This window comes from Rosa chinensis, chromosome 6 (genome assembly GCF_002994745.2).
Source record: "Rosa chinensis cultivar Old Blush chromosome 6, RchiOBHm-V2, whole genome shotgun sequence".
NCBI lineage: Eukaryota > Viridiplantae > Streptophyta > Magnoliopsida > Rosales > Rosaceae > Rosa > Rosa chinensis.
In genome coordinates, this window is record NC_037093.1 from 40,762,847 (window position 1) to 40,833,233 (window position 70,387).

Genomic DNA, 70,387 nt, shown 5'->3' on the forward strand with positions numbered 1-70,387 from the left:
TATCTTGTAAACATCGATGCCAATTTCACAAATGCATGCATTTCCTATATGTGTTAAATCCCATATCTAATACCGGTCAAGGTTACTAAATCAATTATCCTTTCGGTGTATTGTTTATGCCGGCTAGGACCATAATTAACTCTCTAATTTAGGCATTACGTAGGTTAAGGCCACAATATCTAAAACTAGTGGCCTGGAAAACAAGATAATAGAGACCCAAGCAAGTTTAACTACAATTAAGCTAGCTAATGGTTACCACGCTTAAATCCTAGATGCCATAGACCAATAAGTTGTCAAATTATCAATATAATCATCACAATTACCCACAACATAATTTCAAAATGTGACAAAGCCCAGAAACATGCATCTAATGACCAATAAATTCGGATTTAAAGCATACATAGAAAAAAAAATCATTTATTTTATTAAGGCATCAATATTTACACAAGATGAGTTAGGGCTTCACATCCCTAACTCCCAATTTGAACTACTCACTACCCATACAAGAATTCATCAACAAAAGTACACAAAAATTATGAACTAGATAATAAGGAAGAGAGGAGAGAGTTAGCTTGGTCACTCCTAACTATGGGCTAGTATGAACCAAATAATTTTTTCACTCAACTACTTAAAATAAGATGTGTGCTGTTAATGATGATTCTCTCAAAACCTTGAGTGTCCAATCCCAAAAGATGAAATTAAAAATGAAGAATGGAAGAAGAGAGAGTGCGCGGCTCTGTTAGAAAAAGGGAATAGAATTAGGTCTAGGGTCTGTGTGTTTTGAAAAGAGAGGAGAGAGTGGCTGGCATCATTTCGTGATTTTTGGTGGGTGGCTGGCATCATTTCGCGATAAAGAGGAAAGGATAGTGAGATAAGGAGTGCGCTGCTGATGTTGAGATGGGATGGACTGCCACGTGACAACATGTGAATGGATAAGGAGAGAAAAACAAAAAGAATTAAAAGGAAAAAGGAAACTGAAAGAAGAGTACAGAGCACGTGCTGCACCATATTACCAGGCCTATTAAATTATTAATTAAACAGTTCTCCACCATCAAATTTTTTTTTTTTCTTTCTTTTTCTTCTTCCCTTTTTTTTTTTTTTCTTTCTATTCTCCTCCGGTCTCAAGGTACATCCGAACGCATTATCATCTTGGAATAATCGGATTTGGCTTCTTTGATCGTATTGACTATGGTTGACCAATGTTGACTTTTCGTATTTTTGTCAGAAACTCTAATTTGCTCCAATTTTGCATGATTTATTCTGAAATCTACAACTCCCCTTATTTACTACAATATAAATAAAAATGGATTAATTACATAATAATTAACTTGAGGATTAACTTATTTTTAGTGTTTGAGATATAATTTACATGTATAAAAATGCTTGTAACCATTGCTTGAGTTGGTTGGGGTTGTCCCTATTCGATATGCTGGTTATGGCTGGTGGAACGGCGGTGATAGACATGAATGTGGTGGGATACATTAGGGATGGTGGAGGTGGATGACTCTAGGTTCATGGAGGCTGAGCAGAGGTAGAGGTGTTCTTGGGATGCTGGATGACGAGATTTGTGACAATCTCGACTGAGTTCATGGTGTTTGGTGGCTCTGTGGGCATGGGGTATGAAATTGGGTCATGAGTTTGGTTTTAGAATGATGTATGGAGACAGTGCTTGGTTTGTCATCGATGGCTGGTTAGATATCAGGTGGCTAAGTCGAATAGGGCAGTGGCTGTGCAGTGGACTGGTAGTCGTTATTGGGCGGTTGGAGGTGGGGGCGCCTGAGCGGTTGACTGATCATGGCAGTTTTTTTTTAGTTTTTTAGTAGGGTTTTATTTTCAGATTTGTGGTTAGGTCAAATAAGTCCCTACTCATTTGAGTTAGGGTTTGGAGGTTTTGGTCATGTTGTGGTGCCATCTCTGTGGTGTTACTCCTGGAACTATATGTTATAAGTTTGGTACTTGGTTATCAACATAATGTTGGATTTTCCTTGCACGTGGTCTGGCAGTATATGGACATGGTGTCGAAGATGGTGAAGTGGTTTGTCTGGATGTTGGTGGCAAGGTCGTATCGTGACCCTCGGGCGAAAAAATTGGTTAGGGGTTAGACTTTTCGGTTCATGGATATTACTATTAGTGATGGACCCGTAACTATAGATCTTGGTAGGAATATGTGTTGTGCTGTTGATACCACAACCGGTTATTCCAATGTGATGTATTTTTTTTATTATTATTAATGGATTCTATTTAGTCTAAAATAAATAAATAAATAAATAAAACTTATACCATACATTTTGATCTATCAATTTAGATTCCCAGATTCCCTACTTGTAATAGTAGAGTCCAATCATGGAATAAGTTGTAAATACAGACATCAGTTTGGTTGACTCCTCGCGAGTTCCACGAGCCTTAATCTAACAATTGCGTGAGTTGTGGGCTGGTCAGTGTGATTGATACTTGCCTTCTTTCATCTTTGGTGCAGGCCAACTTTAGAGTACGGAATTGGATGAGACGTCAAATTAAAATTTATTTATGTATTTATTTTTATGGTATGCTTCCCCTGCATGTATTCTCGAATATGAAATGTCAGTTGCAGCCGACAAACCCGACAAACCTTGTATTGTTTTTTTGATCTGGAACTCATGGAAGTTTAAATGAAAAGTTAAAACTCTAACCTAAAACTTTTATTCTCCTGCTCCCTATATTCCTCCAAACGATAACCAAAGCACTCGGAGTCTTAACCTAGTCGATGATTGTCTGATCTCCCTATCTGACAGCAACTTAGTTGATCGATTCGCCACTGAACCCTTCTAAATCGAATTCTGTAAATTGATTCTTTAATGAATTAAAAGTGACATGCATGTAATCATGTATGTGATCACCTCCGAGTCCAGCTCCGTTTTTCTCGTTCCCCATTTGTTGAGTGCTCTCGAGTCCACTTGTTGGAAATTGGGATATACTAAATTCAAACCTATCATGAAATGAGCATAGAACAAAAGCCTAGAGAGTCGTTATATATGCACATTTGGATTGACAATAATTCTGTCTTTGGAAAATTGTTCTAAGATCTTGACTTATGCTTCCTCCACATTGTTTGTAGTGAAAGCTAACACTGAATGTGGACATAGATCTCTGTCAATTCCTTTCAAAAAAAAAAAAAGATCTCTGTCAATTAATCAAATTCTCTCTGTATAAAGATATAAGTTTATATATATATATATAGGTCCATTTTAAAGAGAACCTCCTTACTTTAAGAATTTGAAGATCATTTTACACAAGTTTGTGACTTAATTCAATGATCACAACTGCTGATGCTTTAGATTCTTATGCAAGAATAATGTCTACAAAAAATTAACCAAATTCATAATCATTTGGTCATTCGAAAATGTGTAAACAAATGTAATTTATTATATAAAATTTAAATGAACATTATGCTAATCAAATAGTTAAACGTTTTCCGATTTGGCCAATTTTTTGTAGGATTTATATGTGTGTAATTAACTAGAAAATAAGTGGTTGTGATTATTAAAATACATCCTAAAAATAAAAACATCCTTATTTTTCAAATTTAAGGAGGTCATCTCTAGAACGGACCTACCTAGCTAGCACCACATTCAGTCATTCGGCTATGACTGAGTTAACCGTTTACATATACTTATATCAGATATCAGCCAGCCAATCGTTTCTATATGCACGAGAGCCAAAATCACTAATGATACATTCCACCTCACCACATACAGTTTGTGGTGAGCACTGTTACGTTCTTGGTCTAAACCCTAAGCACTATAATTGCTCTACCAGTGTTAATTGAGTACACAATCAACCCAAGAACTGTCTCTTTTCATGAAGAGGAAGAGGTCGACAGGCAGATCACATCACAAGACACATCGCTGTCCATGTGTTGAGATGACTAGGCATGCCTCCAATTTTGGTGGCATCTTATAGATGCAATGGCATTATACAAGCTAAAAACAAAAACAAAAAAAATTTAAGTCATCATATTCTAGAGTATCCGGAATTGCTGTGTAACAAAAAAAGTAGAGGATTCATAACAGATTAGTGTTAAACTTTACTAGTATGTAAAAACATTTCAAGAAGCACTTTACATGTATTTTTTAAAAGAAGAGCTTCAAGTATTTTTACTATAAATCACTTGAATTGCTTCTTTCGATTGCTTTAATATGTCAACTACATAGACACATTGTGTACATAATAAGATTTAATTTGTTTCTTAACTACGATCCTAGTTTCACAGAAATAATCATTTGTTGTGTCGTTCAATAATGATACCCTCACACCTGCAAGTGCTTGATGGCAGTATGAACATCCTTATCCCCTCTGCCACTGCAGTTAAGGACGACCTTTGCCCCATTAGGAAGAGTAGGACACAACTTTTCTAAGTAGGCTAGTGCATGAGAGGTCTCCAAAGCTGGAATTATTCCCTCAAGTTGTGACAATTTTTTAATAGCTTCCAATGCTTCATCGTCAGTAACGCTGTAGTACTCAGCACGCCCCAAGTCTTTCAGAAAACTGTGCTCCGGTCCAACCCCAGGATAATCTAAGCCTGCACTTATAGAATGAGGCTCAATAATTTGGCCATCTTCATCCTGTAACAAGTAGCTCATAGCTCCGTGCAGAACCCCAACATCACCTTTTGTCAAAGTTGCAGCATGCTTGCCACTATCCAATCCAAACCCTGCAGCTTCTACTCCTATCAATCGAATATCTTTGTCTTCAACGAACTCATGGAAGAGTCCCATAGCATTTGATCCTCCACCTACACAAGCAACTAGCACATCTGGCTTTCCACCCCATTTTTCGAGTGCCTGTTTTCTTGTTTCTTTACCGATCACCTTGTGGAAATCGCGAACCATCATAGGGTATGGATGAGGGCCAGCAACAGATCCCAAAATATAATGAGTTGTCTCGACATTAGTTACCCAGTCCCTTATAGCTTCTGAAGTAGCATCCTTTAGTGTTGCTGTTCCAGAATGAACAGCCTTTACTTTAGCGCCAAGAAGCCGCATTCGGAAAACGTTGGGGGCTTGCCTTTCCATATCTTGGGCACCCATGTAAATAATGCATTGCAACCCAAACCGAGCACAAATAGTTGCAGTGGCAACTCCATGTTGACCTGCCCCAGTTTCAGCAATAATGCGTTTCTTGCCCAACCGCTTAGCGAGCAAAGCTTGGCCAACAGCATTGTTGATCTTGTGTGCCCCGGTATGGTTAAGATCTTCCCTCTTTAGGTAAATGTGAGGGCCTTCACCATTTGGACGTCTGTATTCCTGACGCAGACGGATTGATAACTAGGTTTACCAGCTATAAACCTAAGCAAAAGATTCTGGAGTCCAGCAGAGATAAAAGAGAATAATCTCAATTTAATTGATAAAAGATGAAAGATCCGTTCTGCAGCCGCATAAATAAGAGAAAAGTACCCTAGGGCGACTAACAACGAAACCCTAAGGTCCATGGATAAAAACGAAAACAACCCAAAAATAACTAAGAAAACCAAAAACGGGTAAAATAGAAAAATGCAGTTTTGAGGCCTTAAACGATCCCGAAAGCCCGAAAAATGCTATAGCTTATGGCAAAGCCATAAGTCTTGTTTCTGGCGCGATTCCCTTTCTGGAAAGGTAAGGTGCATCCCAATCAGACACCGAACAGCCGTTTCCTGTCTACTAGTCACTTTTCGTTTTCCTCCTTTAGCACGGTCTAACTGTTCCTCGAATTGGGCCGCCATACGCTCTGCATCAGTCTCCTCCACCTCCGAAGAACTCGACCCCGAGTTCTCATCTGGATAAAGAACCTCATCTTCACGAAACTCATGCAGGTCAGCCACATTAAAGGTGTTAGAGATACCCATAGAATCTGGTAGAGCAACAACATAAGCATTGTCGTTGATCTTCCGCAGCACCTTAAAAGGACCATATTTTCGGGGTTTCAGTTTGTTATAGGTACCAACAGGAAATCGCTCCTTCCTCAGAAATACCATCACGTCATCACCCTCTTGGAACAATTTCACTCTGCGATGTTTATCAGCTGTAGCCTTATTCTTAGCATTAGTTGCTTCTAGCTTGGCCTTAACTTCATCTCGAACAGCCTGTACATCTCTAGCCATACTATCAGCAGCAACACTAACCCCATGAACCTTAGGAAGCTTCACCAGATCAACCACATGTTGAGGAATAGCAGTATAAACTAAGGAGAATGGTGACTTCCCTGTGACGCTATGCACAACACTGTTATAAGCAAACTCCACCTGTGGCAAAGCATAATCCCACTGTTTGGGTCGATCTCCACAAACGCTTCGGACCATGTTACCCAGAGTTCTGTTAGTAACCTCTGTCTGTCCATCCGTTTGAGGATGAGCTGTGCTGCTACGGTTCAAGGCTGTTCCAAACATCCTCCACAAGGTAATCCAGAAATGGCTAAGGAACTTGGTGTCTCTGTCAGATGTAATGGACTTGGGTACTCCATGCAAACGAACCACTTCCCTGAAGAACAGTTTAGCTATATTAGAAGCATCAGCAGTCTTCTTACATGCGATGAAATGCACCATCTTAGAGAACCTGTCAACTACCACAAACACTGAATCCACTCCCCTTTGGGTACGGGGTAATCCCAACACAAAATCCATAGCAAGGTCCTGCCAAATATCATCAGGAACAGGTAAAGGTAGATAAAGACCTGTGTTTTGGGACTGACCCTTAGAGACCTGGCAGGTGTAGCACTTTCTTACGATAGTTCCTGCGTCCTTCTTCAACTGTGGCCAGAAGTACCTCTCCTCGAGGCTAGCAATAGTTTTGTCTCGGCCCAAGTGTCCACTCAATCCCCCTCCATGCAGATCTCTGATCAGTTTCTCCCGCAATGAAGAACTAGGGATACAAAGTCGGTTGCCCTTGAATAAATATCCTTCATTCTCATAAAAATCTGCAACTGTGTTATTATTGCTGCACTTGGCCCAAATTTCCTTGAAACCAATATCTTCCTCATACAACTCCTTCAAGAGATTAAACCCCACAATCTCTTGAGCTAAAGTGACCAGTAAGGAAGCTCTCCTACTCAAAGCATCTGCAACCCGGTTAAGAGTACCAGATTTATGTTGAATCATAAAAGGAAATTTTTGCAGAAAACTCACCCACCGTGCATGCATTTTATTCACAGTTTTCTGGCTATTGAGATACTTCAAGGCTTGATGATCGGTGAATAGTACGAACTCCCTCTGAATCAGGTAGTGCTCCCATTGCCTCAATGCCCGGAACACTGCATAAAACTCCTGGTCATAAGTACTCCACTTCTGACGAGCTTCACTCAGCTTTTCACTAAAGAATGCTACTGGTTTCTTCTCTTGTGATAACACAGCACCTACTCCCACGCCACTACCATCACATTCAACTTCAAAGATCTTGTCAAAATTAGGAAGAGCAAGAACTGGTGCAGTACAAAGTTTCTCCTTGATTAAGGCAAAACTCTTCTCTTGTTCCTCTCCCCATTGGAATTTTCCTTTCTTCAAACATTTAGTAATAGGGGCAGTAATGGTACTGAAATTCTTCACAAACCTCCTGTAGAAAGTAGCTAACCCATGAAAACTCCGCACCTCAGAAGCTGTTTTTGGAGCTGGCCATTCTCTTATTGCTCTCACCTTCTCTTCATCAACTTGAATACCTTCTCCTCCAACCACAAATCCCAAAAATAGCAGTTTGTTGGTACAGAAAGTACACTTCTTCAAGTTAATATACAATTTACTTTCCTGTAAAGCTTCCAAAACCTGTCTCAAATGCACCAGATGTTCTTCTTTGGTTCTGCTATAGATCAATATATCATCAAAATACACCACGACAAAAGAACCAATGAAAGGACGAAGAACCTGGTTCATAAGCCTCATAAAAGTACTGGGTGGTTTAGACAATCAATGGCATAACCATCCACTCGAACAAACCATCCTTACTCTTAAAAGCTATCTTTCACTCATCTCCTGGCTTGATTCGAACCTGGTGGTAACCACTACGAAGATCTTGGTAAACACTTTGGAACCCTCCAGTTCATCAAGCATGTCCTCCAAACGAGGAATGGGAAACCTGTACTTCACAGTTATCTTATTTATGGCTCTGCTATCAACACACATCCGCCATTGATTGCCCTTCTTAGGAACAAGGAGAACTGGAACTGCACAAGAACTCATACTTTCACGAATGAACCCCTTTTTCAATAAGTCTTCAATTTGCTCCCTCAAAATCTCATTCTCCTTGGGACTCATTCGGTAATGTGGTAGGTTTGGCAAACTAGCTCCAGGAACCAAATCAATCTGATGTTGGATGTCTCTCATAGGTGGTAGTTCGTTGGGCAACTCATCTGAAGTCAACTCTTCAAAATCTCCCAACAACTTCTGCACTTCTTTAGGGATCACCACATCTTCCTTGTCTGCAGCCAACAACCCCTTTATCACTACTGGGCAGAAAACTTCTGTTTCTCTAAAGGCCTCCTCCATCTCAAATTCACTATTAGACAAGGTGAGGAAACTCTCCCCTTTCTTCCCACCAGATTTTTCAAATTGACACACGGGAGCCATAGCAATTTTATGACTATCCCACACAAACATCATCACGTTATCTCTGCCTTTATAAATCACATCCACATCATATTGCCAAGGTCGTCCAAATAAAATATGACAAGCATCCATATCAATAATATCATACATAACTTCATCTTTATAATGCTTACCAATGGAGACCGGTACTTTGCAAGAATCAGTAACTCGAACTTGTGGACCTTTCTTGACCCAACCAAGGGAATAAGGTGCTTCATGAGGCTGTGTAGGTAACTGCAAGTATTCCACCAGTTTCTTGGCTACAAAGTTTTCGCAGCTCCCATTATCCACAATCAAGTTGCACACCTTGTTATTGACGGAATAAAATGACCTGAAAATATTGCGTCGTTGCCCATCTTCTTTGGGATATAATAAGACCCGCTGCAACACAATATTAACCTTTTCAGGAGACTCCTCCTCTGCGAACTCAGCCCCATCATAATCGTCACCTCTTCCTCCTTCTTCTTCATCTTCATCATATTCACCTATAAGAGCAGTTTGTCTCCTCTCTGGACACACATTAGATCTATGCCCAGGTTTGTTGCATCGATAACAGACATCTCCTGTAGGTCTAGCATAAGGATTATTAAACCTCTGATTCGGGGCTCTATTTTGAGCACCACTAGAACTGCCAACCCCTTTAAAAGGAGGATTGGAAGCCCTAAAAGTACCTTCTGTTTTTTGCAGTGTGGTTTTACCCCTATCAGTTGAAGAGTTTACTAAATCTGTGCTCTTTTGGTAGTTATATCTCTGGAAAGAAGAAGCTCGTGAAGGCTTCTCTAACAACTCTGCCTTCAATGCTAGGTTTGATGCTTCTGCCATAGTATGTACAGTTTGCAACCCGATTTTCTCCTGAATGGAAGGCTTCAGTCCACTGACATAGCGAGCTACCTTCTGGCCTTCAGTTTCTCCTAATTCATTACGCTCCGAGTAGCGTAAGAACTCAGCGGTATAATCAGCCACTGTCCTAGTTCCCTGGACACATTCAATATACAACCTGTACAAAATCTGCTCATAATCGTCCGGTAAGAACCTCTCCATGATCAGCTACTTCATTCTTCGCCATGTTTTAACACCCTGCTTCCTTTGTTTCTTTCGAGTGTTCTGCAATTTATCCCACCATACTGCAGCAGTACTCTTCAATCTCCATGCAACATGCTTAACCTGCTTGTGCTCAGGAACTTCCATGATCTCAAAGAACCTGTCCACCTGAAGCTGCCAATCTAGATAATCTTCTACACCCAAGTTACCCGAAAAGAAAGGGATTTCGGCCTTGACTTTGTAATCTTGGACAGCTTGTCCGTGTGGTTCAAATTGCACCATATCTTCTTCAGACTCAGATTCTGAAGTATGAACAACAACCTCTCTACGTGGAGCCCTAACTCGCTGGCCTCCTTCCCTGCCGCAATTCCGATCGTTGTTGTTGTTTCTCTCTCCCAACAACCCACGAATTTCTCCAATCTGCTGGTCCACCCGATTGTTCATGGTGTTGATGGCAGCGGTAAACGCTGCCGTGAGAGCTTCGATATCCAATTTTGTAACTTCACCCATTGCTACGAAGGCAAATAAAAGAGACAGGGAAGACCTGCTTTGATACCACCTGACGCAGACGGATTGATAACTAGGTTTACCAGCTATAAACCTAAGCAAAAGATTCTGGAGTCCACCAGAGATAAAAGAGAATAATCTCAATTTAATTGATAAAAGATGAAAGATCCGTTCTGCAGCCGCAAGAGAAAAGTACCCTAGGGCGACTAACAATGAAACCCTAAGGCCCATGGATAAAAACGAAAACAACCCAAAAATAACTAAGAAAACCAAAAACGGGTAAAATAGAAAAATGCAGTTTTGAGGCCCTAAACGATCCCGAAAGCCCGAAAAACGCTACAGCTCATGGCTAAGCCATGAGTCTTGTTTCTGGCGCGATTCCCTTTCCGGAAAGGTAAGGTGCGTCCCAATCAGACACCGAACAGCCGTTTCCTGTCTACTAGTCACTTTTCGTTTTCCTCCTTTAGCACGGTCTAACTGTTCCTCGAATTGGGCCGTCATCCGCTCTGCATCAGTAGTGTTCAGTCAGCCTCTCTGCAAAATAGAGAGGAGTCTCCCTACCAACATAGTCTCTCAAAATCCCATTCAACTCTTTCTCAAATTCTCCGTCATGAGCTAGAGCGTAAAACGCAGTCTCTAGTTCTGTCAGCGCGTGCATTAGCGTTTCTGGGACGTACTTCCCGCCATACTTCCCAAACCGTCCAAATGAATCGGGTCGGGGCAAGCCCGCCATGCAAACACTCGTCGAGTCTCGGATGAGGGTGCAGGAGGTGGAAGAAGGGGTGGTGACACGGTTGCAGAATTTTGAGGGCAACTGGAAGGAGGAGTAGGGCTTTGGGAGTGGCGGGGTGATTATGGTTTTGGGAGTGGTGGTAGAGCTTGTCATTGATTTTGCGAAAGGGAAAGAAAAATGTGTCAAATTATAAGAAAAGGACAGAGAGATGTGTTAAATTATAATAATCGATGACAGATCCTATATATATATATATATATGGTTGACAACGTTTTAATTTTTCTTCATTTTGGTTTAGGTTTACTTCTCTTACTTGGATTCTGTTTCCTAATCCTAATTATATACATACTAAAACAACGGAATGGGGTACGGTAGCCTCTGAGTAGGACTCCCCCCCTGAACAGTGAAATGCCCATTTTGTCCCTGCATTTTTTTTGTCTTTTGCGTGATGGTTCCCTCTGTGCCGAGTGGCTTTGGTTCTTCACTTCTGCGGATTTGATTTGAATGGCCGGTTTTGTTTTCCGTTCAATGTCTGCTGTAATTCTCTCTATGCCCGAGTCGATTATTCGCCAATGTTCTGTTCTTCGTCCTCAATTTTTATTTTATTAGTTACGATATTCATGATGTATCTCAATCTATTGGTTTCTGCAGTGGGAAAAAAAATTAGTTTTTAGGTTTTTTAGTTTCTTTTTCTGTCAGTTTTCTTCAGTTTTGAAGTTTGATGCTTGGTTGATATGTGCAGTGGGAAAGATTGGGTTTTTATTGAGATTATTGCTCCTAACTTCTATTACATGATTCCAGAGACGATATTTGCTTCTATTGTTGTGCATTCAAATGAGATTACTTCTCATTTTAGCATGATGACTTTACTGTAGTCCATTCACATCAATAAGGACCTATAACTATTATTTTTATTACTACTTAGTTTTGTAACTTCTCTGTTTATGATTGTAGAGATGGAGCTATCCCCGGTCTCACTTTGACAGTTGAAGGAAACCTCCTTAAAGGTATACAATGCCAATTATTTATGGAAGTGTACATCTCCTACATTCATGCGTAAGGTAATTGCGTTTAGCTTAGTTTACATTGTTCTCTCAGGTTTGAGAGGGTCAAGGATACAGAAATCTATCGTTGTAGCTTATCATAATCGTTCATTTCGTGTTCCTGCCTCTTACAGGCATATTGATCATTAAAAAGCGCTTAAATTTTACTTAGTGCACTCTGATCCATTGAATCTATTTGTTTTCCTGATTCTACATTCCCACCGCAATGAACATAGGTAACCTTAATGAATTCACTTGCAATATTTCTCCAATTTTTGCAACTTTTTGTTGCTATGTGCAACTGCTGTTATTACAGGTGTCAGCCTCAGACATACTTTGCTAACAAATCGTACTATAATCGTCTCCTAACAACACTTGCTTTATAATGAGTGTTCAATAATCCTGCTGTGGACTAATGTATTTGCTTCAGTATCACTTACTTTATGATCTGCCTTCTTCTGTTCATCATGTGGTTTGTGGCTAGGCAAGTGCGAAACGGCTACAAAGGTGCAATTCATATATAGGCATTTGGTTTATATATTAGGAAAACTTTGAATATTTTTTTTAAAAAATTAAATAGAGGATTAGGCGATATTAGTTCCTCTGCGATAGTCGATTTGGGGTGACTGACACCCACCTACAATCTCGAAAGAAAGGGGGCCATCGCAACCGGGAACCCACTGCCCATCCCTCTATTTTATGTTAAGGAAAACTTTGAAATCATGTCAAGTAAAGAAAAGAAGTGTAGTTTGTGTTAAGCAAACAAACATATGCAGTTATGGCTACTTGCCTTGCATATATAAACTATTTGTCTATTTCTAAATAGTACCGTGTATTCAGAACTGGTGTGCAGCACGAGCAGTTCACTCTTATCTATTTGGATATGTTTTCTCTGCTTGGAAAAATTAATTCCGTGTCTTATAGAGTTACAAAAATTGTTTTGCGACCATAAAATATGAAAGCATGGTGAAGATTAAAAATCAAATACTTTGAGCAATTCACAAAATCCAAACAAAGGACACAAATTCGATATAATTAGTCAACTAAAAGTGCACCAGTTTATTTTTTCCTATTCTTTTCTTTTTGGTGTGAAATCTCAAGTAATGACAATTGAAGAATCATGAAGACATTAATTATAACTATGTATGGACCGATTTTCTTTACTTGCCGTATTGTTTTGTCTGAAATTCTATAGATGCACATCGAATTTGATATTTTGGAACATGATTGATTGATGTCCGTGAGGTATGATTTGGGTTCCTGTAATCTGTTAGTAGTAGTGACTTATGGAATATTGATGTATGGCTTAGTACATCAGTGTATAGTGTGTGCTGTTTTGGAACAATATTGCCTAAAAGTTTGTAACTTATTGCTCAGTTATTGAAGTTGATTCGGTATAACAAAAAAAAAACCGCAGCTAAGCGCGAGCTATCTACCTAGTTGGATACTATTGCGTTAAAACACAAACAATGGACTTCTGGGTGCATGCTGAAAGCATGAACAAAACTATAGAAACGTAGGCCGTGAGATACTTTAGTCCACTTGTCCCGTATAACACAATATGATCTAAGTTATAACTTAATCTTATGTCCATTTAAACAAAAAGAACTATGATGCCAGCCGGCGCAAGCACCACAGAGGCCTCGCAAATTTTTATTTAATTTTTTTAACACAATAATTGACTCCGTGATTCGAACTTAAGACGTTCTAATTATGAATGATATACTTATATCACTAGGGCATCATAAAACTTAATTAATTTGAGTAATTAGTGGGTATATCACTGAACTCGATCCTCTAAATCGAAATATTGTAACTTGAATCTTTTCATGTAATCATCTACGTCCCCCTAGAGGTCCAACTCCCTTTTTCTCGGTCCCCATTTGTTGGGTGCTTGTTCGGATATAGACTAATTAAATTCAAGCGCGCTATAAAATGAATATAGAAATTCAATTGGACAATTGCTTTAAGATACAAAAGCCCTAGAGGGCATTCATGCATATTTGAATTGACAACAATACAATGATCTCTAAATGCGTTTGGACAATTTCTTTAAGATCTTGCATTATTGCTCTCCCAACATGGTTTGACACAAAACATAACGCATGGAAACTGAACGTGGACACTTCTACAAAGTCTCTCTCTAAATGGTGCAATATATGTACTTTCTTTTCTCAAAAAAAAAAAAAAAAATCAAAAGTCTCTCTTTACAAATAGATCAATTTTCAAATGGATGAACTTTTAGAGTTTTTGTCCATTTACCCTAATTCTAGAGTCATTTATCCCACTTTACCCTGTTATGCTTTTTTAATTCCCCCTTACCCATAAAGACTCTAATAAGATCTTCCCTAATACTCAATTGAGTATTTTTTTTGTTTATATTTTAAGCTATTTTACCATTACCCCTTTATTACAGAGAGAGAGAGAGAATTGAAGAGAGAGAAGCCATAGGAGACTTCGCCGGAGTTCCGTTACCGGCCACCGGAATCCGGTTATTGGCCGCCGCCCACCGGACTTCTCTAAAAACCTCGCCAGAGGTCCCCAAAGAGTTCGTCGGAGATCTCATAGGTCGTCAGAAAGGTTTATTGCCCCCAAATTGACTTCTATCCCCCCCCCCCCCCTTTATAGAGGGGCAATAAACCTCTATTGTCCCCCAATAGACCTTTATTGGGTGACAATAAAAATTTATGAAACCTCGCTAGAAGTCCCCAAAGAGGTTGTTAGAGATCTCACATGGGGCTGAAGAGGTTTATTGCCCCCTTTATAAACCTTTATTGCCCCCCCAATAGACCTTTATTGCCCCCCTAATAGAAATTTTGGTCGCCGGAATATGAACTAGTCTCTCTAAAATTAGACAAATAAAACTTTGATTAAGGAAAAAAATGAGAAGATTACACTAATTCAAAACATATTGCCCCCCCCCCCCCCCCCCCCCCAACATTTTGTCCCACAAAGTTTTTATTACTCGAGCAAGGTTTTTAACGAGGCAGCAATTAAAGCGTCACCACTAAGTTTAAGCGGCACAAAGGGGAGTGCTGAAGAATGTTGACATTTATTGTGCCTTATCAAACTAGGATTAGTTCTATAATTGTAATAGGAGAGATTTCATACTATGAGTTAGAATAAGAATCCTTGTACTCCAAGATTATGTATTTTGTAATCCCTATATATAGAGCTCCTATTATTAATGAATACACTCATCTATTCTCTCAATTCTCTCTACGACTCTATTTTCCTTAAACAATTATATTGTTGTATCTTTACAACATAAGTAAATACACTGATGTCAACAACATCCATTATTTATACGTAGGCCATTCTTTTCTCTATTCAACTTTTCATAGCCTTATAAACAATATGCAGCCTTTTTCTCGAAACTAGAGAAACCAACCCACTTGGCCGTGAAAAGGAGAATGACAAACAACATGAGAACCTACAAGCATCATCAAGAAAAGAAAAGGCTGCCCGAAAAAAAATATAAAAAAAATAGCTGTAGTATTATAAGTGCGCCATTGTCTTCTCCATTCATGTAATGAGGTAGAATTGCTATCCTGGAATGTAGAAATGGTCCCTTCTCCCCCTCAGTTAATCACGAGACCTGCACTGAACCAAACTCGAGCTTTAGTTGAAAATGCACAAGGACTTTAATTCACAATGCAATCTTTTAAACTGCGATGAATATATATATAGCGAAGATCTATAGGAATGTAAAACTACATAGGAAGCTGAAATCAGCATATAGAACAATAGAAAAAGAAATACCATCTGCCAAATGAAGAAGTTTGCCATTTACCCTTCACTTCCCACACTGAGGTACAAAGTGCTCTCCTAGGTGGTGGAAATGGTCATTTTCTCCTTCGAGTATACGGACAACCTGTGGCAAAAAAAGTAATAAATTATAGTCAGATGCAGTAATACAGATTGCTAGACAATCTTAATGTAGGATTCTCTATGCAGTGGTATCTCTAACTAGCAAATATCAGAACATATGAAGTGTGTTTCCACAGTACGTGCTCCGATACATCTTATCAAGAAGTTTAAGTGATGATCCTCACATGCTTCAGAAAGGTTGTTTCACATTTATGTCATACCAAATTACAGGGCTATATCATTCATAAAATGCATGAAAACATAATTACAGGCAGCTAAATGCATGCAATTTCAAAAGTTCTAAGGCTAAAAGTTTGTCACCAAAAAACAGAATCCAAAGAAATTTTTTTTATTACCTCTCCCATTGATGGACGCTTTTCAGCGCTTTCTTGCACACACACATATGCGGCTTTAGCCATAAGGTACACTTCGTAAGTATCGTATGAATCTCCAAGACGACGATCGATGAGTTCATGTAGTGCTAGCCTATGTATCAATGGTTCTGCCTATGATTTGGACATAACAGATACAGACTAATCAGACTGGAAAACAGAAAATAAGCAAAAGTTGTTTTTTTTCTTGTTTAATTTGCAGAGTAAAAATTAGCTGAAAAATCAGCTCTTGAAGCTCAACATACCCACTCCCGCAGGGATTCAGTTGGTTCTTCTCCATTTCCGTCTACAATCTTGCGCCCGGATATGAGTTGTAACAGAATCATGCCAAATGCATATACATCTGTTCTTACAGAAACAATACCATTCTCTGCATACTCTGGAGCAAGGTAGCTACAAGAACCAAAAGCTTACTTGAGCTTGTTCGGGTAAAATCAAAAAAGAAAAAGTATAATGTGGTAATCAGATGTTGCAGAAAACTAATAGAAGTCCTCACCCTAATGTCCCAAGTATCCTTGTACTTTCAAGATCATCATTGGTCTTCCATTTAGCTAGGCCAAAATCACCTAACTGAGTGTAGAAAATCATGCCATCAGCTGAAATTGTTTTTACTTTTTTTTTTCTTTGTTGCAAAACAAAATGAAATAAAAACTGTATGGTGATCTATTCAGTCATCGCCTTAAAACATTATGCAGAAAATGGTGTAGTCACAACTACCAGAGAAAGGGCACAATTTAAATTACCAGTCCCAAAAAATACAATGTCTTAGTGATCCAACTATAAAAAGATATCCAAGGATTAGCTGCAATAACCAAAGGAAACAAATTTGAAATGTTAATGCAGAGCAGAAAGGTAATATTCTTGATTTTGTTGTCAGGATACTGAACTCTGATCACAAACTAGTAGTTTGCATACTGAGTGAAAAAACAATATCATTTTCACTGAATGCAATTACTTAGAGTTCATCTTTATGTTATTGGTAAAACCACCAATGCAGAATGGAAGAATGTATATAAACTGATTTTCTATATGGTTTCTTTCCCCATAAGCTTAACACCTACCTACTATGTTTCGTATAACGTTTTTCTTCCTTGAGGATATTTATATATATATGGTGTGGATATTCTTGATCTAGGACCTCTAGGTATCTAGTTCCTCATCTCATGAAGAACAGAGAATAACTCCTGGTCCTAGTCAAAAGCAAAACAAAGTTTAGTGCTACCCTTGTTTTTAACACTCTCCACTTTGGTGAGCATTTTTCTTCAGACCCTAAAATTGAAGCCTTTCACTCCACTGCCATTTTCTCCACACGACAGTGTGCTAAAAAATGTGAGATACTATATCTGACTGCCAAAACAACTTTTCTGTCATCATATCAGCTGGATTGTAATCAGTATTCCTCTCCTTTAAATAACATTTTTGATTATGACCTTATAGCCCAACCTAATGTTTCACCATTGTGTCAAAACCAACTGTTTTCTTCCTAGAAGTTGAAACTACAAGAACATGTTATTCTGATACCGGCCAGCCAGGAAGAGAGAAAAGACCCTTTTTGTATTGCTTCCTTTCATCACCACAAGGGCACCTTGGTTTATGTTCATGACTCAAGACTCGCCTTGCATCCTAGTGCATCTAACCTAGAAATAAGATCAATTCTATTCCTAAGTCCTAACCCACAGTCTTGCGTTAGTTCATACTTCCAATGAAGACAGGTCATCTATCCTTTCAAACAATCTGATGATATACTTTTGCAGTCATATGATACAAGCATTCATAATCCAAGATTCATCTACTGTGATTGATTAATACTTTAATAGTAATAACTGTCAACTCTTACATGGCATCATCAGAATCCCTTCACCTCTACCAGATATTTCAACAACTTTGTATCGTTTCTTGTTTATAATTTTGACATCCAATTTGTATTTCCCTTTCTTGTGACGCCAGAGACACTCCCTAGTTTTTCCTAATGTTAAGAGTTTGTCTTATTACTGATTTCTCCTGATTCACTCCTCCATCTTACTGCAAATTGTGCTTGCCTTCCTACTGTTATCTTCCTTAAGAAATAGGTAGAAATGTTGCAGCAACTTCATTTGATGGGATCCTTCCCATAAATTGAAATCTTGATGAAGCAGATACTTAGCGTTATCTTCCTCCAATTTCAACTTCTAGAATTGAACCAGAGACAAATCCGTCTCATTGAAAAGAAAAAAAAAAGAGGCAATTTAGGGGCATACCCTCCTCCATACGAAATGTGTACGTGGAGCTGCTTCTTCGGATACATCTGATGGTTTGGATTGAAACTGGTCCTTCTTCAGATTAGTAGCTGCCAACTTCTCATAAGAATGATATCACGCACCATCTCCTTTGCCAGGCATAATTGGAACAGTTCCATGGATAAGTTCACCTTGCTGCTGGCATATTAAATGGTGCTTCTTCTGAAGCAGTGCCTAGATATGATTGTAATCAATCCTTTACTTGGACTTCCCATTTTCGATTCTTCACCAAGTTTCTGAGCATTGGATCCTGTACTTGAAACCTTCACTAGCTAGTTATGATGGTATCCATTACTTATTTCAGGGTTTTGACACCAATTTTTAGTCAAGTAACTTCCCCATAATCTTGCTTTAATTACATGACTTCATGACCAGTCACATCCAAAGAAGTGTTCCAAAAACTAAAAACGAAAAGATCTCAAAAGAAAAAAAAAAAAAAAAAAAAAAACTTCAGGCCGGTTCATCCAACTGGACCATGTTCTCAGATTAACTTGGAGACAGGTGTTTAACCCTAAACCGTAAGTAACAAACAGCATTCCTTAACCTCTCTCTACAATGACTTCTCACCCCTAAGGCCCTAACAATTCCAGCCAGTTTTTTTTTTTTTTCTCTCTCTCTAGATATGGCAGGTATAAGGATCACGTACTTTGGGTTTAGGTATCTATTTAATTTGTTCCAGTCGAAAAGGAAAAGTATAATAAAAGCCACCTGGTTTACCACACATCGGCCCTAAGTTTGAAGTAGGAAATACGCTTCATGCAATGAAAAGCTACATTTCATTTATGGAAGGACATACACAATTCACAGAAGTCCTAGATAGCTGATTAGCAAAAAGGACAATACATGGATGGTTAGAGATTTTATTATAAATCGAGCTACACAATTCACAGAAGTCCTAGACAGCTGATTAGCAAAAAGGACAATACATGGATGGTTAGAGATTTTATTATAAATTGAGCTATTGCATTTATATATTTTATATTTCAACTACCATATTATTATAGGAACTATGAACTTATCAATGCCACTAAGTCCGCTACTGACCAAATTTTGAGCATACTAAGTAACCATAACTGAAATGGAAAGTAATATTTTGTAATGTCTCCAAGGAGCTCATAAAAAGTGAATGTAAGGAATGATGCATATTAATTTACCATTGGAACATAATCGTGTGTGAGCAGTATATTGCTTGGTCGCATGTCTCGATGAATGATAGGACCTCCGCGACATTCTTCATGCAGGAAACGTAAGCCTTTTGCAGTTCCAAGGGCAATAGCATGCCTACGGTGCCATTCAAGAACTTCTGCTTTTTCATCTATGACATCCACAAGCAATTAACAAAAGAAGATTCAGTATTCATGTTGATATTGTATCAGCAGATGAACTGACAATAGCTGAGGTCCAAACAGCAGTTTACCAAATAAGTGCGACTCGAGAGATTTGTTACAAATATACTCATACACCAAGATATTTTGGTTTTCCTTGCAACAATAACCCAACAGCATTACAATGTTTTTGTGGCGTGCAAAACTCAAGACATAGACCTCAGAGTGAAATTCTTTGAATCCCTGTTTACTTGCCTCTTTCCGCACCTTTGCTGCAATCTCCTGTCCGGCCTTAAGCTTACCTTTATATACATGACCATATCCGCCTTCTCCTATTAAGTTTTCGTTTGAAAAATCCTTCGTTGCAATCTGTATCTCTAAGTAACTAAATATCATAGAATCTTTGATATACATTTCAGTCCTCGTTCCACAGATGGAACAAAGAATTGGCCCATCTGAGGTTCTCTGCCGTGAGAAACTTTTATTTTGCTTCTGGACAATTTGAAAAGTAGAATATTGAATGATGTCTCCTTTGGTTTGTATGCCTGGAAGACGAAAAATTACACTGAAAAGCTTTAGTCTAGTAGTTGGAGTACCAAACATATTTATTACAGCAAAGATAGTTTGGAGATCTATAACACGGGTAATTCTATTTCCTAATGTCATATTTTCCATTCAAAACACCATCATGCATGTGACATAAGGAACAAGCACTTCTTTGTTATAAAAGGCTAAAAGCATTATGGCGTTATCTGTCTGTGATCCTTTCAATGGATGATGCACAAATTTTATTTCTGGCTTTTACATTCTTGTGATTCAAAACTGAATGATGTATGTTTCTAGGGTTTAGCAAGTCTGGTGTGTTGAACAAATTGTATGTATCCATGTCATTTAATAGTATAATACTGAAGAAATTGTTATCTTATTTTATTCATATGGGACATATTGACTTGATGAATGTAATAAGAAATATAAATGAAGTACTGTATGTGAATTCCAATATAAAGAGAGGTAAAAAGAAAAATACATTTTCTTTGTAGCATAAAACAAATTTTGAACTCCCAGTAAAGAGACCAATCATCCACTTAAATTGAGAGAAGACAAATAAAGGTTTGCCATTTAGAGAAGAGAAAACTTCTCCTCACTTCAGGTTTATCCGGTAAGGGTTCTACTCTGCATGTAAAATATTAATGAAAATCTTGTGTATAAATAAATTTTGTATTTTGGAAAGTGACTATTCATAATGAATTGGTATCACATCTGAGATCAAAATTCCATGCACAAAGAACAAGATATATGTTACTCGATTTTGAAAAGAGAAAAGCATTATGTTTAAGGGGATATTTTCATACCTGAATTTTCATTCTTAGAAGAAGTCCCTATATCTAATGAAGAACTATACTCTCTTGGCTGATATGTAGATGGAGGCGTCAAGTTGGGCTTAGGCATTTCTGAGCTTTCCAGACCAACAGATACAGAGTAACCTGAACACGTAATGATTGACTGCTCATAGTTTCCAGTAGCTAGGAAAATTGATAGTGGAACAGGCTTGGACAAAGAAAAGAACGTTTTATGTTCTATAGTATCAGTATCATCTGTCGTATGAGGTCTCAAAACTTCCACAGTTAAGCTATCTTGAATTAATGCAACCTTGCAAGGTATTTGCTTAAGGTAGAAGCTTAAATCCCGTCTGATGTGCCTGTAAACCTCCGTAAGTTACTATTAAAGCCAATGGAAAACCGAAAAGATAAAATTCAACAGAGGCATGCTTGGGAACAACGATAAAGGTAGATTGGAGCAAATGAAAATTGGAGGCTACAAAGAAATCTAGCAATCTATCTTTGACAAATTGAAATTGTTATTTGTTTTTACTGCATTAAATATTAATATTAATAGCTAGGCTTTTAAGAGAAAGAACATTAATTAGCTCAGTAAATTGACATATTTTTGACTCTCAACAGCTGAGGAATCCGAAAATATGGCAGAAAATATTCACCATCTGAAGCAATTGTTTGTTTACCTTGCAACCAATGTATAGCAGAGAAAATAGCCATATTCATATTCTATTCATTGTTAAATGTCACCAACTACTGTACAACTTTCTACAAGATGAACAGGGCCATATTTTAGTGATCTTTCATCCATCATTCGCATGGAAGAAAACCCGTCCTTAAGAAAGAGAATTCCTATTTCATTAATTTTCACAGTAAATGTCCATCATAGTGATCATACAGTAGTCACACCTATGAACCAGTTTGAAAATATCCAAAGGGTAGTGAATAGAATATACAGTTCACAGAAACGATTTCTGAAGGAATACTTATCATGACTCAAGAATCAGCACCAATAGATCAGATAGCAAGTGCAACCATGATGAAGTCTAAAACAAATAAACAGATGGAGAAATTAAAGAACTACCTATCAAGTACAACCCAAGCTGCATTACAGGCCATTATCTCTTGCGAGATAACCCGTTTGATGGGATAACCAGCAGTAACTTTGACTTCTATGCTGACCTGAATGTAGCAAGGAATTTGATACAGTGAACAAAACCAGCAATAACAGGGACAGAAAGCAGAATTCTTAATATAACAGTGACACAGTGGAAAATCTTCATATACAAAAGCAGCATCCAGCATCATTGTTCAAATTTATTATTTTTGTTAGTGCCCTAGGTAACAGATAATAGTGATCCTTATTCTCCTTTGAAACTATATCGGACAGTAGTTAGAACAAACTAAAAGCATATATTACCCCATGTTCTTCACACTAAACTAAAAGCATCAACCAATTAAGAACAAACTAAAAGCTCCAATAACTTGATTAAGTAATGCTTAGCAATAGGAGAATATATTACCCCATGTTCTTCACACTAAACTAAAAGCATCAACCAATTAATTAAGAACAAACTAAAAGCACCAATAACTTGATTAAGTAATATGCTTAGCAATAGGAGAATATATTACCCCATGTTCTTCACACTTTTCCGCACTTTCAAGAAGCATGTTAACATACATGTCAACTTTCTTTGTAACTTCTTCCTCCACTGCACGAAAGCTTGTTCCAAAGAATTCTGGGTATGGTTTCGCATTATATCCCACTGTTCCAACAAAGTAAAGGTAAGCGTGGAGTCTAATATCACTATATCAGTAATGAGCAGTGTCAGTAGTTTAGTTAATTAATTGCTCAGAATCAGTTTACGGGAGTACAAATCAAATAATCGTAGTAGTCATACGATCCTGCCAGCAATTGACTATTTGCTGCTATCATGAACCAAAATGATAGTAGGACGTGCTCTACATCAAAATCTTCGATTAAAATGAAAGGATCTATGTTTACACTTTCAATCACAGATTCACAGTCTGTCATCTCAGTTGCTAAGAAAAAACAACAAAGCCTATATCATGCAAGTTTTGCAGTTTTACTCATGGAGACAGATACATATACAGAATGAATTATGATTGACGAGATTTGACCATACATGTAGAATTGATGGTCATAAACTTGTGTGGCCTATGTACCCTGTAGGAGGCTTAAGTGAAACCTTTCAAGCACAAAGTGTGGTGTATGACATATATATTACCAATTTACTTTGTGTACCCTGTAGGACATGAAAATTTGATGCAAAAATGGAAAGCTAGAGATAAAGTTGATAACACCAATCTACTTTGCGTGTGCAACTTTATAGCGAAAGCAAGGCCAAGCAGGGTTTCATCTCATTAAGACTATATAAGCTTATGATAGGGGAACACAAACTAAAACCCACTGGGGCATTTCTTTGAACACTTACTTGGATGAACCACCCTGTGCAAGACTCCAAGCACAACAATGGTGTCGCCGGCCTTTAAAATGTCACCCCTCATCCTCACAGCATCAAGGGTGAGCTTAAGCTCCTGCCTACCGCGGTCCTTGGTGGCATCATAGGCAATAACAACATGTGATGGCGTCATAGGACTCGCCATGGATGCTTATGAACAACACACCACAACTGGGTACTGGCTTTTGATCTTGCTTTGATGTCGTAGTGGAAAAAAATGAACTTGCTATTTAAATTGCATTGTGTCTTCACTCTTCAGTACAAGTATGAAAGAGAGAGGAACAACAAGGATTAACCCATTAAAGATTATGATTGATAGCCAATGAGTTGTCTGATAGAGTTTAGAGAAATTCTCTTTCTTTTTTTTTTTACCTCACAAAGTTCTCTCTTTCTGGTTTGCATTGGCCAGACAACATTCTTTGCAAAACAACACCCAGATATACCCATGGATATTCCCAAACACTCTACCAAAAAATTTGGCGGGAGTTTACTGTCTAGAGTATTAAGCCAATGACAAGATTACAAGTTTGCAACCAACATCCACATTTTGGTTCATGCGTTTTAATTGCTAGCGTTTGGACGGCTATATCAATGATCCTCACAAACATTGGGATATTCTTTCTGTACTAAAACTGAGGAAGTCCTGTCCTGCTGTCATAAACGTTGTTCAAGCTCCCTCAATCATGGCCATGCAATGATGCAATTGTTGTTGTATATGCAAATTAAAACCAAAAACCAAAGGATAACAAAAGGATGTACTAGAATAAGGTTCCTTGATCCCACTATTTTTCGCTTCATTGTCGGCCGATTTGGATCTATATATTTGGTTAAAATTCTAGGGTGTTTTTAAATGTACCCAGCAAACTTCTTAATATACCCAGCAAATTTATTTGTTTTTAAATATATCTAATTAAACCAATTACTTTCCCAAACTGCCCTTATCTTGTACCCAATAAAAAAACACAACACAACGATGAAACTTCAAAGCGGAGGTACTGTGGCTGTGTCCGGTACAAGTACAACAGATCCAATCTAATTCTGATCAAGCTGGACTAGATTAGAGTGCGAGAGGAGGTTTAGACTTAATGTGTCATATACCTGACGATATCCATTTTTGAAATTAGTTCCGTATATGACTAGATTTGGGAGTTAAGGTGGTTTGATGGTGTTGAAACTTGAAAGTAAGATAGTGAGAGGGACAAAGAGATGGACAGAGAGAGTTCATGATCATAGTCTTGGCTTTGATTGGAAGAAAGAAGGGAAAGAGATAGATTATTCCATCTTTCCATACCATTTCATGCTTTGTGTAGTTGTTCTCTTTCAAGATCCAAGAAGGTTCTTATAACCTCCAAATTGCCGACAAATGTCTTCCTTTATTGTTATTTCCTTGATGATTATTCACACAACCACAATCCATAGGAGGAAGGGTGAAACCCCACATAACACATCCAGTTATCCATATGATTTTTAGTCTCCCGTGCTTTGGGAAAGCTTATCGCTGCCAGTTCTTTGAAGACAACCGGCCTATTCCAATTGCAGGAATTCTTCCCTTCTCTGTAAATTAGCATATATCCCACAAATTCAATATATGCGGACATGAAATGAGAGGTCCAAAAGTCATGATCGAAGGACAACACCTAATTTTGGGAAGTTTTCACCGCTGTGTTTCTTTTGCTGGGTGCAAGATAAGGTTAGTTTGGGAAATTTGGTGATTTAGTTAGATATATTTTTAAACAAATAAATTTGCTGGGTGTACTAAGAATTTTGCTGGGTACATTTAGAAACACCCAAATTCTATACTAGCAACGTGCCCGCATTATGGTGGGTGCGGGCGATATTGTGAAGTTTAATAAAAAATGGGTCAACTAAAAAAAATAGTGGTCGTTCATTTTTTCAGACATAAAATAGTGGTGGTTTGATTACTTTTTAATTTTACACTTCTATTTATTTATATTTTATATGATAATTATGTTATATAAGGGTATTATGGGCACATCAAAATTTTGATGAAGTCTTTCACTCTTTTGACACCAAAATAGAGCCTTCTTTTCTTTTTTTTCCTTGAAATGGAGAGCCTTCATTTATAGTAGTAGTAGAGATGTCTTTTTGGCTTATGAGTTGTATTGCCATATAATCTAATTCACAGTGGATTGATATTACATTGCCAAACAACCTTATCAAATGAATAAAATGGGTGTGACGGTCAAATCTCAATTGAAAAAAAAAAAAACAAACAAACAAAAAAAGACAAAGTACTAGATTTTTTGCATTACTTAGGAGATATAACTAACTCCCGACAATAGATTAGTTTCCAATAGTTGTAGACTAGCCCGAAATCAAGCCAACCTACTCTAAGGGGGGTGTATTGTATATGGAATTACTGGCACTTTTAAAGAAATCCATGGAATTTAAAAGTCTGGGTGTATTCAATAGAGACTTTTAACAGTCCATAAAAGTCTGGGTGTATTCAATTAGGATTTTAAAAAATCTTTATGAATTCCACCAAAGTCTAGGGGTATTCAATTAGGACTTTTAAAAATGAATAGAAGTTTAGGGGTATTCAAAATATCATTCATACATACGGAATTAGAAAATCATGGAAAATCATGGACTTTGTAGTGTTAAGTATAAATACCAAATTCCAATATTTTTCCAGCCACCAGAGCAAAGATTTTGAGCGTGGAAAAGTCTGTCAAAGTTCTTCTCTCTGCGCGTTCAAGGTTGGTCCTCCATCATCTCTCTTTCATGATTTCTTTTTTCTTTTCTCTATTATTTTGTGATATCAACCTCTAATACCTAACATGTTCATTGTTGTTGTTGAATTTGATTTTTTTTTTTTCAATTGTGATGCTTGGAACCCTAATATTATCATCAACTCCTAAAACAAAGCCAAATAATGTATATGCCTAATGCTTTTACGGTTCGATCATAGTCTTGCATACTATTGCGGTTATTGCTATTGTCGTCGCTTGTTTGCTGCATATGTTTCTTCTTCTTTGTTTTTCTCGCTAGGTTTTCTGTTTCTTTTGTATTTGTTGTTGTCCTATATGGCATGGTTCTCTTTTTTTTTGCTACTGCTTTGCCCTTGTGGCTCTTAAGTTCGGGTAGATTAGCCAAACGGTGGGTGGTTTTTTTTTTTTTTTCCCTCATGCCAGAACTTCTTTTCTATACCTAATAGTGTGTGTGATTTTACCCTGCATTAAGATGGGACTTATGTTGACAATCTCATGTCAACTTTCTTAAAATGATAGTAATGTCAGAGGTGCAATTTGGTTCAAGCTTTGGGTGAATCTATACAGAGTTATTAATTTTCATTCAAATTTTGCTTTAACCCTTCAATTTGAAGCCAATGTTGGCCACCACTAAAGTCGGCAATGGCTGATAAAATTATGTCAGGTTATTTATTTTCTTTTTCTAAAATTTTAGTGTTCTTTTTTATGCTTTGAGAATATTATGTGTATGTTGAGCAGAGCTTTAATGTTAGAAATTTTACTTTGGGATTACAAAGTAGTAGGTTGAGTAAATAGGATCACTGAATCTTCAAAGAGTTAATTCAGCTAAGTTTGTAGTCAGCTGAGAGATAGGAATATTGTTCTGGAGTTTTGATTCATGTTGGTTGGGCAAATTGCCATGATGACAGTTGTCTGGTACCTTGATTTAGTTTTGTCATCTTTATGGACCTCAATTTCTTTAGGATTCAGATTCTTTTTATTTTCTCCTTCAAATTCCCATGGAAACAGATCGTGATCAAGTTTTGGGGTTATGAGAGTCTGATTTGTGCAATTTATGAGTACTGTTTATAATCATATTGTATGGCATGCTATAAAAAACAAACAAGTGTGGATCAAAATGTAATTGAATGAATTATGAAACAAAGAAAAATTAATCAAAGAGAAGTTGGCTAGGTAATAATCAATATGAACAATGTATCAAAATTTGCTATTTTTGTCTCTGCACCCAATTGTCTGAGTTGGTTCCTTTTGCATGCTTAATGCATGTTTAAAGAAAAGAAGAAAAAAAAAAAAAACCTTGCATACGTTTTGAAGTAATGCTTCTTACCAGAATGATTCCTTATCCCTAGTAGCCAAAATCATTGCTCTTAATATGAATAGATTCAAGCTGATGAAGGATACCAGCAACTCTTCTTTACTTTATTATTTTGTTGTGTCAGAAAGCAATTTAGGAGAGTATGAAAACAGGATATTGGTGCATGTTTATATTGATATACACACCTGATAGTTGTGCGTCTTGATAACAGAAGGGTTGTCATTTGGGGTCTAATATCTTTCTTGTTTCTTTGTGGAGCCATGTACCTTGGACTTCTAATTTTTTTTTTTTCCAGTCTATACTTCCCTTATGTTTATATTGTTCTGAATTATAATGTTTTGATTGATAAAAGTTGCATGTATGATTACTTTTACGCAATCGTATAGATGGGAGATTCACAAGGGAATGGTAAAAGAAAAGATTACAAAACTTGGAATGCTGAAGAGAGCAATGTTTTGCTTCAACTTATGGTTGAAGGCGCCAAACTTGGATTGCGTGATATTAATGGTGTGATAAGCAAACAAACAGTAGAGGCGAAGCTACTTCCTAAACTGAAGGAAAAACTTGGTTGTGAAATAAGTTTTAGTCATTACCAAAGTAGAGTGAAATGGTTTAAGAAACAATACACCAATTACTCTCAACTTATGCGTCATAGTTCTGGATTTGGGTGGGATCCGATCACAAAGAGATTCACTGCTGATGATGAAGTATGGGCAGATTATTTGAAGGTGAGCTTATTGCTTTTTCATTTTATTCTAATTTAGATTTATAGTTATTTCAAATGGTTATCATCATATTGACACGTGTATTTTTTTTCCCTACTAGTCACATCCAACGCATGGGCACTTTCGGTCAGAAACTTTTCCAGACTATGAGGACTTGAAAATTGCAGTTGGAAATGGAACTGCAACTAGAATGGGCTCAATCAGTTTAGGTGATGATATAGATGCCTCTACATTTGGAGCGGAAGAAAACGGACCTTGGGGAATTGATGGATTAGTTTTTGATCGAAATACTAACATGTTCGTGCAAAGTGAAAATGAGTCATCACACCAAGAAAACTCGCCATCTCTTTCACAACAACCCTTCCAAGGTACCAATGTAGATGCTCCACCACATAGCAGGACTCAAGGAAAACGGAGTAGGACTGACTATGAAAATAATAGCGGCTCAAAGGGGGCAACTAGTCAGGCTGAGGTTTTAGAAAACTTATCAAGTGGCATTGGTAAAATTGTCACAAGTTTTGATAAAATTTGTGGCTTAATGGAGAAGAGAGAATCAAGAGAGAGTGATCTTTTGGATGCTATGAACGAGACCCCAGGATTAACTGATGAGGCTTGCTTTATGGCTCTTGATTTGCTTAATACTAAAGCAAAGCAAGATTTCTTCTTGAAGATGACTCCTGAACAACGACATAATTGGATCACCTATAAACAAATGCAATAGGTGTGGGTCAATCTCCACTAGCGACACCTAATAAGCAATAGGCTATGTTCTATTATTAATTTTAAGTTATGGAGTTTGATTTTATTTTGTTTGAATTGCAGCTTGTTTTGAATGATTTTAAACTGGTATGTTATGAATTACAATTTGATTTTTTGTTTGAATATTTATGATTTTTGATTTGCTTTTGAATGAATGTTAATATGAATAGTGATATATTTTTTTTATAAATATGTTTAGGTGCTTTCTCTATTAGCAATGTCTGAAATGGACATGTATGGAGCTGATGAAGAGGAAGAGCAGTTTTACGAGGCTGTTAAGATATTATTAATGGCAATACAAGCAGTGATTTATGTGTTATACGAACTTGTGTTCAGCATACGTGGTGAACATATTAGACGTCCGCTGACTCGTTGACCAGTGACATCAAGTGGATACATATATATGCACAACATATTGGACAGAGACCCTCAAATCTTTAGAGATGTGTATAGAATGTATCCTGACGTGTTTCGAAAATTATGTAGCATCCTAAAAGCGAAAACACCTTTACGGGATACAAGACACATTTGTGTTGAAGAAATGCTTGCAACCTTTTTACTAGTTGTCGGCCAAAATAATCGATACAGTGAAGCTCGGCTGATATTTGAGCGATCTCATTTTGCTGTTAGCAGAAGTTTCAACAAAGTCTTGAAGGCCTTGAATACAATAGCACCACAGTTTATGGCTAAACCTGAATCCATACCACCTAACATAAGAGAAAGTACAAGGTTCTATCCTTACTTTAAGGTAAGCAATGCAACTTTTATGGATGGTTAATTATTTATTTCATTGTACAGTAATGAAGATATTATTTCATTTTTTCTTTTCAGCTATTGATATCTTTTTTCATTATTTTAGGATTGTGTCGGAGCTATAGATGGCACGCATATTCCTGCAACGGTAGTTGGACGTGAGGTAAGCAGATATTGAAATCGCCATGGGAAGATATCACAAAATGTATTAGCAGCTTGTAACTTTGATTTACAGTTCATATATGTGATTAGTGGATGGGAGGGTTCCGCTCATGATTCAAAAGTGTTGAATGATGCGATTTCTAGACGAAATGGACTCAAAGTGCCACCAGGTATAGTTTTACGTGCATAAAAAAAATTCAGAGTACTTATTACAATTTATGTCATATAACATATATATAACATACTAATTGCACATGTTTTTTATTATTAGGTAAATATTACTTAGGGGACTGCGGATTCCCAAATCGACGTCGGTTCCTAGCTCCATTTCGAGGTACTCGATATCACCTCAAAGATTTTGGTGGTGAAGGAAATCATCCTGTCAATGCAATTGAGTTATTCAATCTTCGCCATGCTTCCTTGAGGAACGTAATTGAGAGAATATTTGGAATATTTAAGTCGCGTTTCACAATCTTCAAATTAGCACCACCATTTTTATATAAGACACAAGCAGAACTAGTTTTGGCTTGTGCAAGACTGCACAATTTTCTTCGACAGGAATGTCGTTCAGATGAATTTCCTCCTGAACCAGAAGAAGATCCGATAGACAATCACGAAGATAATTTTGAATGGGATGATTTTCAAACCCAAGATCAGCAAAGAGAGAATGCTAATGAATGGAGAATAAGTATTGCTACTCATATGTGGACAGATGCCCAACCAAATGCCAACAATGAAAACAATGACAATCAAGAAAGTGAAAATGAGGGAGAAGAATAAATCATATCATTATTTCAAAGACGTCTGCTTATTTGGCATGAAACTTCATCAATGTGTTTTTTTTTTCCTTCTCTTTTTTGGATATCTTTTGGTTTGGTTGATTATATTTGGAGGCTTTTCCTTTATTTTCTTATATGTTTGTTTCATGACATTATTTGAGCTTCTCTGATTCCTACGCTAATGGTCATTAGTTAACATAGCTATGGCATCGTATTTTATTCTCTGACTAATAAACTAGCTTGGTTTTTCTTTTTTATAAGTATTGTGAAATCTACCTAAGTCAATCATATAAAGTCTGTAGATTTTTACAAATCAGTAAAAATCTGTGCTAAAAATCAATAAAAGTCAATGGTTTTTAAAAAATCAATAAAAGTCTATGAACTTTTTATAGAATCCATGGACTTTTGAAAAAGTCTATCATTTAAAAAAACTCCACACAAATCCAAATACAATACACCCCCCTAACACTATATTGAATTGATAAACTTGATGTATTGATACATTCAACCACCCAGAAATCTAGCGAACACCCAAAATCTCATCTATTATCCAGTTCTTGTTGACCCTTACGTCCCGAATTCTCTATGGGTTTTGCCGCCCCTGCTAGTGACAGCATTTTATCCAAATATTTACATTTAAAGTCAGGGATCGACTCTTACAAGAATATTCCGTGTTATATAGACAAAATTCAAGGAACATATAATAATTCATATGCACATCACTGATTTTGTTCAAAGAAAATAATGCGACAGATGGATCTGAAAGGATCACTATTTTAGTTTTTCTATCTCATTCCAATTTCATTGATGTTCCCGAATTAGTAGAGCATCAGAATAGTATCAATGGATGATCCTCTCTATTATTGCTCTGATGATTGTCCATGCTGGTCTTTTGATGGTCACTCTTACTCGTGACCAATAATTACAGACGGAAAAAGAAAAAACAAATCTAGTTTGTGATTGTCAGCATGTATAAGCATGCAGAACCTTCAACATTTCCTGTATTACTCATATGAGGATTGGTACTACCGCCGTCTTGCTGAGAACTGAATGGACCTGATAAATTTGGTTATGCAATGAAAATTACATCGCAGAATTGAAAATTAAGCAAGAACACTGAATCTAGGATATTAGTATGTAACCATGTACCACTCTAGCAAAACAAATAAGTGTTTTCAAAAAGATGGTGTTAGTACTAAACAATACATAATATGGCAATGCCCGATGAACACTTGGTGTATAGCTTCTCTTCCCACATTCTCCTCTTTGAACCGACTTAAAAGTATATACACAAGGAAAACATTGTTGCCATGTTCCTTAGAAGCATAACTCTCATAATCAATACCTACAAAATTGATCTGTCTTTTTTTTTTTTTTTTTTTTAATTAGGATTACAAAATTGATCTATCAAGTCATATAACATCCCCTAAATCACCAAGACCTCAGCCTTGGCTGCTCGGGTTGTCTATTTACATATCCATAACAAAGTGCACATTAAAGAATAAACCAGGGCAATGAATAGATCCTTCTTGAATCCTGATATATATATGTTGGCCCATCATATATCAGTGTAACTCTTGCAACTGCCGACAATGATTAGTGGAAGTTGAAGCCACTGTCGACTCATCCCATTAGCAAAGGTATACTTTCTGCGTTCACTCGTGGCCCGTCAATGGTTGAAGAATGAAACTGCACCAAGTTGATTAAAAATTAATTAAGCTATGGCACTAGTGACTTTTAACAACACGCATGATTCGATTGTACCATTAATATTCAATAAATAATAAACAAGAGAGAATTTTTACCTAGAATAACTAAACATAAAGATGCTAGCATATAGTTTAGGGACAAATATATATATATGGTAATTAACGAGTTTATCCACTGTACACAAGTGATCCCCCATCTTTTGGATCCTTCTAATAATACCCAGTTGCTATGAAATACCAAGCCTGAGTATCATTTATTGGTTTTGAACCAACAGCTCTTATCATCTGAAAGTGACAGCAACATGGGCTAAATCTTACTGCAATAAGCTACACAAAATGCTTGCCCCAGATGCTTCATAAGATGGCCTGAAGATTCCAGTACAAGGAAATAAGCAAATCCACCTATAAGTGAGCCCTATTACTTCAGGAGCCGCTAGCTCTATTTTCTACAACCAATCCAGTCTCCTACCTTTCCCTCCAGTCTTAACTACAAAAATGTGTCATTTTGTTTCCCGGGCAAAGAGATATATGTTGCAGATAAGTCCGTGATCAAGACACCTTTAAGATTCACATTTAACAAGAAAATACTAAAAGCATGCTAAATTTAGCAGAAGTTTCAGGGCTAGTTGCATATGAATACTTTCCAGATTATGCCAACATATCAAATTGCACAATGACCATATGTTGGCCTTTTTCATATACATGTATTAAAATTCAAGATTGTCAAATTCTGGGCTAAGCAGACTCTGTCAGCTCAATAAAAAATTTCAAGGCAACCAAACAGATAATAGTTTTAGGGAAATGACAGAACTCAATAATCAGCTGGTCTGGGCAACCAAACAGATCCATAAGAGGATAAAAGAATGAAATCCATACCTCTTGGAGGTTGAGCTGGTTGGTGCTGTGTGACGGTGTGACAATTTCACTCCAGCAGTCAAAGTGTCCCAAGCTGTTACCTATTTGTCATAGAACACCTAAACCCATTCAAAATCAAAACATGGAGTACAGAAAGCAAGTTAGAAATGAAACATTCAAACTCAAATAATAAAATCATAGGAATATTAAACCTTTCGTTGCAGCTACAAAGGCATGACAGAGAAAGACCTCAGAACACAGCGAGAATACAATAGGCTTATGAGATTCCTGACCTGGTCATGAGATCCATTTTTAATAATCTGGTCCATGAGACATAGAAGCCAATAACCAACTGAAATCCAAGAAAGCTCAACAAATGAAAAGATCTTGAACAGTCGAAGAAGAAAGTGAGAAGCCTCAGTCTAAACTGAAGAAGATCAAGTGATGGCCTATGTTGGCATTACTTTTAAGATCGGATTGTGTCTATCCAACCTCCCTCCTTAAACTCCAATGTAGTTTTGAATTTTGCTCGAACTAGTCATATTCCTGACGTGGAACTCATGATCTTATGTTCGTCTTAACCTGAATTCTGATGCGCAATGCCCTCATTCAAACTTAGCCTTACTGTATTTCTTTTCTCTACTCTTTCTCCTCTTAGCACCACTTTGTTAGATTGTCAATGTAACAATCAGCTTCCATTTCCCAAGACAGCAATCTCAATATCATATAAATGTCTTTACCTCTATGATGCTGCAATTGGTCTGCCTTAAAAGTATATACATGATTCTGTATCTCAATCCAACTACATCCGATAACATTCTTTACGCCTTTATGTTTCATCTCTTTTGTAACTCGAATCATGCTTTCCCATCTTCCTCTCATTTCATATGCTCGAGCTAGCACCAAATAAGGTAGAGATGACTGCGGTTCTGACTTCATCATCAGTTGTGCAACTCTTTCAGTAATTTTGATGTCTTGCTGAATCGCACAAGCACGAAGCATTGATTCCCATATCACAGAACTAGGTTCATAAGGCATTGCTGCTACTATATCCATTGCTGCTTTGAGTTTACCTACACGAGTCAACAACTCTATTATGCACGTATAATGCTCTTCCGCAGGTTTGATCCCATATTCCTTCTCCATGGACCTAAATATTGACATACCCTCATCCACAAAGCTCCCAAAGTTGCAAGCTAATAAAACTCCAGCTAATGTTACATTATCTGCCGGCATACCTTCACTAACTAATTCCTTGAATGTGTCCAGGGTCTCAAATAATTTACCATTGTGAGCCAAACCCATAATCATGGTGTTCCAAGATATCAAATCTTTCACCCCCATACTTGCAAAGATTTTCATGGCATGATTTATTAATCCAAGTTTAGTGTAAAAATCAACAAGTGAACTAGCAACAATAGCATCTGACTCAAAGCCTAACTTAATAACCCAAGAATGGATTTGGAAACCCTGCTCAACTGGAAGAAAAGTGGACATACAGCTCAGTGCACTGCTAAGAGTAAACTCAGTTGGCCTGAGATTCTTTCTCAAGGTCAGCACAAAAAGCAGCACGGCATTCTCCGCACAACCATGCCTTGCATAGCTTGAAATCATGGAATTGCAAACGGCTGAATCCCACCAGCTTAGTTCTTGAAAGAGCCGGACCGCATCCTCCAATCTGTTGCATTTGGAAAACATGTAAATAGCAGCACTTGATACAATGCTATTAGAAAAGAATCCCACCTTGAAGCTGAAAGCAATAATTTGCTTACCCCTTTCCAAATCAAGCAAGTTACAACAAACATTGATCACAGTTGATATCGTAAACTCATCAGGGGAATGCTCAGTGCTTCTCATAACAACAAACTGATCTACGGCCAATTCTTCATACCCTGATCTATGACAACCCCAAATCAAAGTGTTCCAAGAAATGACATCCACCTCCTTCATAGTCAAAAACACTCCAAAAGCGTAATCCATCAAACCAATCTTTCCATACATCCCAATCAACGAATTCCCAAGTACCACATTCGACAAATCCAGACCCTGCCTAATCACACCACCATGAACTTGCTTCGCACGACCAGCACACGACACAACTGACATCATAATCGAAAACGTGTACTCACTCGGTCTCACACCCGACCTCTGCATTTTCGAAAACATCCCCATTGCATTACCAACCAATCCGCACGAAACGTAACCCGAAATCATCGAGTTCCAACTAACCACATCTCTCTCAGGCATTTCATCGAACACCTGCTGTGCCCTCTCAGACTCGCCAAATCGACACAAACCCTTCAAGCAGATGTTCCTAGACACAATGTTCTTGCAGTTAATCTCATCAAACACTCTCAATGCATCGAAAAGCGAACCAAACCGAAAGTAAACGTCGAGAAAACGATTGCCCAGAAAGGTATGGGTATTGAGTCCCACTTTCACCAACCGGGCATGTAAAATTTTGACGTGGGTGAAGGATTTGAGGGACAAACAGTGGTCTATGAGATGGGAGTAGTAGGGGAGTGAGGTTTTATGAAGCCCATTGACTTGTTTGAAAAGCGATTGCATGCAAACCCCAGTGTGATACAATGAAATGTAAATGTGAAAATCCAGAGGCCAAAGCAGTGATGCGGTACCGTTTTGGAGGTGATTTCGTGTCTGGGTTTACTTGTTCTTGTTGCTGTGGAACTTCCATGGGAATGAGAGCAGCAGCGGTTGCAGGGAGGGGATTTTGTTCCGGTGAGAATGGAGCAACTGATCAGGGGTAATTGGGTCTTTTTATCATTAGATTTTTTTTTTTTTTTTTTTTTAAAGGGTTTAAGGGTTTGGGTAGGGGTCATCATGGGCCGGGCTAGGGCCGGCCCTACCCTAAATTTTAGGGCTTAGGGTCGGGCCGGGCCGGGCCGGGCCTAGTCAAAGTCAACAAAATTTAGGGCCGGGTAGGGTCGGGCCAGGGCTTAAATATGCTAACCCTTACCCGCCCGAAAAGCCCGATCCGTTAGGGCCGAAAGGGCCGGGTCGGGCCGGCCCTCAAATAGGGCCTAATAGGACTGAAATGGGCCAAAAAGGGCCTTATTTTGTTTAACAAAAAAAAAAACATTATTTTTTTCTTCTCAAAATATGGCTTAATGGTATATATTGGTGATATAAGACTCATTGTTTTTTATTGAACATATTTTATATTAATATAATACTTGTAACTTATAACATTTATTAATATTACTTAAGGTGGTTATATTCAATTAACTATTTATATAAATCTCCCAATATTAATTGTTGTCTAACAAAGAAAATTGAAATTAAAGAAAACAAAACTTATGAAATCAATTACAAAGAAAGAGATAAATTGCATATTATAGAAAAAAGAGAAACGTAATTAAAAAATAGAAAAAAAATATGGCTTATTCGGGCGGGCCAAAAATTTCGAAATGGAAATTGATCAATCTGACAATGCTCATGGAGGGTAACAAGCCTAATAAACTAGTTATACTGCATTACAAGGCATATAAGGATTATGTGCGATCCAAAAATTTTAAAATGAAAATCGACCAATCTGAAAATTCTTATATGTTTATACAATAGTGATAGGTATTGTGTAAAGAAATTAGGCCGATCCGCCGTGAATAAGGCGTCCAAAGTAGCGGTCAACGCTTTGCACAAGCAAACTTCCCTAAGGGGAGAGGCCCCATGCGCGGACAAACGTTGCGGAATTTTGACATCCGTAAGTAGACCCCCTACCCATGAGAGTGTGGGAGCTGAAAGATCGAAAAAAATGAATTGCCAAGGACCGATTAAGAGTATATTTGTTTTATGTTCTATTTAGGGTATTGAGTTGACCGGGTAGATCGAGGTCCAACCGAAGGCGGAAATTGCTGAAATTTCTACCACTAACATATATTCATATGAAAACAACATCCAGCGGTTCATTTTAAAAAATTCCATTTCGTCCCCCATTTTGCTCATGGAGGGTAACAAGCCTAATAAACTAGTTATACTACATTACAAGGCATATAAGGATTATGTGAGACCCAAAAATTTTGAAATGAAAATCGACCAATCTGAAAATTCTCATATGTTTATACAACATTGATAGGTATTGTGTAAAGAAATTAGGCCGATCCGCCGTGAATAAGGCGTCCAACGTAGCGGTCAACGCTTTGCACAAGCAAACTTCCCTAAGGGGAGCGGCACCATGCGCGGACAAACGTTGCGGAATTTTGACATCCATAAATGGAGCCCCTACCCATGAGAGTGTGGGAGCTGAAAGATCGAAAAAAGTGAATTGCCAAGGACCGGTTAAGAGCATATTTGTTTTATGTTCTATTAAGGGTATTGAGTTGACCGGGTAGATCGAGATCCAACCGAATGCGGAAATTGTTGAAATTTCTACCACTAACATATATTCATATGAAAACAACATCCAGTGGTTCATTTTAAAAAATTCCATTTCGTCCCCCATTTTGCTCATGGAGGGTAACAAGCCTAATAGACTAGTTATACTACATTACAAGACATATAAGGATTATGTGCGATCCAAAAATTTTGAAATGAAAATCGATCAATCTGAAAATTCTTATATGTTTATACAATAGTGATAGGTATTGTGTAAAGAAATTAGGCCAATCCGCCGTGAATGAGGCACCTAATGGAGCGGTCAACGCTTTGCACAAGCAAACTTCCCTAAGGGGAGCGGCACCATGCGCGGACAAACGTTGCGGAATTTTGACATCCATAAGTAGACCCCCTACCCATGAGAGTGTGGGAGATGAAAGATCGAAAAAAGTGAATTGCCAAGGACTGGTTAAGAACATATTTGTTTTATGTTCTATTTAGGGTATTGAGTTGACCGGGTAGATCGAGGTCCAACCGAATGCGGAAATTGTTGAAATTTCTACCACTAACATATATTCATATGAAAACAACATCCAACGGTTCATTTTAAAAAATTTCATTTCGTCCCTCATTTTGCTCATGGAGGGTAACAAGCCTAATAGACTAGTTATACTACATTACAAGACATATAAGGATTATGTGCGATCCAAAAATTTTGAAATGAAAATCGATCAATCTGAAAATTCTTATATGTTTATACAATAGTGATAGGTATTGTGTAAAGAAATTAGGCCAATGCGCCGTGAATAAGGCACCTAATGGAGTGGTCAACGCTTTGCACAAGCAAACTTCCCTAAGGGGAGCGGCACCATGCGCGGACAAACGTTGCGGAATTTTGACATCCATAAGTAGACCCCCTACCCATGAGAGTGTGGGAGATGAAAGATCGAAAAAAGTGAATTGCCAAGGACTGGTTAAGAACATATTTGTTTTATGTTCTATTTAGGGTATTGAGTTGACCGGGTAGATCGAGGTCCAACCGAATGCGGAAATTGTTGAAATTTCTACCACTAACATATATTCATATGCAAACAACATCCAGCGGTTCATTTTAAAAAATTCCATTTCGTCCCCCATTTTGCTCATTAAGAAGTTAACATTACATTGGTAAAAAGGTTTCAACTCGACCAATTGATTATTTTTAGTTATGTTGATTACTTGATTTATTTCAAAATTGGTATTACATGAATATATTGTCCAATTTGAAATAATAGCTTTGTAATTATTACAGTTAATTAGTTAACAGTAATTATTGGTAAATATTAAAATACCCATAAGATTATATTAAAACGGCGGCATTTTTGCCGAATTAACGGTTAATTCTTTAAAAAAAATTATTTTTTTCTTCTCAAAATATGGCTCAATTTAAAAGACTCATTTCCTAATATGGTAGATTGAAATAATTTTCTACACTTCCATAGTTTTATTACTTTTATACATATAACACATGTAATAGAAAATAACAAAAATAAAATATAAATTTTAGGGCCGGGTTAGGGCCGGGCTTTAAGGGCCGGGCCGGGCCTAGCCCTTACGGGCTCAATCGGGCCGGGCCGTAGGGTAGGGCCGGGCTTTATTTGTGTGACCCATACCCTACCCTAAATAAAAAGGGTCGGGCCGGCCCGCCCTAATGGAAGGGCCGGGCCGGGCTTCGGCCCTACGGGCCGGGCGGGCTTAGGGCGGGCTTAGGGCCCAAGGGCCATATGATGAGGCCTAGGTTTGGGTTTAGGGTTTAGGAATAAGGGCAGGGATTAAGGCTTAGTTTGGGATTGATTCCTGGAGTGCTTTTGGGACTGCTTCTGCTTTTGGGCCAAGAGCATGGTGTTTGGTAAAATCTTTGAAAGCTGCTTTTGGGTGGAATTGCTTCTCCGTAAAGCTGAAGTTGGGAAGCTACAATTTGTAGCTTTTAAAAGCTGCTTTGGGAAAACACGGAGGAACTCACCACTGTTGTTTAATGAAATTGGACTTCCTGCCAATTGAGGAGCTCATCTCTCTTTGTCGTCATTATCATTATCATTCCACGTCTCCTCCTTCCTCTTCTTCGGTGCCTGGTTCTCCATCCTCTTCTCTTAGATCGCCTTTTTCTTAAGTCCCCAGAAGTCTAGGATGTTTGCTTCTCCGTAACTCGTTCTTCTCCAGCGAAAACCGAACAGAGAGTAGTCCTTCTGAGATTGTTGCAGAGCAACGAAGCTATGGATAATGGCTCCAAAAGACGAAGCGAAGGAGAAATCGGAGTTCTTGACAAGGTCGGAGAAGTGATCTCCGAATTAAACAAGTCCAAGTGATCGGAGTAATATTTTCTATGTTTTTAGTATCATTTTCCCTACATTTTACTTAGTTATCCATTTAACAATGTCATTTCTAACTTACTTTGTTGTATTTAGGTAGAAATGAACTTCAAACGCAGGAAATGAGCTAAAAAGATGCAGAAATGAGGAAATAGAGTTTTCCTGGTCCAACTAGGAATCCTGATGAGGCTAGGAAACCTGAAGGCATTAGGAGACCACATGGCTTGAAGATGACATGGGAGATATTATGGGAGATTAAATCTGATTTTTGCATGGGAAATGATGGAGATAATGTGAAAATCAAGGTGATAATCAAGAAGATTACGTTGAGAAAATCTTGGGAGAGTTTCAAGGGATTGTGCAACAAGAAAAAGCTCAAAACAAGTCGAGATTCGTTCCTTAATTCCCTCAAGATATGTTGGCTGAAATTAGAGAATAAAATTTGCAGTATTAATGTGAAAATCAAGAGAAAATCAAGGGGAGATGTTAAGGATAAAGCCATGGAGAGATTTAAGGGAGAAAATGTCCAAAATGCATCCAGATACATTGTCTAGGTTCATGCCTAGATATTTGGCCGAAAATTGTGAATAAAATCATATTAAATCATGGGAAAATCAGCAACAAAATATTAGGGATTGATTCTGGAGCTTTTTGATTGGTTGAGTGACATGGCAGAATTGACGTGGCATTATTTGATTGGTTAATGTTGTGTGGATCAATCTTGAAGACTTGGAGACTAAGTTGCCATCCTCCTATAAATAGGAGCATCAACAACGACCACTGGACACATTCTCTCATTCAAAATATCATCAAACCCTGAATCAAATACGCAATCCTCCCATTTTCTCTTTCAAAATTTCATCATCCTCTCTTCAAGTCAAGAAGTCGTGATCAAGCTCCATCAACATCTCCTTGCCGTGGTCCTCATCTTGCCTCCACCACCTTTGAAGCTTTCTTGCGTTCTTGAGATCTTCAAAAGTGTAACCATGTCCTTTTCTAGTTTAATTTCGGTTTTCTTTTCTTGTAATTCAAAACAGATTTTTATTTTGTTATTTTGGATGTTTCGAATTCTTGTTAGATTAAAGTTTGGATGTTAAAGATTGATTTCCAATAACCATGAAGCATGTTTTGTTTTAGGTTTTTCAGATTATAATTTTCAGTTTCATATATGTCATGATTGTTTGTTGATTTTGTGCTTCAATCCCACCTTTTATGTGATTATGTTCTTTGGTGCGCAACTTAGAATTATAAGCATGTAATTGCATCCAAATTAAGATATGCTAGCGTTCTAGATCTTAATTGCCAAGTGAAAAACCTATAATTCCTTAGGTAAATCAACAATGAGCTTTGCATGATAAGATTAGCGTTCTAACTTGTCGTCTTTACTTAAATCAATCAAACTTCCACATGTTCTTAATGTGTTAATTGTGTTTTGTTGGCGAATTGATCACTCACTAGCTTTGCATGATTAATAGGGTTAATTATGGTGCGTTCATCTAGTTAATCTAATTAAGGGAAGTAATAAGAACTTATGCATGCGTTCATGGTTTGTTCTTGATTGATTTCTTTCTATGATATGTTTGATTCGAAATTATGTTTGAGAATCTGCTTAATGTGTTAATGGTTGTTAATTATATCTCTACTTCCTCCATTCATCTACTTCTACTTTGATTCAGATTTGTTTGATGACTTGTATAATATTTAGTAGTTAGATTTAGACACAAACTTTCGAAATCCCCTCTTAATTCTTTGTAATTTTCGTAGATATTGTATTTCTATAATTAATATTCTTTTCTTGACGTATAAATGACAGGATCACCCTCAATCCCCTGATAGAACAATCCCTACTTGCTATATACTAACAACTGTCAACATGCTTAATTTTGAGAACTCATTTCAAGCTCATCACCAAGCACGCAGACCAAGCCATTTGCGCGCTTCACTCCATCGCTTTTCTTCTCTTCCCTCTCGATCCTTCTCTCTTCTCAGGTCCCTCACTTCCAAACTCTCATCTTCGTTTCAAGTCTAGGAACTTTTGACTTTTCAGATTCCGACCGATTGCTTGGATTTAAAGAATTGATTTTTGCGTAGTGATTGAAGTGGAATGTGGAATTTGCAGGTGCTATCGACGAGCGGTGCAGGGAGAAGGTACGACGCGTCGTTTAATTCATGCAAGTTTCAGGAGGAGCTAGCTTGAAAGTTGATGCTTTTGCGATTTTTGTGGTGTGTAGGTTCTTAGTGTTGAAGCTCCTTCAGCTGATGAGAGGAGAAAAGCGAGTTGTGGAAGGCTTTTTACCGAGGAGCTGCATTCAGATCATTTGCTCGGGTTTTGTTGACTGGTACTTCTCTTTCTTCTAATTTTCGGGTTTTCGAAATATCAGAACTCTTAAAAGTTTTCAATTGTTTCCAGTAAACTTGACCTAGCAGAGAATAGAGATTAGGACGTTGTGTATATTTGGCTGTGAATATTGAGAATTTTTAGGTAATGTATTGTGAACAGATTACACTGTGTGTAGAGAATTGTATCGATTCAAATGGAGGTTTTGGCAGAAGTGGTGAGCTTCTGCATATATCTCATATGTTATGCTCTCTTGTTGCGTGCAGATGTCGCTTCCAATTGGCTTGCTTGTTTCCCGTTTTCAGCACGGAAACATGTGTATGATGTTTTCTTTGTTAATGGACTTGCCACCGAGGTTGTTCAGATTTTGGTCCCTTATCTACAGCGAAGTAGAAGTGGTGACCTTGATGTCAATGCTGTTCACTCCAATACTAAAAGGGATGGATTGAGAACTGAGGTCCAATTATTCTAGTCTGCCATCTGGTTTTTACTTTGTAGCGTCCAGAATTCATTGGTGGCTGATTTTCAATTCGTTGACATTTTTACCATTACCACAGGTTACCTGTGCTTTGCTTGCTTGAAAATTATGGGGTGCTCCAGATGGCTAGAGAATTTGGCGGCTCTTTCCAGTCTGAAGATTATACAAATGAAAATCTCAAGTACGTCAACTGTATCTAGAGTGGCACAGATTGTTGCATCTATACCTTACAAAGCACAATTGAGAGCCCCACTTCACTTTCATCATAGCATCCTTTAATCTCTTCTGCTGATAATTGAATTCATGAACTTGTGTATGCTTCTGCAAAGTGTATGCTAGATGATAGACATACTTAAATGTTCTGGAAATCTGACTTCAAAAATTAATGGAGGTAGAAATGTCATATACCTACTCAATTGAGATCAAACATTTTTATTACTATCTTCATATTGTTTATTATTGACAAAGTACTATAGTTTGATTTTCAAGCAAGTTACCGTTCAGCTTCTTTCCCTAGCAGAAGAAGGGAATATGGAGTTGTTAGATGAAGGAGCCTTCCGTAAAAGTGACATGCAGGGGACCTTACTGTTTGTTGGGGAAACATTTTCTCGTATATCTCGACTTGGATCTGTAGGTAAAACTGTCATAATTTTAGGCACTGCAACTAGAAATATAGTTTTAATGCAAGAAGAACTTATTCTTATTTATGTGCTTTCTCCTTTTGAAATCATTCTTCCTTCCAATAGTACATGTTTCCATTTAACAAAAGAGGAACCAGTTCTGTTCTCTTGCTAGTTCAGCATTAAACTGATTTATAGATTACTCGTGTAGGATGCTTTTATGTGACGAAAGTTTTTAATGCTCTTTAAACACAGATGTGCTTTTAAGTGAAATAATCCCAAGGATTCTTAGACATATCTGGTGTTTGTCATCGCCAACTATGGACTCACTAGGTTTAGATGTTCTGGAATCAGACCCGGGTTCTATATTTTGGTTGAATCTTATTCAAGCAATCAAAGATTCATATGCTGTGGAAAGAATGTCTGAGAAACTTTTACATCAGCTTGCAACTGAACAAGTGGGTGATATTGAAGCTTACTGGGTTCTTTGGCTATTATTTCTTCGGGTTTTTCAAATGCCAAATATCAGCGAGGTTAGTGAATTGCTCTCTCTCTCTCTCTCTCTCACACACACACACACACACACACAAACAACTTTGCAAATGATAGGTTCTGCAAAGTTGTGTCTGTGTGTGAGAGATTCTTATGGAAGAACACATTGTTTTTATTATTGTTTGATTTCAATTGATCAGTTTTCTGCTCTTCCAATTTTTTGATACTCAGCTTCCACTTTATCAGGTCCATGTTTACTGACAAGTTTTTAGTCTGGAAAGTATTTCCTGTTTGTTGCATTCGATGGATCCTTCAATTTTCCGTTCTTGAATGCGCACAAGATTCAAATTCACTTGCTAAAGGTCATAATACCCGCAATTTCTTAGACACTTTACAGAATCTGGTAGCGGTATGGTCCGAAAGGGAGTTCCCCAGTCGAGCAGCAAATATGTATCCTTCTTCATTCCTTCTCCTAGCATCTCAAAGTAGTCTACAATGCAATGATTCTTAATACCTTATCTTCACAACAGAAAATGTTGTAGGACAAGCTGGTATTTTGCAGAGCTAAAATAACCAGATTTGTGCCTGAAGATGCATGGTTCTATGCAGCCGTCCTTCAAAGCAAATGAAGAAAAAGCCAGAGTCAACTACTAATCTGTCCAGATCATGAAATGCAGCAGCCACTTTACATGTAAAACTTAATCAAAATTTAGATTAGCGTCTTCAATTTTAAAACTATCATGAAAGATGGAATATGATAGCCTAAGCAAACTGTGTAACATTGTTCCTTTACAGTTTGTTTCAACATCTATATCAATAAATAAGCAAAACTGTATTTCCAGTCCATTTGCTTTTTAAAGTTATGTTTTACGATACCATGAGGGAATCCTGTAACTACATAGATCATGAATTTTGATACCTCAGAGTACAATCCATTGAGCTCTTTTAGGTCTCAATGGTTTAGTTGCAATGCTGCATAGAAAATTGGAGGTACATTCTAATTCATGGTTTTGTAATAACCATCTTACAGTGAAAGTTTATAGGAATTGAAGTTGATGGTTCCATATGGTTTTGTAATAACCATCGGTCAGGATTCTTTTTCTCATCGGTTTTTGGCCGATGTCTGAGGGCATAATTCTAGTAGTGGTCCGGGAAGACAGGAAATGGAGGTGTTAAGAAATGCAATTGCACAAAGTCTACTGAATGCATCTACTAGTTCCATTTAGTTGCAAATTTCAAGTGACTTTAATTTATTTTGTGTAATGGTTCCCGTTGAACTATGGTCGGGAAATTAATCCAAATATTCTATATTTATTTTGTGTAATAGTAAAACATAATATGCATATTGAAGGGTTTAATTTATTCGGTCCAACCAAGGGTAGAAAAATAATACATGAGAAATTTTTTCGTTTGGTATGGTTACATAATTAAAAAACAAAATTATGTATTTTAGTAGCATATCTTACTATGTATGCCCATTTTGGTAATTATACACAGCCAAAACACTTTTGCCTTGCAACTTACCAAACACTTAGAAATTGCTTTTCGTTCTCACAGCACTTTTCAAAACAGTTTACCAAACACCTCAGCTGCTTCTTCTCACAGCAAGTTCGGAAGTGCTTCCTCTCACAGCAAGTTTAAAAGTGCTTCCTCTCACAGTACATCAATCTCAAACTAAGCCTAAGTAAAAAAGGTATTTACGAAATAAGAATCGAGAATAAATGTTTCTCCTAATGAATATACATTTATAGTCAAATCATTTTTTTTCTTTGTGTGATGCATTGCACTAGGACATTACTGTGTTCTAATAAAGGGAGTCGATCTTTTCATGAGGACCTTGTCTAATTATAGAACATAAATTAAGGAAGTCAAGGGCAAGTAGGCGTCTCTCCAAATGTCAGTGAGCAAGGCAGGGTCGAGAAAATTAGGTTTTGTGAAGGGGCATGTATTAACATCAACAGATCAAACACATCCGGTGCAAGGGATGGGAACAAAATGTTGCATATAGTGATTATGAGCTGAAGTCCTAGCCTTGGCGAAATGCATCAGCCAATTGCGAGAAATCAATATTTTTACTTGTAATATGCTACTGTTGCTGATTAAGGTTTAATAGGGTAACTCATCCTTGAAAATACAACCATCCATCATCCTAAATTCCTAACCACAGATAGACAAATAAACAAACAGCAAAACAAAACGTGTGAAGTCTGGAATGCAATTTGAAAATCACCAGCTCAAGGATAGCTCTCATGCCCTGCAAAGTAAAAGAAAAAAGATATATCAAACAATCAGCGATTGGAACTTTCTCCCCCTCCATGTCAATAGCTTTCATTTATAACATCTAGTTCTACATGAAAGTAAATCGTCACTAAATTCGACTTTTATGATGAAGTTAGAATAGTTCTAGTTGTTATTGCTTTTGATTCCATTTTATTTCTAACACGAAACCATATTAACTAACCCGAGTGTTGCAACAATGCATTTTTTGGTATACAAGGGATGCCCTAAGTGGTTCAGTAATATCACCTCACAGCTGGTTGAGCCTTCTCTTCTTCGGTGATGACAAGCTTGCCTTCTGTAAACTCACAAGCTGGAATGGGAATGCCAAGCTGCTTCTGCAGTTTCCTCACAACGAAAACTTCTGATTCTTCGCACATTGTTACCACAGTGCCCTTCCTGCCAAGACGACCAGTCCGACCAGCTCGATGTGCATAATGAATCGTGTCAGTGGGTAAGTCCAGATTGACAACAAGATCACATTCTGCCACATCCAATCCCCTTGCTGAAAGTTCATTTGTCACCAGAATTCTCACCTCCCCCTTTTTGAATTTTTTCATAGTTGTTGCCCTACCAAGTTTACCAAGATCCCCATGTAGCTCTGACGCCGTCATTCCACGGGCCTCCAGCTTGAAGACGGTATCTTTTAGCTGCCGAGTGTGGTTCATGAAGGCTATGACAGATTTGGCATCCAGAGCATGAACACATCTTCTCAATGCATCAACCTTGTGTTGTAACTTTGTTACACAGTAGTAGTGTTTAAGAGATGGAGGTAGGCTTTCTATTGCAGAATGACCCTGCAAATTTGAGTTTGAGTTTGTACTGGTTGAATGTCCTGACAATGTAGTGGGTCCAGAGGGTGAGATGGAATCAAGGGGAATGACATTTTTGGCTTGGACCAGAAGTGGATCGCGCCCCCAGCTACTGGCTGCCCTTATCACTGAAAATGGTACTGTTGCTGAAACCAAAATAGTCTGACGCTCAGCTCGCTTGGCAAGTGAGCCTTTTGGTCCATGTGACTCTGCACTGGACTTCCTCCCTACATGTTCCAATATCCGGTGCATGTCCTCCCGAAAATTAAAAGAAAGCAGTTGATCAACCTCATCTAAGACCAAGAAACGGCAGCCGTGGGTGTGAAGCTTCCCAGCTGCACTAATCTCTGCAATCCTGCCTGGTGTCCCAACAACAATGGCAGGCTTATTCTTCTTAAGTGCTTCTTCTTGTCTTGATCGATTTGCACCCCCTACAAGCTGCTGAACCATTTTCTTGTTTGCAGGTCCTAATATCTTTTCGAACTCCCTTACAATCTGCATGCCCAGCTCCCTGGAAGGAGCCACAATAACTGCTTCTATGTCTGTTCTCTTCCCATATTCACCATCACCATCAGATGTTTTCTCCTTTAGGGGGCCTACTTCAGAGAGGATAGGAAGAAGATAAGCTAATGTTTTTCCCGAACCCGTGTAAGACTGAATCACAACATCATGATCTTTGAGAATCGTTGGAATTGCGGTGGACTGAACATCGGTTGGAGTCCTGAAGCCTTGACTCTCTAACCTCTCTATCAACAAAGGAGGGAGACCAAGCTCAGAAAATGATTTCGCATTAAAGAGAGTTGACTCTATTTCAAGAGAGCTGTGTGCCCCAGCTGCCTTGATTACATTGCTTCTAACCACCTTGGCCTTACTTTTGGGAACCCCTTTCAAAGAACTCAACCGCGTAACTTCATTGGTTTCCTTTTTATCTACTGATTCAATATCACTTTTGAAGCCAAGGCTTCCAAGACTCAGACTACATACACTTCTGCCGAACCACGCATTCCTAGACACATTTGAAAACTTGTGGAAGGACAGAGACTCTCCGAAAATTAGCAACCTTGACGAGATTAATGCTGGCATCTTTAGTAGGTTCAGAGTTTCAACCAGTAATTACCCAATTACATAACCATATAATGGAACTTAGAAACTAACTTTGCACTGACGCTGCACATTAAGATATAAGAAGAAAGAAGAATTACATTATAAGGGTCGAAACCAAATGGGTATCTGTAACTTGTACATATGCAAGAACCCAATAACTCAGAATGCAGAATCCCATCAACTTAGTGAAATTATTTTGCAATACCATTCAAGAAAGTTGGTTGAGGCATTTTATCAAACACCATTAGACATATGAGCAGCAAGCATTTTGCTTTTCTTATTTCCCACACAATTTTCAATGGTATCAATCACTTACCTTTATAATTTATATAAGTATCACTAGGTTTGCCAATTGCTCTCATAAACCCAACAGTGTTAGTAAGTAAAGGTTTAAGCTTGACAGAAGAAATCAAAACTAAAGCGCAGAGCAGCAAAGGGCACACTAAGAGAGAGAGAGAGAGAGAGTGTACCTGAGAGTGACAGTTGGGGATAGCACGGCTTCGAGTTTGAATATGAGAGGAAGAGATTTGAGGTTTCAACGTTCAATTACTGGTTTATTATCTGATGAGGAAACGCTAAATATGAGCCTATGAGGGCTTTTGCCGCCTCTGGTTATATCCATCCTCCATGCTTTTGCTATTTGGTCCCCGTCGTTTTCCCTTTTCTCATGAAATGCCCTACCTCGTTTGTGCTTTCTATATTTTATAGCTACACTTCTGGTCAAAAATGATTATATAAGGAATAGTTATTTGAAAACAAATTGATACAACAAGATAAATGACATCAAATATAACCTTAGCCGATTTTTTTTTTGCTAAACATGTTTCTGCCTCTCGAAAGAGAGCTCTCTCCTCCGCCTCCTCTCTACGCTGGCGGAGGCCGTGTACTTTCTATCTAGAAGGATGGCTTTGTCTCCTTCTATGGTCCAAACTGTGGTGGTGAAGATGGGCCTCTCTGTCGAAACCTCTGCCTAAATTTCTCTCTCAAGCTTCTGATGGCAAAAGTGATGGTGATCTGGTGTTTGACTGGCTCTACAGAGATGTGCTCGTGGGTGAAGCGAATGGCGGTGCTTGGTGTCTGCAGCCGTCCTGGGCTGTAACTTCTAGATCGCGTTGGACTTGTAAATGGACCAGATTTTGATCGGGACCCTCTCCAGATCCGTGGCTATTGGACGAGTTTGGATTGAAAATTTTGATCGGTTAATAATCCGAATCCGTTAACTCGTTTATTTAACGGATCAAATACGGATTTAGGTCGATCCGATCCGTTTTCATAATAATAAAATATTATTTTATTATTAATACATTATTATTTTTTGAAAAATATATAATATAAAATATTGAGAATATCTTAATACAATTTTTTTGCAAAAACCTAAGGGACGATCTTCGTAAACAGAGTCCATCAGTCTATCACCCAAGAAGCATTATTGATAAAGGCTTTGTTTAGTTTACCAAAAAGCTAAGAAGGTTGCAGAAGCATAATTAATCTCATACACATCTCCTAACGTCTCTCTTAATTTATCGGGTGTAGGAAATATTTCGAAAATGTAATTCTACTTTCAGTGATACTCTTCATGTTGTTTTAATATTTTATTAATATTTTATGAGATATCATGATATAAATTTAATATTACTATTTAAAATTTAAAAATATTTAAAATTATAAACGGATCGGATTAGCGGATCGAGTATTCATTAATTTGATGGATACGGATTTGGATTGAGCTATCAACGATCTGCCGAGTTAACGGAGCAGGTTCGAGTTGAATTTTTTTATTAATAAAAAGATTTGGATTTAGGCCGATCCACTCCAATCCGATTCATTTACAGGTCTATAACTGCAATAGAAGTCACCTATTAATTACTTCCTTTGTTGAATTTGATCTTGCAATGAAGTTTGATTGCTATTAAACCAAACATAATTCATTACTCAATTCTTTATGGAATCATCAATCATTATCAAGGCATTAAAATTTTCATATTTGTGATAATTTTGTTCTTTATTCTTATTGATATTGGGTTCATTTATAAAAAAATTCAAAATCGTTGAGCTGAAAATTAGATCTCTATAATTAATTAGTTTTTCAAATAAAAAATATTAATTTCACCCATAAAATTTTATATTCATAAATTTTATTGGGCAAATTACTGGTCACACCCTCCTCTTTTTCGGATTCGACAGTTCAGTCCCTCGTATCTTAATTTTGACAAGTAACTCCTCAAACATTCAAATTTCACACAATTTGGTCCAAAATGACCATTTTACCCCTCACTTCCTTTTTTTTTTTTAATTTCTTCTCTCTTTTTTCTTTTGTTATTTTTTCTGCTCCCCTCTCACACTCTCTCTCTCGGCTCAGAAAGAGGCTGATCATCATGAACCATAGTCCTGAGCAGAGTCCTCGCAGGCAAGGCCGAAAGCTCCCTGTGTGTAAGCCTCTGAGGCACAATGTGAAACCTCACAATCTTCTCAAGCAAAGCCCGAGGATGATGATGAGCTCCAAGCTCCAATCTTGGTGGCACAAAAATCGTCACAGAGCTTACATTTCTCTCATCTTCAAGAATCCCATCAAGAACAGAATGCAACCCAATTGCAAACGGCACAAACCCCTTTGAGCTCAGCAACCGAACAATTCGACCACATTCCACATTGCTCTTCTTCTTCTTCAATCCACCAGAACCAGAAACAACACTCAAATTGGAGTCGCACATAGGCGCGTGAATGACGTCATAATTGGGATCCACAACCGCGAAGGGGCCAAGAACGCCGTGAATCGAAACGGATCCTTCCACAAACAGATTCGGGTGCGAGACCCAAACCCAGTTGATCTGGACCATCCGATTCTTCCGATCAATTCTCGTGATCGCGAGGCTCTTTTTCTGGTACAGAGTCAGCAAGCAAGAACCTTGAGGCTTCTCCATCAGGTCTTCGATCGAAACCCTAACTGGAGAGGTGTGGTATTTAAGGAGGTCTCTGAGGAGGTGAGGAGGGAGAGAGGCGTTGGAGATGTGGGAGTTGGCGATTGCGAAGATGGTGGAGTTCGGCGAGGAGCGGAAGAGCTCCGGCGAGATTTGGAGGAGTGCCGCCATGACGGTGAAGCCAGAGGCCCGGAGAGTTCTTGAGGCGCTGAGAGAGATGACGTGGCTGATGGGTGTGGCAGATTTAGGGGTTTGGGTAGTGGGGTCGGAGCGGAGGGTCATAGAGATTACGATGGCGGCGAGGATGACGGCCATGGTGGAGTAGAGTATGGGGTGTCAGCGAGTGCAGTAGGAAGAAGAAGAAGACGTCTTTCTGAGCCGAGAGAGAGAGTGTGAGAGGGGAGCAGAAAAAATAACAAAAGAAAAAAGAGAGAAGAAATTAAAAAAAAAAAGGAAGTGAGGGGTAAAATGGTCATTTTGGACCAAATTGTGTGAAATTTGAATGTTTGAGGAGTTACTTGTCAAAATTAAGATACGAGGGACTGAACTGTCGAATCCGAAAAAGATGAGGGTGTGACCAGTAATTTAATTTTATTTCTCGAACCCCTCCCAAACTTCAAATTCAGGTTTCGCCCCTGAATGTAATACATGAGTAGTCATCTTTACGTGTTATGTTTATTATTTATCCGTTTCAAATTTCTCTTCTAGCTATTGTTCTTTCCAACAACTTTGTACCATAAAGCGAGAAAAAAAAATTGAAATTTCCCTATCACTAGATTTCTCATCAATCGAATTTGAAGGTGCTATACTCCATTGACATTTTGGATTTTTAGGCTTAATTTGCTGAAGTGAGGATGTTGAAATTTATTTTTTTCTCCCTTTTAATTTCTTCTATTCTAAGATGATAGAGTGACAAATGGCTTCACCTTGCTTGATTGCTCTTACCCTAAATTTGATAGATTTTGGATGATGAAAGTCAATGCATACATGAGAGAAATGAATAAGGACCTCAATTGCATAAAGATAAACTAATTATAAGAATGATGTTGACAACAAGATGCTTCTAGAGAATTTGGTTTTGGTTTGCTTCTAGACCCTATTATCTACATATTTTCCAGCAGATGATTCTGTACGCAAGTATACCATTTTTTCCTTTTTATAAAATAGGGTCTTAATCTCGTAGACTTTGTGATATTTCTGTTAAAATAATTTATTCTGCTATGTATTCTTGTCCCAATTTTTTTTTTTTTGACTACTAATTTTGTGGTAAATGGTTTCAAATGCTAACCTCATGCATATAAATATACTTATAATCATTCATTCCTACATTCCAACCGTCCATAAATATCTATATATATATATATATATATATATATATCAATATCATGCACATCGCAATCTTAACGTACTGTTGCTATATAACCCTTTTGTATTTTTCCTTTTGACTTTATTTCTATATTTATATTTTCTTGGCACTTGCCACTATTCTTTTCATTTTAGCCATCATTCTGTCCAGTCATCTGGAGATATTTTCTCTGAGCTATATTAAAATAGATAGAGATGTATTAGAGTTTTTGGCGAAAAAATACACTTTTTAATCTCATGTGTCTCAAATCGAAGAGATGTGATAGGGTCTTACCCCAAATCAAATGATTAGATAAGAGAGAAAAGGAAATAAAATGGGAAGGAAAGAAAATGGCAATTTCATTCATTACTGCTCAAACCCTAACAATGACTCTTTATACAACTAGTAGATGTCTGGATGATTAACTCTGTCGATCATCCAAGTCATAGCTTAACAAAACCCTAACACAAAATTAGTTACATGAATGCAGATTAATTACTCGCTAATGAACCCTGTCCACGTGCACGTCATGCGGACGACTTAAAAGATAGCTGCTCCCCCAGCTAACTAATCTAAACGGTGAGTTTCACTAGATTCCTGGTTTCAATAGGATACGTTTCCCAGTGACTCATAACATTGCAGCCCTCTCCAATAAAAACTTGTCCTCAAGTTTTGAGCTCTCAAAATTGGAAATTAGGATACCTTTGTAGAATCTCATGAGCAAATTCCCAAGTGGCCTCTTCAGGTGAAGTGCCAAACCAGTGAATGAGCCACTGTGTAGCTTCTTCTCCTTTTCTTTTCACCATTCTGGTTTGTAGAACCTTCTCAAGAGTCCACCTAGAAGTTGAGGTATCTTTCACATTGAGGAGATGGGGCTCAACAAGTAATGAACTGCCCACTTTCTTCTTAAGCAAAGATACGTGGAAGACATTATGCATCTTAGCTGAGTCCGATAACTGTAACTTGTAGGCCACGGTCCCTATTCTTGTAGTGATTTGAAACGGGCCATAGAACTTGGCAGCCAGTTTATGAAAAGCACTACCATTAACAGATTGTCTCTGCAGTTTGAGATAAACCCAATCTCCCACCTGGAATTCTCTCTCTGTATGTTTCTTATCATAGTAGCCTTTCATTCTATTTTGAGCCTGTAGGAGGTTTCTCTTGATGGTTTCCAACATTTCATCTCTTTCTTTCAATTGAGCATCCACCTCAGCCACTGAAGTGGAACCAGAATTGTAAAGTGTTATGATAGGAGGATCATAGCCATATAAAGCCTTGAAGGGTGTCATTTTGAGAGATGAGTGGTGTGCCGTGTTGTACCACCACTCTGCCCATGGAAGTGCCTGAACCCAAATGTGTGGTTTGTCACCTGCAACACAGTGCATATATTGCTCCAAGCTCATGTTCAGATTTTCGGTTTGCCTATCAGTCAGGGGATGATAGGCTGCAGATTTGCTAAGCTTGGTACCCTGCAGATTGAAGACGGCATCCCAAAATAAACTTAAGAAAATGGGATCTCTGTCAGAAATGATGGATTTCGGCATACCATAGTCTAAAGACTTCCTGGACAAACACTTGAGCTAGTGTGGCAGATGTGTAAGGGTGCTTTAATGGAATGAAATTAGCAAACTTTGTGAGTTTATCAATGACCACCCAAATGACTGAGTTGCCATCTGACTTGGGTAGCCCCTCTATAAAATCTATAGAAATGACACTCCAAGCTTTATCTGGTATAGCTAAAGACTGCAATAATCCTGGAGGTAGGAGAGTCTCATACTAATTTCTTTGACAAACCTCACAAGCTGCAACAAATCTATTCATATCCTTTTGCATTCCTGGCCAAGCAAAGTTTCTTTTTAACCTTTCATATGTTCTTGAGCTGCCTGCATGACTCCTACTAATGCCATCATGGAATTCAGCCATCACCTTTTGTCTCCAACTATCAAAATTAGGGACAAAAACTCTACCTTTGTAGAGGAGTTGAGAGTTTGACATGGAATAGTGTTTGCAACTATTAGGGTCAGACTGCAATGATTGTATAATATTCTCGGATGTTGTGGGATATGCACTGCAAGCTTTCTGAATTTCTTCTACATAGGTATGAACTGGTGTGGACACCCCCAGAGTAGCTAGTGTACCTTCTCTAGACAGTGCATCCGGAGCTACATTACTCTTACCAACCTTGTATAGAATGGAGTAGTCATATCCCATGAGTTTGAGTAACCATTTCTGCTGTGCAGGAGTTGTGATTCTCTGTCCAAAATGCTCAATGGTTTTATGGTCTATGTATATTTTGAAATGGTGGCCTAACAAATATAGCCTCTAGTGTTAGACAGCTGATACTACTGCCAGCATATCCTTATCATAAACTGATAAGGCCAGATGTCTTTGTGTTAAGGCCTTGCTCATGTAAGCGATAAGATGTCCCTCTTGGGAAAGTTCCGCTTCAATTCCCAAATCTGATGCATCACACTCAATCACAAACTCCTTTGAAAAATTAGGTATAGCTAGCATAGGTGTGGACGTTAGAGCTTGTTTTAAAACCTCAAATGCTTTGACAGCTTCTGAATTCCAGTGGAAGCTATCTTTCTTAAGCATTTTCGTGAGTGGTTTGGCAATTATGCCAAAAACCTTAACATAATTTCTATAGTATCCTGCAAGGCCTAGGAAACCTCTTATTTGCTTCAATATTTTTGGTTGCGGCCAATTCTTAATACATTCTATCTTGGTTGGATCCACAGCTACACCTGAGGCATTTATCACATGTCCTAGATACTCAACTTGAGTCATGCCAAAATTGCACTTGCTTTCCTTAACAGTTAAGGAATGTTGTTGCAACCTCTGAAATACCAATTCCAAATTATGCAAATGAGACTCTAAGATATCACTGTAGATCAAAATGTCATCAAAGAAGACTAGAACAAACTTTCGGAGGTAGTCTTTAAGGACCTCATTCATCATTGCTTGAAATGTAGATGGGGCATTAGTCAGCCCAAAGGGCATGACCAAAAACTCATAATGCCCTGAGTGAATTCTGAAGGCAGTCTTGTTAATGTCATTAGCAGCCATCCTAATTTGATGGTATCCTGACCTTAAATCCAACTTAGTGAATATTATAGCTCCATGCACCTCATCTAATAACTCATCCACCACTGGTATGGGGTACTTATTCTTCACGGTTATTACATTCAAGGACCTGTAATCAATACATAACCTCCATGTGCCATCTGTCTTCTTAACTAGAATCACTGGTGAAGAGAAAGGGCTTACACTCGGCCTGATAATTCCACTCTCAAGCAACTCCTGAACTATCTTTTCTATTTCAGTTTTCTGAAAATGTGGGTATCTGTATGGTCTCTATGTTTGGGAGGAGTTCAATATGATGGTCTTGGGGTCTGGCAGGAAGTAAGGTTCTTGGCTGGTCAAAAACTGTAGCATATTTCTGGATAAGATTTTGTATCTCAGGATAGATGTTAGGAGCTGACTGTGAAGGTTTCATTGAACTCAGTTGAACTAGCACTGCTTCTTTTTCCTTCTTCAAGAGTTTGGTCATTACCTTGGAGCTTACCCTAGCAGATTTGAGTTTGGTTTCTCCTTGTAAGGTATACTTATGTCCCTCAACATGGAATTTCATAATCATGGTGTCAAAATTCCATAGAATATCGCCTAATTAAGGACCTCAACCAAACTGCACCTAATACTAACCCACAACCTGAAATAGGTAATACATAGAAATCAGCAACAAAAGTAAATTGTTGTAAGCACAATTCAACTCTAACCTTCCATGTGGTTTGCATCACTGTTTCACTAGCAAGCCTTACTCTCAAGGGCTTGATAGGCTTCACTAAGTGTTGAGAACGAGAAAGAGCTGCAGGGTGGATAAAGTTGTGGAATGCACCTGAGTTAATGACTACATGACCCCTTTTTTGATTGATGATGCCTTTGAGTTGCATAGTGCGTGGAAGTCTTGGAACCATCTCCCATGGCCTACAACTCAATATCTTGATTTTCAGTTTCATCTATCTGAAGTTGGACTCTTCCACTCCTTCAAGTAATGGAGGTTCAGCAGTAGCCACATCAATCTCTTCCTAGACTACCTCGATGACCATGAGTTGTCCTCTCCTACAACTATGCCCTGGCTTGAAAATTTCATCTAGCTTTTCTTTCTTAATACTCATCTTGAGTTAGCCTTCTATTTCCTCCCAAGTCTGCACCCCCAACAGGAGGCTGAGCAATTGGAGGTCTAATTGGAGGTGCTTGAGGTGGTGTATAGGCGCTCTAGCAGGTATATTGTGTAACCTATTTTGAATCGTTCTGTTGGGATAAGTCAATCTTGCTTGTTGTCTCAAGCTAAGCTCTCTTTGTTCATATATCTTAGCCAATTCACAGGCTTCATAGAGGGTCCTAGGCTTTTGAGCTTTGACATCGGCCTTAATACTATCCTTCAAACCACCAATGAAGCAAGATAGAAGTACATGTGGAGAAAAACTTGGAGATCTCCTGTGTAATCTAGTAAACTAATCCATGTATTGCTCAACAGTACAAGTCTGAGACATCCTAGCTAGTGAGACTTGATAATCCACAATATTATGACCACCAAACTCTCTCATCAAGAGATCTACAAGACCAAGCCATCTCTGTGGAAACTCATGCTTGAACATGAACCACCTAGCTGAAGCTTTTTTCAGTTAGGTGCATTGTTGCAATAGCCAACTTTCTCTCTTCTAGAATTTGGTAAAATTCAAAATTTTGTTCTGCCTTATTTAACCATTCCACTGAGTCCCCTCCATTGAATATACTGAATTCCAATTTCATCTGCTTCATGGTCAGGAGATTGGGGTCAAAGTTCCCAGTGGGTTGTTATGGATGTATGTACGGTTGAGGAATTGGGTGATAAGGATGTATGGTGTGAGTATAGTGTGGTCCAGGGTGTTAAGTAAACATAAGAGTAGGGGTCATGGTGGTGGAATAAAGTGGATGTGTCGTATATTGAAGGGGTAATGTATAAGTACTAAGCTGGGAAACCATTGGTGTTGAGATCAAATTGGGGCCAAGATAAGAGTGTGAAGTCTGAGGGAACATATGTACCCCCGATATCACAGTATGAGATCGAGTAAGGGCCAGAGTAACTCATGGTGAAAGGGTCACTGTGTTGTTGGCTGCTTGAGGCCAAGTAAGAGCCATTAGTCTGAATTGGCTAAGTTCCCAAAACAGTGTGCTAAAATAATGAGTAGAGGGTTGGCTCTCACTAACAGGGATTTTACTAGAGCTATAGTTCCTTTTATCCCCAATTTCAGCAGTTTGGACAGAAGACACATAGCACCAGAAGCATTAGTAATTAGAGCACATGAGGGATTGAGACTGATCCTAAAAGAAACCATATCATTACCCACACTTTGGGCTATAGTAGGTGCATTATCTAGCATGTCAAACTGAAGATTAGATGGTTGTGAACCCTTACCCCCAGATGTAGCACCTGAGGATGTCATAACACGAGTGGAAGATGCAGAATCCAGCTACGCTGCTAAAACCGGTGAAGGAGGTAAAGATCCAAACTTTAAGAGATAAGCATCTAATCTATCTTTGGCAGCTGTTGATGTGCCCTTCAAGGATCGAAGTTCCTTGAACATTTCTGTGCAAAATGAGTTTATAGCCTCCTGGTACACATTTATGGAGGTTGTAGCTCATCAAATTTAGCTACCGTGTGATCTTTGTGTATCTGCAACTCAAACTCAACATGAGAGAGCTCCCTCGAGCTTTGGGCCAGACCACCACCCCTGGCGCCTTTTTCTTTCACCATGGCTCTCGAGATCGAGAGCTCTGATACCACTTAATAAGGTCTTACCCTAAATCAAATGACTAGAGAAGAGAGAAAAGGAAATAAAATGGAAAAGAAAGAAAATGGTAATTTCATTCATTACTGCTCAAACCCTAACAACGACTATTTATACAACTAGTAGATGTTTGGATGATTGACACGTGTTGATCATCCAAGTCATAGCTTAACAAAATCCTAACACAAAATTAGTTACATGAATGCAAATTAATTACTCGCTAATGAACCCTGTCCACGTGCACATCATGCAGACAACTCAAAGATAGCTTCTCCCCCAGATAACTAATCTAAACGGTGAGTTTCACTCAATTCCTGGTTTCAATAGGATACATTTCCCAGTGACTCATAACAAGATGGCACCTAATCTAGCTCCAAATTCACATTAGCGCAATCATCGAGGTGGACGGTGAAGTTAATGGTGTGAAGATTTTCTTCAACCTCTCGTTGAGCTCTAATTGTGGTGCTCGATCACCTATGGTGTTCCGAACTTCCACCAAAGGAACAATAATTTTGCCAAAAAAAGAAAAAAGAACAATACGGCGGCTTTGGTGCCCCTTATTTGGAGGTATGTGTTCAAAATCCTAGAGGCATGTGCCAAGTGTTTTATATCATGTTATACCAATTCATCGGCTCCGCATTACCAACTTGCGACTGTTGACCCACCAAACTTGACCGCTGCAAAGATATGGCCATCCATAACCAACTAACCACTATATGAATCTTTGATTTGGCACTAGAATTTATAAATTTCTTCAACACTAGTAATGCAAGCAAGGGAGAGCTTCTAATGACGATCATATATTAAAATGAGGATTTTCTTGAGAGATCCACTTTTCGATCACATTTCCTCAAATCAACTGTTAGATGTTTAGATATTCATGTATAGATCATTTATGCAATTTTTCAATCAAAGTGAAAATCATTAAGGCATTCATAATTATGATTCATCATTATGAACATGAATAATTCAAATTTGACAGATTTGGTTCGTCCATCGATTTGATCTAGCTCGATACCTTAATCATTAGCAATTGGGAAGAAAATTTTCAGAAATGATCTACTCATGCATACATAAACATTTAACGGTTGATTTGCGGTAATGTAATCGAAAAGTGGATCTAATCCTCATTTTAGTAGTCTTTATTAAAAGCTCTCCCCTGCAAGCAATCCCCAAAATCGATCTTGAACTTGCCCATATCAAGAAGGGCTATATATGAAGAAAATAAGTGTAGAGAAAGAATGGGATAGAGAGAAACAAGAAATTTCCAAGATAATATAAACTTATTGATCACTAACTAAACCTTCAATGTCCGTCAGTGTTGTTCGAGATGGTGGTTGATGTCTCACTGTAGATATCTCTAGCCACAGTTGAATTAGGTTTGAGAGGTTCCAAGGCATTATATATATATATATATATATATATATATAATTCATTGACTTTTGGTTTCATATTTTCAATGTGTGCCTAATATTTTATCTAAAAATATTTTCAAATTAATTTTTTAACAAATTACATATAAGTTATTGACAAAAGATGATTTAACAAATACATCCTTTAAAGATTGAATTAAACATATAAGAACTAAGGCCCATTTTGAGATTGCTTCGCTTTTAGAAAAATCATCTTTTGTCTAAAATTTTATATTTTATTGTATTTGGTAAATAAATAAAAAAGCATATTTAATTGAAAATTACAGGTCACTGGCAGCAGATTTTATAAGCAACCTAAATGTTGCTTTTAGAAGCTGCTATCAATTAAAACAAGCTCTGAACTTGTTTTATGTACTGACAACACTTTTAGAAGTATTATTTACCAAACACGAACTTGATTTAATTCACAGCTGATTATTCTCACAACACAACAGCAACATTTTTTTTTAAAAAAAGTCACAACAATCCCAAATTAGTCCTAAATCTTACAAATAAGAACAATATGCTCTCCACTTACCACATGTCATGAGTTAATTTATTTTTTTACCCTTAACTACTTCTTTTTACTTCTAATATCTTTATAAGGACTAAATAAGGACATTCTGCTCTCCACTTGCTACATGTCACTAGTTAATTTACTTTTTTACCTTTAACTACTTCTTTTGACTTCAAATCCCTTTATGTTACTTTTTTTTTTCTGAGAATAATAACTTTATGTTTTTTTTTTCATGAGAATAATCCCTTTATGTTACTTTTCAAAAAAAAAATGTAGCCCTTCCTTTTACATGTTGTTGAGAGAGAGAATCTCAGAGTTCTTCATCAAACTTCTTTTTCTTCTTTATTGCTAAACGTGTCATTGGTTTAATGGCAGTTTCATTTGCAGTAGCAAGAGCAGTAGCAGTAGTAGTAGCCAAGGTTCTAAAAGATGCTAGGCTCTAGTCGGGCTGTGACCTGGAGAATAGCACCTATGGGACTATGCGGTTTTTTTTTTGGGTTAAATTTTCTTAGGTTAAGTGACTTGAAATAAGAAATTATGGAATTATCAAAAATAAAAAATAATGATGAAATGGCAGTTGCAATTTGAAACTAATTTAATATACTTGTCTCTCTCTTATTGTTTGATTGAACGATTGATCTTTGAGTTGAAGTAGCCATACAACTTGTGTAACATCCCGTATTTTCACTTACCCATTTACTAGTCATTTGGACGGTAAACGACAACTGCTCTTACTTTTTACCCTAATTCGGTATTTTAGTGGCCCTAAAAGTTGACTTTTTGTTCGGGTCAAAATTTGAGGAAAGGTTCTTCATGAAAGTTGTAGGGGACGTTAAACCGAGCGCGTGCATATGTGGTGCGTAAAAATCGGACTTAGTATGCCAGAGTTATGGCCAAAAATGTGAAGTTACTGTTCATGGTAATTTTTGATTAAAATAGAAATTTACCCAGGGTAGGTTTCCATTTCCGGAAACCCACCCTTCCTCTTCTCTCTCCTCTCCCCCGACCTCTCTCTTCTCCGGTTCGGCCATTTTTCTTCTCCCTTTCGATTTGCCACTTTCCGGCCACCAACCGGCGTGCCACCGGTCATCAGAGGAGCGCCTCCTCCCTCCGATCACCCTAGAAACCTTGGTTTTCGACGATTTGACCGGAAAAGCACGGATCGAAGCAAAATCCCCTCCGGCTGCAATTTGAGGTTTTTGCCAATTTCCGGCGGTTTCGGCCACCTCCGGTCCCCATCTCGCCGTCGAAGGTTCGGTTTTCATCACTGATCATTTCCCCTATGGCCTTGTATCACGATTTATTGTGTAGATGCCGAATCGACGAATTGAAATTCTAGGGTTCTTGAGGATTTCTGGGTTTTGTTCATTGATCGATTTCGGCCGTTTTTAATTGTTATTTGGGAATGTTGTAGTTGAGAAGTTGAATCAGTGTGTTGAGTAGGTGTCGCTGTCAAATTTTGGTGTCCATTGGAGTTGGTGGCAGTGGCGGCGCCGCCGCCACTGTGGGCGGCTGTATCGGCGGCTAGGGTAGCTTTTTAATTTCAATTTCTGGCTAGTTAAATTCTATAATTATCATAGAGCTTGTATGTGAAGTTTGGTGAATTTTGGAGGAGTTTGGAATTGTTTGTGAATTTCCGAAATTTGGAGTTTTGTGATTGAATTGTGGGAAATCCAGCCGTTGGATCTCCCTCGTTTCGTTGTGGAATATATAAATTGAGGAATTGGTGTTGTGGAAGAGGTTTGGGGTGAATTTGAGAAGTAATGGAGATAGAGATTTTCGGATTTCGTTTAAGTTCGTAATTATTTTATCGGATTGCCGTTTACGGAAATATAATTGTGTACAGGGCAATGTCGCGAGCTACGGTTAGATGAAGGAACTCGTTTGCGTGGTTGCCCAATAGTACTGTGAGTGGACCTTTGCTTTTAAATAAGTGATGCATGCATTTATTTATTAAAACATGTTTTATTTTATCAACATATTATTTTCCGAGCATATAAAGTTGATTGCAAATGATCTTATGGATTTGCTTTCAATAATGAGTTTCAAAGGTTGGTTTTGATTTATAATATTATTTGATGAATTCCTTATTTCCGAGGTAAATTTCTGGAATTAAGCATATCCCTAATCACCGAGTTAAGCTCCTGGAAGATTTTTAAGATGATTTTCAATAGAGTTGGATATTCTCAATTGTTTATTGACTTTCAATTTTGGCATCGGGAATGCCTAATTAAGGATTTTGGATTTGGTTGGCTTCTTGGAGATTTTGAGAGATTTTTGGAAATGGGATTTACCTAAACTAATTTCCGGTTTTGGTTACGGATTTGAGAATATCTGGGCGTGTGGGACACGCCGTCGATTTATTCCTATTTCTCACTTATCCATTTTGAGATTGAGAGTAATCTTGGCGTGCGGGGTCACGTCGTTGAATACATGGTTTCTATCTCGTGAGAAATATGGGGAAGCTACATGGATTTACTGGTTTTCGATGATTTTTCCTCACCATACGCGGGTTATGTTATTAGGTCTCCTCCTCACTGACTTTGTGTTGGTGAGTGGCAGTTGAGGTAGCTTGTTCTCCTCCTCACCTACTTTGTGTTGGTGAGTGGCAGTAGAGGTGATTTATTCTCCTCCTCACGTGGGTGGCAGTCGAGGTCATTTGGTCTCCTCCTCGCACAATCTATGTGTGAGTGGAAGTTGAGGTTATTAGTTCTCCTCCTCGCACAATCTATGTGTGAGTGGCAGTTGAGGGTAGGTAGAGCCTGAGAGGCTCCATTTCCCGTATGGTGATATTTCTTCCTTATATCTTACCATTTCTCGACTAGTGGGGCCTAGTCTGATTTCCGTGTAACCAGCGGGGCTGGTTTTATCCTGTCGAGTATCGGAGTTTCGATCTTTCCTCTCGGTTGTTTGTGACTAGCGGGGCTAATCGGTTTTTCTTGAGCAGGGCTTCTCGTGAATTGTTTTCTGAATCGTTACATGCATCGAGAGTTTTTAAGGAAATTTATATATGGGAAAGTATAAAATTCACTTGGTTTAAAAATTGTTTATTTTTGTCCACTCACACTAACGTATTTTATGTACTTTCCCCTGGGCCCTTCGGTCTCAAATGCCCAGTTTGCAGGCGAATTGGTTGAGGTCGGGCGTACACGGAGTTGAGGCATAGTCAACAACATGGCTTCCGCATCTGTCATTGAATTAGGTTTTCCTCTTATACCTTTCTGTTAGAATTGCTCTGATTACTTATGGGATTTATGATATTTGAGTTGGGATGCGTGTTTTGTGAATTGGAGACTGATGTTGATTTGGGGAGCAGGGTGGCTCCAGGAGCATAAGGATGAATTGATTGAGGAGTGTAAATGTTTTCTACAGGTTTGGGTAGCCCATTTTAGGGGAAGTTCCGCCAAATTTTTGGTAGAATTTCTTCTAAGGTGGGCCCGCAGGGTCACTTCGGATTTCAAGGTGAAATTCGGGGCGGGTCCTGTCAACTTGGCCCACTATCCTTTGCCTAGTGAATGACAGAAAGAAAATAACAACTCTCCTTTGCCCAATAAATGACAAAATAGAGAGTAACAGAAAGAATGAGACTCATTATGAGAGGGGTCTATGACTCTGTGTTTTATTAAGACTCCTTAAAATGATGTTGTAAGAAGAAAGTCGATTATTAAAGGAAAAAAATTGAAACAGCAGCGCTGTTCATCTTCTTCATCACCCACCATCGTGCCCACTTGCCTTTTTCCACCATTATCACAGAGCTTAGAGCTTTGCAGACTTGAGGCTTCAGAATAACCTACTCAAAACTTGAGGGAGAGAGAGAGAGAGAGAGAGAGAGAGAGCTGTCAATGAGAGGGTAGGGTCGGGTCGCGAACCTGGCTAGCTAGCGCTTGACTGTGGGTGCCAGAAAGGAGGAGACAAAGATAGAGATAAACTCACCAACTTGATAATAAATTAACTTTTACACACACACCAATAACGCAATCAATCGAAAAATTATACTTTTCAGTTTTGCAATTTTACCTCTGACGGCGAAACTCGGATGTGAGTGGAGAACCTCTGGTTGCGATTAGAGAGGGGATGAAGAGTAGAGGAGTTAGGGGAAGAGCAACATGTAAGTTATTGACTCCGTCGCTTTTACTTATTATAGAGCTTCACTAATGGTCGCCATGATTGGGTAGCATTTGAGCTCTGGGTTTTGGGGTTTCTGTATTGGATGTTGGGTATTTGGATTCACTCAGTGGCATGCACGTAAATTCTTTATCAAATTGAACATTTTGGTCAATTTTCATTAAAATTCAGAGCAAGGCCTGCTTCATTTGATTTTTGGGCCTGGACTCATGTCCTTATTTGTATAAATATATTTGAAGGTGGGTTTTCTGTGTTTATATTTTTGGTCTTGTGCTACTATGTAATTTTCTATTAATTTTTTGAAAAGAATTGTTATTTACTTTTTTTTTTTTTTTTTGAAAAATCGAGTTGTAATTTATTTATTTTTATTTATTTTTAATAAAAGAATTATCTTCATATCATGGAGCTCAATAGAGCATGATTACAATCATACTATAACACATCCAGAAAAAATCTTGGAGTGCTATCAAAACACAAGAAACATGTGCTAGCCTAAAGGCAAAATGGTCATTACATACCCTTCCGCTACAACCATGCAGAGGCAGAACAAGAAGATGTGGTACTACCCACAGTGGTACGTAGAGATAGGTCCATTCAATGAACATCCAATGCTCCGCTATTACAGAAAAGTGTAAATCCCCCTTCAATACCATTTCAGAAGATTCACAAGTACTACTTATGTTGTCCAGAAACATAGCATGTTGGATCAAACCTCAAGATCCCAAATACGAAACCCTAGAGGACTAGAGTCCATCATTTTGGTCCATGAAAGAACCCAAGCCCAACTTAGAGCTCGTAGTTGAGCCCAATTCCAAACTCTTCTCTAAGTAGGCCTCCAACTTGCTTTAGGCCCCCAATCTGAGTGTGATTTGGGCACTTCCACTAGTTTGGGCCCCGAAATTGATTTGGGCACCCACCCAGAAATGGGCACCCGAAGATCAGCTTTGCCGTCACTGCAGTTCCTCGAGTTCTATGACTCCGCCGCCACATCACCTGCCATGTGACCACCACCATCCCTTTGAAAATCGCTGTAGCCTTGGAATGATTGCAACCAGACCAGCGCGTTCCTCCATTTGGATACAGACCAAAAATCTAGTTCCCAGGGATTAGCGCAGCCGCCAACCCCCATAATCGATTTGTTGGTCACTCTGCCACCGATCACAGGCCATCCATCTCCCTTGTCCGTCGCATCTGCAAATCGGATCGCACAGATTTCCAACAGTGCTCGGAAATTCCTAAAGGCTTTAAGGATGTCTCTGCTCGGTCGAACCAGACCCAGCTCCTCCTCGGCTAACCCACTCTAGTTGCAGACGCTGGTGACTGCGACACGGTGACTGCGACACCAACCTTTCCTCCAAGATCCCTTACCTGTGGAGGGAGATTCCAGTTGGAAGTTCGCCAAAGGAAGTTGACGGTCGATCGCCGCGAGAAGATAGTGAAAGGCAGCAAAGGTGGGCCTGCTTGGTGTCAGTGCAAAACGTGGTTGTTGAGGACCCCAGCCATGGCGGTTAGGGTTTGAGAGCAAATAAAGGAAGTTCCGTTTCATTTTTCAAAAATATCTCTCCATTCTATAATTTTTCTTTCTTAATTCCAATTCGAGTTGTTATTTTCTTGAATGGTGGAATTCATATCATAACATGATCGTGATTTTTTTTTTTTTTTTAAGAAAATGGATTATTTATTTATATAAGATCAAAGACGATCAAGTACAAGCGTTTGATAGGGCATCACGAAAGATCTCATGCACTGTTGTAAGTTAAGGCAAGGTTTTTTGTGGGTTATCTTAACATCTAACTAGCATTCTACATACATGCTCTGCATGTGGGCATGTGTTATAGTTTTTATTTTTTATTTGAGAAAATAAAAAAGAAAAGAATTAAATAAAACAGTTATTGTAGAGAGAGATATTGAGAGAGAAAAGTGGGTTGTGGGATAATTTCTTTTTTAAAAAAAAAACTTATATTTTGTAATTGTTTTATTTATCCTTGTAATTTAATTTATTCTCAAAGTATTTTAATCTTTTAGGATTATTTCTGTTAAAATTTTGAATTTTGACTAACAAAACTTATTCTCTTAATAATAGTATAGATATTTATGATATGCAACATATATGTGTGGATTGAGTTTCAAAAGCGTGATATTATAAGCCTTTAGTTTTTTTTTTTCTCCTTTTTTGGGTCACAAGAAGATCAGAAAACCTAAGACCTATCTTCACCCATCTTACTTCAACAAATTAATACCCCTTAACCCAAGCAAGAGCTAGATTTATAACCAATTCCCCGATGGCGTGTGGGTAATAAAGATGCTTCACGTCGTGTACATGTACGACACGCTGTACACATTATTATGTATATATTGAAGTCACTAAAAATCGAAAGAGATCATATTTCAGAATATATGGGATATCTCGCAAGTATCATAGTGATGATTTCTTGGTCGCCTTAGTGTACGTTAAAATGGGGTTTAGATTGGAACACAAAAGTTGCATTCGTTTAATAATACTTGATATCAGAAACAAGAGTGATAAACAAATCATTCATTGGTTACAAGGTGTGGTCGAGTTGGCAAACTCGGCTTCAGTTTGGGCGAACTTTCAAGTAACCCGATCGTGGGTTCAATTGCAGTTGAAAGCGTTTGTGGCCAAGGAAGTCCATGCTCGAAGTGGATTAGTCTTCTTAGTTGTCAGCTTTGAGGGAAATCACTCTAAATAAATAAAAGAAAAAAAAAATAAAACAAAACAAAACATTTAGTAATGAGTAACTTAAAAAAAAAAAGTGAGGGTGTGAGATTGATCGTCAATCTCCCTACAAAAGCCAAAATTATTAACCCTGTAATGTTGAGATGATTTAAGAGGACGCTTCTCGAGTTAACTTCCACTACTGTTTATAGCAAAATTGGAATGGATTAAAACTTGTCTAATCAATATAAGCTTTAACTTTAGTTATTTTCCGTTCATCTTTAATAATTTGATATTGCTTTTAGCCTTCGATATTGGGTAATGATTTCATCAATTCACGGGCATGAACTGTGAGCAATCATAGGTTCTATCTCCACTATATTATATGGCACTATCCATAATCTAAATAAACTCCAAATGTACCAAGAAAGTGATTAAATTTCTTATAGGAATACTGTTTTAGAATGCTTTATCAGATGCTTTTAATTTGCACTAGACAGATTACATATATAGTAATTTGGGAAAGTATGTAACATATTAATTTAGACCGTTGTTATTGGCCTTGTGGCTTTAAAGTATCAGTTCCAGCTTATACTAACTTTTTTCAGAAAGTCTTTACCTTTTGAAGTCTTGAATGATCACCGGATGGTTCAACACTGTTTCTCTCGCTCTTTTGCAAGAATTAGACCTACTATTACCGTCGGCTCTTCTTCAAATCACGTTAGGACATTTAATGATGAAGTACTAAAAACACATTGTATGTACTTCTTAACAAGTTCTTTTAGAACAAAATGAGAACGTCTCAAAAAAGAAATAGAAAAAAAGATTTGTGAGTCGGCAATACCTTCTTTTCCCTCTTTATTTTTGTTACATTGGCCAGGGATCGAACCCTTTATCTAAGACAACCGTAATCCAAAACGGTATGATCTTATATTGGATTAGGTTCCAAAATACATGAATCTCTAGCTTGACTTGCATGTACTATTCAGCTAATTAAATTAAGTTAAGAACCCTCTTTGAAGGGGAGTTATCAAGGTGGGTCAAGCTGGTAGTTAACAAAAATCCAGAAACGTGTAAAGCCTCCCTTGGTTGCTCTAATCAGACAATAAAACTACTAGGCAGGTAGCTAGGCTTTTGTTAATTGGTTTTGCCTTTCTTTCCTTCAATAAAGGCTAGACAATAAGAAGTAGAAATAATCAAAGCAATAATTAACTTCACTTAGAATTTATAGACGTTACAAGATATCGTATGGTGGTGGCCCAACTCAAAATTCAAGACATATAAAAGAAAGGAAATCAGAAATGGGGACGTGCAACTCAAAAAAGAACTCTTTATCAAATAATATAGGAGTTACGAATGCATTTTTTATTGAAAAGAAATTTCGTTTCTATTAGGAACTATTACACTCTTTAAGATTGAATGGCCACAAATAATTATTTACTGATTTAAGGTCTCGTTTGGTTTAATTCTCTTATCTTTCTCATGCGGATAAGAAATTAAAATTCTTATCAAGTTTTCTTTCCAATGTCTGGTAAAACAGGAAAAGCATTTGATTTCTCTTTTGGTATTTGGTCTGTCAATGTTCCAAACTTCCAATATTACCATTGTATTTTAAATAAAAATAAGGGTGATTCTAGTTGGACCTCCAAATTTAATATTTAGACCTCCAATTTTTTTCAATTATTAATTGACTTTGTCAACTTATATGAAAAGATAAATAAGAACAAAGAGAGAAAATTTTTCACTAAGTAAATAAATAAATACTCTACCTATGGTATAAAGTGGTGTTAACTCAGTGGTTAGAGCACCCACTACTTATGTACGAAGTCATGAGTTCGAGTCACCATGGGGGCATGAGTGAAACCATTTAATCATCTTTTAAAAAAAAGAAAAAGGAAAGAAAATAAATAAAATAAATAAATAAATACTCTTCTTACCTCCTCCAACCAAATATAACATTCAATTAAATTTTTTTTTCCTAATATTTCCTTATATTGCCTATATAGTTTTATAATTTACTCAAAACAATTAAGTAAAAATAATAATTTATTACAAAGGTAAATTCAAAACAATCTGATTTGGAATTTTCTTAAACTAAATTAATTATGATATAGTTATTAGTTATTACTCAATCTTCCAACTCAATACCCTTGAAATCATTCTTTTAGCAAATTCAAAGGAGTTCCAACAACATATCAAGATCGAGAACCAACCATCTAATTAATTTTGGTGAAGGAGAGACCTACTCATAAGAGAGCAATGTCATGTGATTTTGATTCATTTTTCTTCTCGTGGTTGAAGATAGAGATAAAAAGTAGAATAACATATTGTTGTATCTCATGTTCAAAGGCGTTTTGGTAAAAATAAGGAGGTCTATTTAGCTTTTCAAGTATACTAAAAAGTAAATTAGAAGTGTATTAAGTATGGGAGGTCCAAATAGCAAATTTGGAGGTCCAACTAGAACCATCCTAAAAATAACTTCATAGAAATCCGAAGAAATTCACAGGCAAAATTGACAATAACACATATGAGTAGGGCTATTTTAATCCTAAATTTTTGTAATTGACTTAAAGAGAAAGAGAAGAAGAAAAGAACAAAAACTATATATGTAGGGATGAGTGGTGTCTTTTTTTTATTTATTAAAAGAGTGGTGTCTTTGCCTTTTGCTTGCTTTGCCCCCTTTTCTAGTTGGCCGCTGCTTGCATCGACCACCACTTCCTCTCCATCTCAATCTTTGCCCAAATGCTAGAAAAGGAGAAGGCAAAGCAATCTCATGGGGTCTCAAAGAATCTCATCTTTCCCCTTATTTTCTCTTATGTCAGGAAAATTGTTCCCAAGTTTGTGCATACCAAACAAAGAAATGAATGATTTTTCTTTCATGATTCTTCAAATCCGTGAATCAAACATGACCTAAATTTAAAATTAAAGTAGAACAAATTTGAATGTCCATTACAATAAGGAGTGAGGCTCTAATGAAGACCTTTAAAATGAGAACTCTACAAAGATATTTAAATCAACGGTTGGATGCATGGATGTTGAAGAAATAAGTTTTTGACTTAACTATTCAACCATGGACTGCTCATTATTAAGTCCTCACTAGAGACTCTTCTGCAATAACTGTCCTATAACAGGGGGAATAAAGCTCAGCTAATGAAATCTAGAAAGCCAATTAACTATGGGAACTCTAGCACAGGTCACGGTAGTTTACCAACAATGTCATGTGTAGCGTAAGCATAATTAACGTTGTCTTGATCTTAAAACATGTAGATCTATCCACTAAAGATTGCTTTAACATAAAACATAAAAATAACTGGTAAATTGGTAAAATTGACATCTTCCTAACGCAAATTATATTGCTCTTTCGGCCAAGACACGACACAA

General features: G+C 37.8%; 8 protein-coding genes across 13 annotated transcripts; 3 read left to right on the forward strand and 5 right to left on the reverse strand.

Moving 5' to 3' along the window:
- Window positions 1-4,286: 4,286 nt before the first annotated feature.
- On the reverse strand, window positions 4,287-11,018 carry LOC112171338 (tryptophan synthase beta chain 1). The gene is made up of 2 exons (XM_024308537.1): window positions 10,650-11,018; window positions 4,287-5,279 (listed from the first exon to the last, which is right to left on the reverse strand). The coding sequence occupies exons 1-2, from the start codon at window positions 11,016-11,018 to the stop codon at window positions 4,287-4,289; spliced, it is 1,362 nt and encodes a 453-aa protein (XP_024164305.1).
- Window positions 11,019-15,668: 4,650 nt separating this feature from the next.
- Window positions 15,669-23,777, reverse strand: LOC112173970 (probable serine/threonine-protein kinase PBL3). Of its 2 annotated transcripts, XM_024311659.2 has the most exons (10): window positions 23,562-23,777; window positions 22,738-22,871; window positions 22,190-22,287; window positions 21,124-21,470; window positions 19,864-20,316; window positions 19,601-19,761; window positions 16,667-16,740; window positions 16,416-16,563; window positions 16,135-16,284; window positions 15,669-15,782 (listed from the first exon to the last, which is right to left on the reverse strand). In XM_024311659.2, the coding sequence occupies exons 1-10, from the start codon at window positions 23,731-23,733 to the stop codon at window positions 15,705-15,707; spliced, it is 1,815 nt and encodes a 604-aa protein (XP_024167427.1). In that variant the 5' UTR covers window positions 23,734-23,777; the 3' UTR covers window positions 15,669-15,704. The 2 variants fall into 2 exon arrangements, with proteins under 2 accessions (XP_024167427.1, XP_040363490.1); XM_040507556.1 differs by lacking the exon at window positions 15,669-15,782 and having other exon boundaries at window positions 16,160-16,280.
- A 4,070-nt stretch (window positions 23,778-27,847) lies between these two features.
- LOC121050013 (uncharacterized protein At2g29880-like) lies at window positions 27,848-28,635 on the forward strand. Its single transcript, XM_040508540.1, has 3 exons — window positions 27,848-28,363; window positions 28,461-28,541; window positions 28,600-28,635. Exons 1-3 carry the CDS (start codon window positions 28,022-28,024, stop codon window positions 28,633-28,635), a joined length of 459 nt encoding a protein of 152 aa, XP_040364474.1. The 5' UTR covers window positions 27,848-28,021.
- An 869-nt stretch (window positions 28,636-29,504) lies between these two features.
- Window positions 29,505-30,814, forward strand: LOC121050014 (protein ALP1-like). The gene is made up of 4 exons (XM_040508541.1): window positions 29,505-29,867; window positions 29,979-30,035; window positions 30,108-30,204; window positions 30,306-30,814. Exons 1-4 carry the CDS (start codon window positions 29,523-29,525, stop codon window positions 30,812-30,814), a joined length of 1,008 nt encoding a protein of 335 aa, XP_040364475.1. The 5' UTR covers window positions 29,505-29,522.
- Window positions 30,815-32,057: 1,243 nt separating this feature from the next.
- Window positions 32,058-36,146, reverse strand: LOC112169604 (pentatricopeptide repeat-containing protein At1g43980, mitochondrial). Of its 5 annotated transcripts, none has more exons than XM_040507549.1 (3): window positions 35,150-36,146; window positions 33,399-35,055; window positions 32,058-32,502 (listed from the first exon to the last, which is right to left on the reverse strand). In XM_040507549.1, the coding sequence occupies exons 1-2, from the start codon at window positions 35,943-35,945 to the stop codon at window positions 35,021-35,023; spliced, it is 831 nt and encodes a 276-aa protein (XP_040363483.1). In that variant the 5' UTR covers window positions 35,946-36,146; the 3' UTR covers window positions 32,058-32,502; window positions 33,399-35,020. The 5 variants fall into 5 exon arrangements, with proteins under 5 accessions (XP_040363483.1, XP_024162427.2, XP_024162428.2 ...); XM_024306659.2 differs by lacking the exon at window positions 35,150-36,146 and having other exon boundaries at window positions 33,399-33,478; window positions 33,671-35,023; XM_024306660.2 differs by lacking the exon at window positions 35,150-36,146 and having other exon boundaries at window positions 33,399-33,496; window positions 33,671-35,023.
- Window positions 36,147-43,267: 7,121 nt separating this feature from the next.
- On the forward strand, window positions 43,268-44,435 carry LOC112169186. The gene is made up of 3 exons (XM_024306169.2): window positions 43,268-43,507; window positions 43,749-44,026; window positions 44,232-44,435. The coding sequence occupies exons 1-3, from the start codon at window positions 43,405-43,407 to the stop codon at window positions 44,244-44,246; spliced, it is 396 nt and encodes a 131-aa protein (XP_024161937.1). The 5' UTR covers window positions 43,268-43,404; the 3' UTR covers window positions 44,247-44,435.
- Window positions 44,436-46,038: 1,603 nt separating this feature from the next.
- LOC112172631 (DEAD-box ATP-dependent RNA helicase 47B) lies at window positions 46,039-48,845 on the reverse strand. The gene is made up of 3 exons (XM_024310034.2): window positions 48,649-48,845; window positions 46,512-48,241; window positions 46,039-46,239 (listed from the first exon to the last, which is right to left on the reverse strand). Exons 2-3 carry the CDS (start codon window positions 48,155-48,157, stop codon window positions 46,233-46,235), a joined length of 1,653 nt encoding a protein of 550 aa, XP_024165802.1. The 5' UTR covers window positions 48,158-48,241; window positions 48,649-48,845; the 3' UTR covers window positions 46,039-46,232.
- A 1,669-nt stretch (window positions 48,846-50,514) lies between these two features.
- LOC112171339 (fasciclin-like arabinogalactan protein 21) lies at window positions 50,515-51,411 on the reverse strand. Its single transcript, XM_024308538.1, has one exon. The coding sequence runs from the start codon at window positions 51,409-51,411 to the stop codon at window positions 50,515-50,517; it is 897 nt and encodes a 298-aa protein (XP_024164306.1).
- Between the last annotated feature and the right edge of the window lie 18,976 nt (window positions 51,412-70,387).

Excerpts from the sequence above, each read along its gene's own strand:
- LOC112173970 (XM_024311659.2), bottom strand. The coding sequence starts at position 23,733 with ATGGCGAGTCCTATGACGCCATCACATGTTGTTATTGCCTATGATGCC. Across the intron at positions 21,471-22,189 it reads GCTTGGGTTGTACTTGATAG|GCACATCAGACGGGATTTAA; the intron begins GTAGTTCTTTAA and ends GGAGGTTTACAG. Across the intron at positions 16,564-16,666 it reads AGGATACTTGGGACATTAGG|CTACCTTGCTCCAGAGTATG; the intron begins GTGAGGACTTCT and ends TGGTTCTTGTAG.
- LOC112169186 (XM_024306169.2), top strand. The coding sequence starts at position 43,405 with ATGGAGTTGTTAGATGAAGGAGCCTTCCGTAAAAGTGACATGCAGGGG. Across the intron at positions 43,508-43,748 it reads ATCTCGACTTGGATCTGTAG|ATGTGCTTTTAAGTGAAATA; the intron begins GTAAAACTGTCA and ends CTTTAAACACAG.
- LOC112171339 (XM_024308538.1), bottom strand. The coding sequence starts at position 51,411 with ATGGCCGTCATCCTCGCCGCCATCGTAATCTCTATGACCCTCCGCTCC.
- LOC121050013 (XM_040508540.1), top strand. The coding sequence starts at position 28,022 with ATGGGAGATTCACAAGGGAATGGTAAAAGAAAAGATTACAAAACTTGG. Across the intron at positions 28,364-28,460 it reads TATGGGCAGATTATTTGAAG|TCACATCCAACGCATGGGCA; the intron begins GTGAGCTTATTG and ends TTTCCCTACTAG. Across the intron at positions 28,542-28,599 it reads TTGCAGTTGGAAATGGAACT|CGGAAGAAAACGGACCTTGG; the intron begins GCAACTAGAATG and ends CTACATTTGGAG.
- LOC121050014 (XM_040508541.1), top strand. The coding sequence starts at position 29,523 with ATGCACAACATATTGGACAGAGACCCTCAAATCTTTAGAGATGTGTAT. Across the intron at positions 30,036-30,107 it reads CAACGGTAGTTGGACGTGAG|TTCATATATGTGATTAGTGG; the intron begins GTAAGCAGATAT and ends TTTGATTTACAG. Across the intron at positions 30,205-30,305 it reads TGGACTCAAAGTGCCACCAG|GTAAATATTACTTAGGGGAC; the intron begins GTATAGTTTTAC and ends TTTTATTATTAG.
- LOC112172631 (XM_024310034.2), bottom strand. The coding sequence starts at position 48,157 with ATGCCAGCATTAATCTCGTCAAGGTTGCTAATTTTCGGAGAGTCTCTG.
- LOC112169604 (XM_024306659.2), bottom strand. The coding sequence starts at position 34,991 with ATGATTTCAAGCTATGCAAGGCATGGTTGTGCGGAGAATGCCGTGCTG.
- LOC112171338 (XM_024308537.1), bottom strand. The coding sequence starts at position 11,018 with ATGACAAGCTCTACCACCACTCCCAAAACCATAATCACCCCGCCACTC. Across the intron at positions 5,280-10,649 it reads CAGAGAGGCTGACTGAACAC|TACAGACGTCCAAATGGTGA; the intron begins TACTGATGCAGA and ends CTGCGTCAGGAA.